Source organism: Diceros bicornis, chromosome 31 (genome assembly GCF_020826845.1).
Source record: "Diceros bicornis minor isolate mBicDic1 chromosome 31, mDicBic1.mat.cur, whole genome shotgun sequence".
NCBI classification, from domain to species: domain Eukaryota; kingdom Metazoa; phylum Chordata; class Mammalia; order Perissodactyla; family Rhinocerotidae; genus Diceros; species Diceros bicornis.
This window is the reverse complement of record NC_080770.1, coordinates 18241725-18313813: the sequence shown is the minus strand read 5'-3', so window position 1 is coordinate 18313813 and position 72089 is coordinate 18241725. Positions and strand designations below refer to the sequence as shown.

Below are 72089 nucleotides of genomic sequence, written 5' to 3'. Positions count from 1 at the left end.
TTCAAATAGATATGAGGTGAAAAACACAGCTGAGCTTATACACAGTGACCTTAAAATACATAAATGAGAGGGTCAGTAAGGGATTTGGTACAAATTCTGGCATCCAAAGCAAAGAGAAGTTTACATCCCCTGGATCTGAATTTGGTGATGGATAAGCAAAGTATTGTGAATATGGTTTGTGGGACAACAGAGGTGGACTTGGCTGTTTCATATACTGGCTTTGAATAAAATGTTTGCCACATAGTGTCCTATTCAATAGATTTCCAACTATAACTCTAGGTTTCAGTATAATGAGAGGGAGTGTCAGTATCTAACGTTGTTTGTAAATGATGCATTAACACATCTGGTTCACTGAAGAGGAAAATGCAACAATTCCTTAGTGATCACAGCCTGATATGATCACATTGTGTCAGTGTTGAACTATGTTTGAAATATTAAATAATTATTTTATAAACATGCAGTACTTAATTTTAAGCTTGCAAACATACTTAATACACATGGTAAAATGCCCTATTCTTGTTTAAGTTTTGTTATAAAATGCCAGGACTTGGTAACTGGTATTGATGTTGGAACAATAACTAAGAAGAAATCTTCTACATAAATTCTTTCATATAAATTAGATTGAATTCAAATGGCAATGAAAATAAGTTATTAACCATAATTTGTTAAGATTGTTTTTTTACAATGTTTTTTCAACATTAGTTTTGTGTATGTTATTAAGGGCTCTTCCCAGTGAATGTTTTATCTTCCCATTTCTTAATCTGTCAGGAAAAGAGTTCTGCAAAGTTGATCAAAGTTTGGGGGAGGGGAGAGTATTTGACTAGGAGACACGTAGGGAAACTCTAAGTGTGAAGTAACTTTTCTGCATGTTACTGAGGTGGTAGTTATTTGACTCTATTCATTTGTCATAAATGCATAGAAATGTACATCATGAAGAGTGAATTTTATATGTAAACTAATGAAAAATTGACCAGATTGTTGCAAATGCCAGGAAGAAATGCATACTATGATAAATGTATCTAACTGTATTATAAATGTATGATATAACCACACTGAAGGATTAACTGACCTAAGTGACTTTGGACAATGGTGTTTTGATTAGAAACTGTAAAACTATAGACAAAAGGAACTGTACATAAACTCTGTATCCTAGTTTGTAAATTTGTTTCTCATGGGGGTTCTATTTAACAATTCTGAAATTGTCGTACCTGTATGTTAGAGCTGAACAAACAATCAAATGATTCTTAAGTGGAAGGATCCAGGTTTCTCACTGTTGGAGAGACACATTACAGATTAGCATGAAATTTTAAGTCTACAATGAATCTTGTGATACTGGATTAAAGTAGATGATATAAGAATAAACTCACATTTAGCTTAATATATATACAGTGCTCTCTCCAATCCTCCACTGGAAAATGTTCCTCAACATTGTGTTTTTTACTTGTGCAAAGTGAGTTTGGGAATTTCTCTTTTCTTTTCTCCATTCATCTTCATTTGAAAGCCCAGAAGAACTTGAAAGATTGTTTTGTGGCATCTCCAATGAGAAAGTACTATGGGGACACATTTATCTTGCTTTCTTTCCTAAGCTATCACTAAAGAGTGATCTGTGAGAACAACCGCCCTAGAGGGGCTTGAGCCTCTACAAATAAAGTAAATGTGCGAATATAGTTATTTAAAAACTTCCTCATATTGTGGAATAAATTATGAGAAATTATGATAAATTTTGACAATGGAAACCCTGGATCCCCAAGCATGTCATTAGAATTAATCTCATTTCAATAACATACAAAATCAAATTTTAAATCAGACTCACATAACAATTTTAACAATTTCATATTTTCTCTAGAAACATTATTAAAGTAAAGTTTGTTTTCTAAACAATTGTTATATAGATCTGGAATCGTTCTATTAAAGTCAGAAAAAAAATAAACTTTAAGATAAGAAATGTCACCAACAACAAAGAGGGCTACTTAATAATCATAATAGGAAAAAATATCAGTAAATTTAGCAATTGTAAATTCATGTACAGCTGACAAAGCCACCTCAAAGTTATGAAATAAAAGCTGACAGATAAGAAAGGTGAAAACATAATTCAACTGGGATTTAACAGCACTTAATAATTGATAGAACAAATAAAGAGAAAACTAGCAAGGCTACAGAAGATTTGAGCAACACTAACCACCAGCTTGACATGAATGAAATCTATATAACAGATGTATAGGAAATAATTGTTTAGGGCAGGCTTTCTCAGCTTTGGCACTATTACCATTTTAGACTGATAATTTTTTGTGTGAGGGACTTTCCTGTGCATTGTAGGTTATGTAGCAGCATCTCTGGCCTCTACCCTCTAGACAGAAATAGTATTCTTTTATGCCACCTTCTCATGGTGAAAGTCAATAATATTTCCAGACATTGCCAAATGCCTCCTGGAGGGAAAATCACTCCCAGTTGAAATCACTGGTTTACAGTTGTCTCTTGGCATTTAATTTGGAATATATTATTAAAGCACTCTTATAATGCTAAACTGGGCCTTCATGGTACCTTTACTTTTGTCTCTTCTTGGCCAGTTCCTAGTTATGTAGCCATCAAATGAAAAAATGGATTTTTAAAATATATTTTCTCATTTGAGAAATAACACAATGTGACTTCTTTTGGTACTTTCTACATATAAATTATAATCCTAAGTCAGATTTGCTTACAAAGAGCTCAGAGAATGATTTCATTTTACAGTGAACAAATCTTTATTAATAATCAACCAAGGTAAGGCACTCTGCTGGTTTTACTTAACAGACAAACAAAAAAAGATCATGAAGGAAAGTCCTCCTTTATTATTCGAATCATTTTTTAAATTTCCTGAGCACAAAAGCCTGATTCTTACTGCTGATGACATTTTTCAGGGCATCTTTCACATCCTTATTCCTGAGGCTGTAGATCAAGGGGTTCAACATGGGAATGATAACTGTATAGAAGACGGAGGCCATCTTATCTGTGTCAAGAGAATGGTTTGAGCTTGGCTGTAAGTACATAAAGATTAGAGTCCCATAGAATATGGTGACTGCCAGCATGTGGGAGCTACATGTGGAGAAGGCTTTGCATCTTCCTTCAGCTGAGCGCATCCTCAGGATGGTGGAAATAATAAACATGTAGGAGACAAAGATAATCAGAGCAGAGGAAATGAATGTGATACCAGCGCAGGCCAAAATCCATAGCTGTTTGAAGTGAGTGTCTGAGCAAGTTAGCCTCAGGAGAGGCATGTCATCACAATAGAAATGACTGATGATGTTAGAATGGCAATAGGAGAGGCGAAAGGTGAGGGCGGTATGAAACAGTGCCATCAGGAAGCTATAGCAATAGGGGACAACTACAAGCTGAATGCAGATTCCTGGGGACATCATGACCATATAAAGAAGAGGGTTACAAATGGCCACGTATCGGTCATAGGCCATGGAAGCCAGTAGCAAGCACTCAGATACCATGAAGGTGAGGAAACAGCCTAATTGAGCAGCACATGCATTGAAGGAGATTACATTTTGTTTGTACAAGAAATTCCCAAGCATTTTGGGTGTAATGACAGAAGAGTAACAGAAATCGATGAAAGCCAAGTTGCTTAGAAAGAAGTACATTGGTGTGTTGAGTCTTGCAGTTGTTCTAATGACTAGGATCAAACCTAGATTGCCTACTAATGTGACGAGGTAGATGGATAGGAATATCACAAAGAGGGGCGTGTTCAATTCCATTCGATCTGTGAGGCCCACCAGAATGAATTCTTTTATGGGGGTGCAGTTTATCTGAGCCATATCTCTTTACGGCATCTGCATGAGGAATTAAGAAAAGAGTTAAGTTCAAGTTGTCGTTCCTATAAGTGATATTTTTACATTCTAACATCTTGGAAAGACGTTTTGTTGCTAATATAGCGGTCATTGGAATACTGAGGTTCTGGAAACAGGAGAGAGAGCAGAAAAGAGCTATATGTAGAAAAGGCATATTTCTCTTCTCTCAAATCCATTGAACATACAAAGATGGGAGCTAGGAACAGTCCTCATTGCCCTAGTTTCAGTTCCAAAGTCTTGTGCATTAAGCTACTTAAAACTACGACCTGACTTGTTAAAATGTTTGAGTTGTTGTTTTCATTGAAAAGATGATAACATTAATAACTTAAAAGAAAATAGATCTTCTGCAGTGGCACCACTTTGACAGATCTGTAATTGTACCTGTGCAGACACAACTCTAGATTGTCCCAGTGCTGGTGGAAATATAGTTATGTATTTTCTCTTTTACTTTAGTAATTTATCACTTAATGTTCACTATAGTTTGCAAAATAATCTTCACAGTTATGTTAATAATGCAAATACTGAAAACAAGTATGTATGGAAGGTGCAGTCAGGTGTTTATTTACCTCATTTAATCTCACTAAACATTTATGTAAAAACCACATTATTTGCCCACTTTAGAGATGAAGAGTAGGAGATTGAAACAGAAACATCCAAAACAAAATCTGATGGCTGGTCTGAGTGCAGTTAGCTGGGTTTCAAATCCACGTGTTTCTGACTCAGGAGTCCACACAGTACAGCATATCTTAGTTATTCTGCTGTTAGAAACAAATTGTTTCCAGATTTTGCTTGCTATAATATTGCACAAGCATTTTTATCTCTAAAACATGAACTTACATGATCAAAGAGAATGAATCCCCATATAATTTTATAATATATTGCCATTTATAATAAAATTGATAGTTTCTTTCCAAGAGATTTGGAAATTTATGTCTCATTAAAAGTCAATTTATAAGTCTCTTCCAACATTTTTACCTTTTATTAAGTAAGCATAGATTTGAATTACGTTTTGTGTATTAATTTTTTTCCTACTTTAAGTTGTATATCTTTCTATTTATTTTTTTCTTATTCATTTTCATTGCTTTTCATAATTGTATTATTGAATATCGCAATTAAATTTATTTTAGGAAAGTGTAAAAATTATAGAACTAGGTTCTTACTATTAATGTCAAATGGCGCATCTCTGTCCTACTCCTTTTCCTTTTTTCTCTCTCTTTCTCTTTCACTATCCTCATACCTGAAAAATGAAAACAAAGATTTCTTGGATAAACTCATACAAATTGCTTTATACAGTCTTGAAATTACACTGAGAATAAATACATAAATAAAATAAGAGTCTGTGTTTCTTCCAATTTTCTTCAGAATTTACTAACAGCTCTTTTGTACTTACAACTACTGTTTATTTATCAAAAACACGTTTAGTTATTTTCTGTTTATTTCAATAAATATGTTTATTGAAAAACACCATGTGGCAAGAAATAACTTTCAAAAAATACTTAACCTTAACTTTATTCTAAATAAATCATATATTTCCTTTTGAAACTAATACAGATGAAGTTTTAAAGTCTAATTACAACAACATGGAAATTAAGATAAATAAGACCTAGTAACCCATCCATTCCAAATATCCATTTTGTGTATTAAAAATAAAAGTCAATTTTGAGCAAAGAAAAGGGAAAAAGGAAAGAGAATAGGGGAAATAAAATAAAATTTTTATTTGTTGGGCTGCTCAGACCAAGACCCTTCTCTAGACTACTAGCTCTCAGATTCAAACTTTTTTGACCACAAATCACAGAGATAAATACTTGTTACATGATATCATGGAGCTAATAAATTTATCCAGAATAATACTCTCATCAGCTGGCATGAAATTATCATGTTCTTTTGCGTTCTACTGTAATCTGTTCTATTCTAATTAATCCAAATATCCCAAACTGTCAAGATTCTAAAAATCAAACTCATGATCTACTAGTAGATACAAGTACAGTTTCAAAAACTGCACTCTCGACCACTACACACCATCACCATTTTCACCAACACAAGTAGATAAGCAACCTACCTATCAACAGCTCTAAACACCACCTTCCACTCTGTTCTATAATCAAGACTGTGCATATTCTGTCCTTAACATTTGTCTTGCTTGTGTCTAACTGTTCTTTCCTTAAAAGTCTATTTCAATTCACTATTAATTTCCAGACATTACTTAGAGTCCGAAGACAGAGCAGTAAAAGAACAGACAATAGACTGGACTGGAAAGAAAGAAAGGTTTATCCAAACTTCCTTTATTTTTCTGGTCTCTTTTTCTTTCAATTGTTTTTCTCCACTTCCAAAACACAAAACTCTGACATTTGTACATAGAAACCATTTTAGTTTGTTATTAAAAATAAAGTGTAAATTATATTTGAAAGCACATTTAACTTTTCACAATCTCATCCCTTAATATTTTTATAATCCCAATTCCATTCAATTCTCTCAACCATCAGTGGACATCCATTGGTCCAATTACTATAATTGGTCTACATTTGTCAATAACAACATGCCCTTTCTTGCTTCTCTACTGTTGTCTTTGCCATTCATAGTAACCTTGTCTACACGAAAAATGAAGAGTTGAAGGGAAAACTTTAAGGCCTATTGAAATATCGCCTCTTCTGTGAACAACTATTTCCCATGTTGAGTTACTATATTTTGTACTTGTATTCTAGAATCACTTTAGACGTACTTCATTTATATTTCTTCTCACATTTATGACAACCATCCGCTTCTATCCCTCGTCCCCTGGTAGACCTGAGACATCTTATGTTGAGAGCCATGCTGATGTGGTCCCTCATAAATGTTAGGAAATGGGAAAGTAAATATTAATTTTGGATTAGTTAATTTAAGATTAATATCATAATAATTATATTTGAATATTTCTTCCCTTATTCTCACCTTATATTCTTTGCTTTGGAAAGTATCTCCAGGGACATACCGGTGACCTTTGTCTAATATACTCCCCACTAATGCTGAGTAAAATCTCTAGCTACTGTAATTGTAGAAAGCACAGTTTTGACATAGATTATAATTGGGTAAATCATTGACCTGGTTTTTCCAACCCTCCTGATAGATTCTAAATTGGAATTTTTATTTTCTTTAACCTAAAAACAAATACATATATATATATATATATATATATGTGTGTGTGTGTGTGTATGTATATATTTTTAAAGAGCAATATAAGTTAATATATAACTTTGCAATTTTGTGTGCAGTAAAAAATATTGATTGACTATCTATTATGTATCAAATGTCTTTCTGACTTTTGAGGTGACAACAAATAAAGGTCAGAGTTCAGCCATCAAGAAGCTTAGAGTCTAAAGAGAGGAAGATAACAATCAAACAGACTCAGAATGTTGAGTTACACTGATCTTGATGGAGTTGAGTGCTGAGGACAAAGAGAACATTTGAAAGGAAGCCATGTAACTGGAAGACTTTGAGGAAGAGAAGGTTATGGGAAGATTTCCCTGGGTAAACATTATCAAAACCAACATGGAAAGATTTAAGGCAAAGATGGTTTCACGCAGAGAACATGCAAAACACTGGAGTTAAGTACATGTATAATTTCCACAAACCCTAAATACATGAATACATGACGTTCATTCAACATTACCTTCTAGAACTGGCTCTGATTTTAATTAGCTTCATGAGCTTGGGAAAATCACTTTAATATTTTGAAATTCAACTTATTCATTTATATATAAAAAAAGTGATTAGCTTGTCTCTTCACTTCTTTCCAGCCCTTCAGTTGTTCTTGTCTATTTACACCAAGATGCTCTTGATGCTTTCATCAAAACTAATAGAAAGTCAGAGAAAACACTGCTTATTTTACAAAATATACTCCAAACTTTTTAATCCTAGTTCATCTTGTTATACTGTACTTAACGTTTTAAAACTCTTCTCTTGAGCTACTCTAGCGATGTCAGTACACATCCATGAGTCAAAACCCATTTAAAATATACTCTTCTCACCTGCCCAGGTACAGAGAGCTCTTCTTTATCCTCATAATGAGTCTGGTTAGTGGCTGATTGCATGGTTTTGTCAGTGTCTCTGTCCCAAAGGACTTACCTCAGAGCATGATGCAAGTGAGATTATCAGAAAAATGACAGTTTTTGCTCAACTGAGATCCCAATCAGTAAGACTGAAGGCTTACTGATTTCATTCTCTGTTTTTGAAGAACATATCTACAGCTCTGCCTTTAGTATATTATTGCTCTAAGATTCTCCTAACTCTTAAAATATCATGATTAGCTTATTAAAAAATTTTTGTTGTTGTTGTTGTTGCTGTAGATTAGTAGTATCAGTCTTTGTATTTGGCTTTTAAAGGCAGATAAGGCAGATGGGAATTATGCTTTTAAAAGTCTTACAAATAGCTTTCTGTGAAATGTGTATTTGACTCCTTAAAGGGCTTACTCCTCAATACTGTATGCACAGGCATTTGGTAAAATCTTTGGGCATTAGCTTACAACTCAGTCACTCTGAACCAGATGGTGACTAAGAAATACATTGTCATTTTAGTGTGTGGGGAAAGAAGGGTGGATTTGTGCTTTTATATACTGACTATGAATTTAAAATTTGCCCTTAGTTTTCAATTAAATAAATTTTTAGCTATGACAATGGGCTGCAATATAATGAAGAGGGGAATAGAATCATACATGTCTCTTTTATGGTGTATGAACAGGACACTTTGACAGAAAAAGAAAATATAGAAAATGCTTAGAAATCACAACCTGGTTACATTGTATAAATGATGATCAAAATAGGAAGTACATATATTTGAACTATATTTTCTACATATTAAATAATTCTTCTGTGAATACATAATGTCTCTTTTTTATCAACTGGGAAACACGTCTGGTACAATTGGCTAAATGTCCCATCTCTGCTTGTGCCTCGTTATAAAATGCCACGACTTGTGATTTGGTATTGAGATCCTTGATCATTGTGTACATACAGTACAATACTTCAAACAAAAAACAAGCAAAAGGGGAATGGGTAGTGTCCCTAGACAAGCCTTTCAACACTAAAGTAATTGAAAGGAAACTCTTACTGATGAATTAGAAATATTTAAAGAGTCCAGAAATTACATTTGATTTCCCAATTCTTTTTTTGTTTCTTTATCTTAAAATATTGTATCAGGCTAAACAATTAAATAAAGCTTAACTGATAGAGGACATTTTATAGAGGGCCATGGAAGACTAAAACTACATTTTACATGGGAGTTCAGAAACTTTATGCAGTGAATCCTGCGTGTATTTCACCTGATGGTCTGGTTTAAGGTAAGTTCATAGATTTCTATGCAGAGATGTAACGACCACTGCAAACGTCCGTGTGTAACTCAAGGCTTAGTTCATCCAGCAACATCCATTTCCTCACTTTCATGTCTCACCCCAAAAAGGTTTATAGGGCACAGTGTCTGTGAATAAACATGTAGTAAAGACCATGCCCAGTGAACAGAGCTTGGCTGCTCAGACAAACAAATGTAAAGTAGTAAATTAAGGATTTCCATCTTGTAATGTTAGACTACATCAATATATCAATGTTTTTGCGTGTGTGTGTGTTTGTGAGGAAGGTTAGCCCTGAGCTAACATCCGTGCCCATCTTCCTCTACACTACGTGGGACGTTGCCACAGCATGGCTTGACAAATGGTGCACCTGTGCGTGTCCAGGATCCTAACCTACAAACCCCGGGCCACCAAAGCAGAGCACGCGAACTTAACCACTGCGCCACTGTTTGAACGTTGATTAACAAGAGGATGTATACTAAAAGACACTACATAATTTCATTCTTCTTATTTTTTAGTGGCTATATGAGTTCCCATATCTAATTTCGGGGAAATAAAAAGATTTCAAAGGACTATGGTGTCTTCCTTGCTTACTAAACCACCTGCTCTGGGTGTCCATTCTGAAACTAGGGCCGTTGGTCAATAATTTTATAATAAATTAAAAGAAGGAAGAGACAGTGTAAAGTATCAAGTAAAGGCTTTATCACAATGTTAGTGTAACTGATAAAAAAACTATTCTATGAGCTGCCTCATATTTCTTCTCCCTCATTTGAAGAATCTAGAAGAAAACCCTTTGCATAAATTGGTAGGAAAAAGTTTCCTACCAGAGAATTGGTAGGAAACAGTTTAAAACAGATTTTTTTTTGACTAACCCAAAGATACCTTAATTACAATCTTTTCCATGTCTATGAGTCTAATTTTGTCTTGTATTTTTGTCTTGTAGATTACATTTCTTTTCTTATATCATAATTGTTATTACTGAAGACTTAGTGCTTATACTTGAAGAAGTTCTTCAACACTGGAATCCATTTATAAATAAAGTGAACACATTCATAGAATGTTAATATGATTTTTCATATGTCTCTTCCAGTTGAGTTCTTTGATTATTTGTCAACTAGTTCCTAAGGGTAACTGTCAGAAGCACTCATGGAGCTTATTAAATATGGATTTACTGACCTGTATCTAGTGATTCTGAGTTGATTAGTCTGAGATATTATCTGGCCGCCTCTATCTATTCAAAATTGTACAACAGATTTTGGTGTACGCTCACTATCAAAAATTATCAGAAAATAGAACAATAATTTTTATAAAAACAATTAAATGTTTTCTTTAATGATTAAGGAACTCTTACAAGCATGGTCCATTGAACGTCTAATGATGTCACAATACAGTACATTTATTACACAGAATAAAGACGACGGAGACTAGAGTAGGCGACAGGAAAACCTTTAGAGAATCCACTAAGTGTATGAACCAATATGAAAGCATATTCAATGATGGTACTCTGGGTCATTCATTAAAAAATTATATAAATTATGTTGATTGCAGTAAAAATAATTTGAACTATATTTCTTTAGGATTCAGAATATAAATTCATCAGTAGTATTTTTTTAATTAAATATATTAAGAAAGAGTTAGGAAGTTTTACTTTAAATACATTTGTCAGTTTAATTTTTCCTAACTTAGCTATAAAAAAGATTTCCACCATCTGGATTACAGTTCATGATACAGTGATCCACTATATCCAAACACGCCCAGGAAGAAAGCGAAAAGGAGGGGCTGGCCTGGCGGCACATCGGTGTTAAGTTTGGTGTACTCTGCTCCGGCAGCTGGGGTTTCTGGGCCTGGATCCTGGGCATGGACCTACACCACTCATCAAGCCATGCTGTGGTGGCATCCCACACACAAAATAGAGGAAGATGGGCACAGATGTTAGTTCAGGGCCACTCTTCCTCACTAAAAAAAAAAGAAAGCAAAAAGGAAGCTAAGGAATATGAAAGATTGACTTACTTCTCTCCTCCATATTTTTTTGCTATGTTCAAACTTACTAAAATTTTTCACCTTATATCTTTCCTGACTCCTGGAAACATTTCTTTCAAATGGGACATCAGCAAACTCTTTAGCAAAGTTAGTGAATAATGCTTTGTTTCTGTATTAACCTCCAAACTCCAATACCTCCACTTTATTTTTTAATTCACTGTTTCCCAACTCCTAGCGGCTTTTAATTCTCAGGTTTAGATACCTGTAAACATATCAGCCAGCTGCCTCCTCTTTGCTTTCTCTGACACAGTGGCAGCCTATCTTAAACACCTCTTCATTTACATACAGAGTATGTAATTGATTTAAAAGAACAGCGTGAATTTGTCAGAAATCGCTTTAAGGCAGCCTTCACGTCCTTATTCCGCAGGCTGTAGATCATGGGATTCAGCATGGGAATCACCAGTGTATAAAACACGGAAGCCATTTTATCAGTATCCAATGAATGGTTAGTTCGAGGCTGCAGGTACATGAATAGTAGTGTCCCATAGAAAACTGTGACTGCCATCATACGTGAAGCACACGTGGAAAAGGCTTTTTTCCTTCCTTCTGATGAAGGTATGCTTAGAATGGAAAATATAATATTGAAATAAGATACTAGAACTATAATCAAGGAAAAAATCAAATTTGTAGCTGCAAATATAAAAACTACTGTTTCTGGAAAGTAAGTATCAGAGCAGGACAATGCTAACAGAGGGACAGTATCACAGAAAAATTGATTGATGACATTGGAAGAGCAATAAGACTCAGAGAATACAGAAGATGAAGTCACAACAGCTGTGGAAAAGCTATAGAGGTGTGTGAGGGACACCAGCAGAAGGCAGATCCGCCGAGACACCATCACCATGTAGAGCAGGGGGTTACAGACGGCCACATAGCGGTCATAGGCCATCACAGCTAACAGGAGAACCTCAGCTACAATGAAAACCAAGAACACTCCCAGTTGAGTGGCACATTCATAGTAGAAGGTGATTTTCTTATTTACTAGAAAATTGATCAGCATTTTAGGGGCAATGACAGTAGAATTGCCAAGGTTGATGACAGCCAAATATCGGAGGAAAAAGTACATGGGGGTCTGAAGTCGAGGGTCAACACTGGTGAGAGTGATGATGCTCAGGTTCCCAGCCACGGTCAGTCCATAGATGACCAGGAACACAAAGAAGAGTGGGATCTGGAGGTCTGGACGCTCTGAGACGCCTGTGAGAATAAACTCAGTGACCCGGGTGAAATTTCCAGGAGCCGTGTAAGAGTTTGGATATTCATCTCTTTGAGGAAGAAAAGGAGAAGTGGTTACAAATGTTAAGGAATTCTTTTCTAGGACTGCCATTAGATGGCAAAGGTAATTCCTTGGGTGAGAATTCCTGCAATCGTGTATTGAACTAATGCTGTTGTTAAACTCAAGGTTCTAAGTCTAGTAAATAAACTTTACAATCATTTGGGAGAGAGAAAAAGCAAGTACAGTAAATTAAATAGATGACTCAGCATCATGCATATTTTGGGGATTTACTTCCTGACAATCTTATTAAATTATGAATATCTTATTATATTGCAAACAATAGAAGCCACGAATTATATCTTATGTTTTTTGCATTGTGTGAGAAAGGCTTAAGAAATTGTGTGCCTCAAATAATTTAAAGTTGCTTTGTGATTTCTTAATCTAAGATTTATTGCTTTTTCTCAAGAAAAGATGATTTAGCCATTTCCTGCACCATTTTCTTTACTCGGTCTTTCTATAACTTATATTCAACATTGAAACTTTCAAATTCTACCATCCATGACTGTTAACTGCTTTTTTCATTTTCTCTTTTATTAACTGAGAAAAAATACATGGAGATATGTCTTCAGATATGTTTTTCATATTACTAATTCTCTTTCAACTTTTACAAAATGATTTCTGTGAAAATGTTGTCATTTTTACAATTCCGTCACGTTGGGCTTTACTGGATTCAACTTCCTTTTCCTTTCCTCTCATCACTCTTTTCCTCCTTGTCCCACAAATTGGTGGACTTCCTCATATTTTTCCACTATGTTTTTATTATTAATCTCTATTTTTATTTATATATTTCATAACTTTATTTAAAAATTTCTAAAATATATCTGGCTTTAATTTTTAGTTGATCTTTTTTTGATATTTTTTCACATTTTGATATTTTTCATATTGTAATAGAACTAAACATCCTTATTTTATAGAGTTTCTATGATAATTACATTGCATATATTTACCAAAGAATCAGCATACTATTATAATATAACTGAATATTTTCCCAGAGAAATTGTTTTCAAGGATGGTCACCTGTTCCTGTCTAAGCCTATTAGAGTCCCTTCACAATCACAATTGATAGCTCCAGCGGGGGGCACCTGGCCCAAAGAAGTCTTGTCATAGTCTCTTATCTGAAGATTCGGAGTTAAGTTCCAGAGAGTGGAGAGTACATAATTATTTAACATAAGATCTAACCTTTGCAGAAGCTTTCAGTCTCTCCGTTGTGTCTCTTGCCAGACGTATCAACTATCAGCCAAAATGAATGCTTCCAAATTATATCAACTCTTCTATATCTGCTGAAATCTGGTGTGTTGCTGTCAATATACTTTTTTTGTTTGTGGTGGTGAGAAAGATTGGCCCTGAGCTAACATCTGCTGCCAATCTTCCTCTTTTTGTTTGAGGAAGATGGTCCCTGAGCTAACATCTGTGCCAGTCTTTCTCTACTTTGTATATGGGACACTGCCACAGCACAGCTTGATGAGCAGTGTGTAGGTCCATGCCCAGGATCTGAACCTGTGAACCCTGGGCCACCAAAGAAGAGCACACAAACTTAACCACTATACCACCAAGCTGGCCTCTATGTACTTTAAGTTGCAATAACAATTTTTTTTAAAAAACTAGTTTAAATCACAAACATATATTCATTCTCTAATGTTCTCTTTCAAAGCTCCATATGGTATTATTTGCATTTTCCATAAATACTTTCCCATCTTAACCATGCCCCTCTTCTGCTTCCTCAGGTCAAGCTTTCATTGACACTGTCATTGACTATTCTATCCTTCTTGATGTCTATGTCATGATTCTCTCACATTAGCTGGCAGGTAAATGACAGTCATTAAATAATTTTGAGTAATTAAGATATGTAATCAGAGCTATTTTTTAGGATAAATGTAATATACTTTAGCCTCATGTTCAGTGCATTCCAAAGTCAGGTCCATATCACCTTTCTAGTCATACTACCCTACCAGGCACACATTGAACATATATTTTCATCTCTGGCCTGCAGTGTCATTACTCATATTAATTCCTCTGAGATTATTCCACTTATTTGTGAGAGGTAGTATGTTATCTGATAGAAGTCTGCCCACCACTTGTATCAGTGGCCCCATGTGAACAGAAACTGGAAAAGAACATAGTGTCAAATGAGGCTATCAAACTTGAATTTTGGAGTATTTAAGAATGTCATTCCTGATCATACTCTATGCATTTTTATACTTCTTATGAATACTGATGAGTAACTGGGAGGGTAAAAAGATAAGTGATTTATCTTAAATTCAGCACCAATATTTTATCTTTTATGGTTAAAATTTTTAATAATAATAGTATTAAAAATTGCTTATGGAAATAGTTTCTATGTACTTAGAATTATTTTTTTATTATAAAATTAAAAGGAAGAATAAAAAAAAGTAAACATACTGTTGAATATTCCATTTTAGGTCAGTTGAACTAAGGGCAACCCAAGAAATGAATATTTTCTTCCTGGGTTTTCTTTTCTCCTTGAGAATGTTGTAGAAGTTCCGTCCTATCAAACCAGGAATTTAGGTGTCCGCAGTTTCTTAAACACTTGCTCCTGCTTATGCAGTGACTTTCCTCAAATAGAAGTTCTTCTTTTTGGGATCTTCCCAATGAAAACATTGGCAGATTTGTTTTAGTATAAGGTAGATGGTTTATATAAACATGCTCCATTATTGCATTTATTACATATTATGTGTATATACATATACACTTGTCTGTATGTCATCAGAGTTAATGGAAAATTTTCCTGAGAAAATTTGGAATCTATAGTTATACTTTCAAAAAGGAGCATCTCTTGGAGTTTGGGAAGTTGTGTATCCAATTTTCTTTCACAGGTTATCCTGTGAAACATGCCATTTTCCTTTCAGCTAATATTACAGAAATAAAACTATGATATAAAATATCTCAGTGAGTAAAAATCCATTGTTTCAGTAGTGATATAATTTATTTAAGTACACAAGATGTAATGATGCCAGTTCTAATTTGGAAACATAAATCTGGACCATATTTGTCATGCTGTGTTCCCCAAAACTGTTATAAATCTTGGAAACAATCCTTAGTTAAAGCATCGTATTATTTGATTGTATATAATGCTGAGTGCCTTCCAAAATGTAAGTGAAGTGGCTCATTTCAAATACAGTTTTGGATGTTACATAAAGATAAGACACATATTTTCTACCCACCTGTAATGGAGACTCTGCTTTAGGTTCTTAGTGAGAATCAATACATGGCTGTGGCAATGAGAGCTGATGGGCTCTATGAACCTTGAGACCCAAACTGGGTGTCACAGATGATTCTAGGATCCACAAATTGCCCTCTAAATCCTTGGAGAGGATGCAACCAGGGGTTAGTTCCTCAAGAAAATCTCCCTCTAGGAGTTCAACCAGACACCCCTTGAGTCTTGGATACAGTCGGGGCCTACATTATTGGAGTGAGTTCAACTCCATGACAGCTAAGGGGCACGGGGATTAAAGGATGTCTGTCAAAGTAACTTGTTTGCATTCAGAGGTTCATTATTGCAAAATACAACATTGAAGAGAGAGAAACCAATGGTCTAGCAGTGACATTAGAACAGACTGTATCTATAAATAGTATTTTTATCACACCACTTTCTCTGCTGTTTTTTTTTCCCACTTTTACTTCAAAGAATACAATTAGCATAGTCATCATTTCTAGAATGTGGTGGTGAAACCTCTGTTAAAAGGAGAATGGATTCTCCAAAAAACAATTCTCACGTAACAAAATTATTATTTTACTCTTTCCTTTCTGGTTGTATTTCAGGTGAAAAAAGGTAGAAGATACCTACTAGAGAAGAGTCAAATACAGTACTTAAAAATAAAGCCCTTAGCAGTACATAACAATCAAGGGAACAATCCAACAAGAGGATATAACACTTGTAAATATCTACGCACCGATGTAGGTGCACCTAAATATATAAAGCAATTATTAACAGACAGAAAAAGAGAAATAGACAGTAACACAATAATAGTAGGGGAATTTAACACTCCACTTACACCAATGGATAGATCATCCAAACAGAAGATCAATAAGGAAACATTGGCCTTAAATGACACACTAGAACAGCTGGACCTAGTAGATATATACAGAGCATTCCATCCAAAAACCAAAGAATACACATTCTTTTCAAATGCACATGGAACATTCTCCAGAATTGATCACATCTTAGGCCACAAAACAAGTCTCCATAAATTTAAGAAGATTGAAATAATACCAAGCATCTTTTCTGACCACAACAGTAGGAAACTGGAAATCAACTATAGGAAGAAAATCAGAAAAGCCACAAATACGTGGAGATTAAACAAAATACTACTGAACAATGACTGAGTCAACGAACAAATCAAAGAAGAAACCAAAAAATACCTGGAGACAAATGAAAAGGAAAATACGACATGCCAGAATTTATGTGATACAGCAAAAGCTGTTCTAAGAGGGAAGTTTATAGCAATACAAACCTATCTCAACAAGAGAAATCTCAAATAAACAATCTAACAATGCACCTAAAGGAAGTGGAAAAAGAAGCCCAAAATCAGTAGAAGAAGGGAAATAATGAAAATCAGAGCAGAAATAAATGAAATAGAGACTGAAAAAATTAATAAAACCAAGAGCTGGTTCTTTGAAAAGATCAACAAAATTGACAAACCTTTAGCTAGACTCACCAAGAAAAAAAGAAAGAAAGCACAAATAGGTGAAATCAGAAATGAAAGAGGAGAAAATACAACAGACACCTCAGAAATACAAAAGATTATAAGAGAATACTATGAAAAGCTATATGCCAACCAATTCGACAATCTGGAAGAAATGGATAAATTCTTAGAATCATATAACCTTCCAAAACTGGATCAAGAAGAAGATGAGAATTTGAATATACAAATCACCAGTAAGGAGATCGAAACAGTAATCACAAACCTCCCCAAAAATAAAAGTCCAAAACCAGATGGATTCCCTGGTGAATTCTACCAAACCTTCAAAGAAGATTTAATACCTGTCCTTCTCAAACTCTTCCAAAAAATTGAGTAGGGGGGAAGCTCCCTAACTCATTCTACGAAGCCGACATTACCCTGATACCAAAACCAGACAAGGACAATGCAAAAAAAGAAAATTACAGGCCAATATCACTGATGAACATTGATGCAAAAATCCTCAACAAAATACTAGCAAATCGCATACAACAATACGTTAAAAAGATTATACACCATGATCAAGTGGGATTTATTCCAGGTATGCAAGGATGGTTCATCATTCACAAATCAATCAACATAATACACCACATTAATAAAATGAAGAATAAAAATCACATGATCATCTCAATAGATGCAGAGAAAGCATTTGACAAGATACAGCATCCATTTATGATAAAAACTCTGAATAACATGGGTATAGAAGGAAAGTACCTCAACATAATAAAGGCCATATATGAGAAACCCACAGCTAATATCATCTTCGATGGTGAAAAACTGAAAGCTATCCATCTAAGACCAGGAACCACACAAGGATGCCCACTGTCACCACTCCTATTTAACATAGTACTGGAAGTCCTAGCCAGAGCAATCAGGCAAGAAAAAGAAATAAAAGGGATCCAAATTGGAAAGGAAGAAGTAAACTGTCACTATTTGCAGATGACATGATTTTATATATAGAAAACCCTAAAGAATCCACCAGAAAACTTTTAGAAGCAATAAACGTGTACGGTCAAGTTCCAGGATACAAAATCAGCATACAAAAATCAGTTGCATTTCTATACACTAACAACAAAGTAGCGGAAAGAGAAATTAATAATACCATCACATTTACAATTACAACAAAAAGAATAAAGTACCTAGGAATAAACTTAACCAAAGAGGTGAAAGATCTGTACACCGAAAACTAGAAAACATTGCTGAAAGAAATTGAAGAAGACACAAAGAAATGGAAAGATATTCTGTGCTCTTGGCTTGGAAGAATTAACATAGTTAAGATGTCCATTCTTCCTAAAGCAATCTATAGATTCAATGCTATCTCTATCAAAGTTCCAACAACATTTTTCACAGAAATAAAGCAAAGAATCATGAAATTTATATGGAACAACAAAAGGCCCCGAATAGCTAAAGGAATCTTGAGAAAAAAGAGCAAAGCTTGAGGTATCACACTCCTTGATTTCAAAATATATTACAAAGCTATAGTAACCAAAACAGCATGGTACTGGCACAAAAACAGACACACAGATCAATGGAATAGAATCGAAAGCCCAGAAATAAACCCACACATCTATGGACAGCTAATCTTTGACAAAGGAGCCAAGAACATACAATGGGGAAAAGAAAGTCTCTTCAACAAATCGTGTTGGGAAAACTGGATAGCCACACGCAAAAAAATGAAAGTAGATCCTTACCTTACACCATACACAAAAATTAACTCCAAATGGATTAAAGACTTGAATGTAAGACCTGAAACTACGAAACTTCTAGAAGAAAACATAGGCAGTATGCTCTTCGACATCGGTCTTAGCAACATATTTTCAAGCACCATGTCTGACCAGGCAAGAGAAACAATAGAAAAAATAAACAAATGGGACTGCATCAAACTAAAATGCTTCTGCACCGCAAAGGAAACCATCAGCAAAATGAAAAGACAGCCTACCAATTGGGAGAAGATATTTGCAAACCATACATCTGATAAGGGCTTAATCTCCAAAATATATAAAGAACTCATGCATCTCAACAACAAAAAAACTACCAACCCAATTAAAAAATGGGCAAAAGACCTGAACAGACATTTCTCCAAAGAAGATACACAGATGGCCAACAGACACATGAAAAGATGTTCAACATCATTAACTATCAGGGAAATGCAAATCAAAACTACAATGAGATATCACCTCACGCCCGTCAGAATGGCTATAATTAACAAGACAGGAAACAACATGTGTTGGAGAGGATGTGGAGAGAAGGGAACTCTCATACACTGCTGGTGGGAGTGCAAACTGGTGCAGCCACTATGGAAAACAGTATGGAGATGCCTCAAAAAATCAAGGATAGAACTACCATATGATCAAGCTATTCCACTGCTAGGTATTTATCCAAAGAACTTGAAAACACCAATGCATAAAGATACATGTACCCCTGTGTTCATTGCAGCGTTATTCACAATAGCCAAGACTTGGAAGCAACTTAAGCGCCCATCAAGGGATGAATGGATAAAGAAGATGTGGTATACATACACAATGGAATACTACTCAGCCATAAGAAAAGATGAAATCCAGCCATTTGTGACAACATGGATGGTCATTGAGGGTATTATGCAAAGTGAAATAAGTCAGAGGGAGAAGGTCAAATACCGTATGATTTGCTTAATTAAGTAGTAGATAATAACAACAATAAACAAACACATAGAGACAGAGATTGGATTGGTGGTGACCAGAGGGGAAGGGGGGGAGGGAGGAGGGCGAAAGGGATAATTCGGCACATGTGTGTGGTGATGCGTTGTAATTAGTATTTGGGTGGTGAATATGATGTAATCTATGCAGAAATAGAAGTATAATGATGTACACCTGAAATTTGTACAATGTTATAAACCAATGTTACTGCAATAAACAAAAAATTAAAAAATAAAAAGTAAGTAAAGCCCTTCTGTCATATTATTAAATATCTTGTAACACAAAAAAATGTTTTAAACACTGAATATTTTAGATATACTTTTTATGCATGTAATGGCTATTAGAAGTATGGAGAAATGAAATTGCCCTGGAACAATTCTCTTTTTTGGGTCTTAAGTTCTCTTTGCAACAATAGTTCTTTTTTCTCAGAAGATTTTCCCCTATAGACCTTAAATTTAAAGCGGGAATTTGAGATATATGACACAATGACATTTGTGTAAAGTATAAATGCATGCACATGGAACAGTAATGTACGTTTTCTAAGGACACTAGAAAACAAACAGATTCCCAGTGAACACAATGGGATGGTAACCTGGTGGTGGCAGAGGGGACTGAATATAGAAATAAAGATGAAAGATGTATTAGTTTGCTAGTGATATCTTATAAAAATACCCCAGACTGGGTGGGTTAAACAATAGAAGTGTATTTTCTGAGCTCTGGAGCCTAGAAGGCCCAAATCAAAGGATTGGCAGGTTTGGTTTCTTCTGAGACTTCTCCTTCACTTGCTGATGGCCACCTTCTTGCTATGTCTTCACAAGGCCATTGTTGGGTCTGTGTACACGTCTGGTATCTCTCTCTGTGCCCTACTTCCCTATTTTTATAAAAACACCAGCCATATTGGATTAGCGCCCACTTAATGATTCCATTTTAACTTAATTGTCTCTTTAAAGGCCTTATTTCCAAATAGGATCAAATTCTGAGATATACGGTTTAAGTCTTCAACACATGAATTTTGGTGAGACACAATTCACCTCATAACAAATTGGAATAAAAAATAAATTAAGAAAAGAGAAGGGCTTTGCCTGGCCTGATAATGAAAAGGGTCATGAACTGAGGAACGTAATTATTCCAGACCTCTTGCCTTAGGTCCAAAAACAGTTGAAAATATGCAGATCTTCATTGGGCATAAAACTTTCTCCTGGAAATCTGTTCTGTAGAGTAATAAACATTATTATAACATATAAATATCCTTATAAGTATTATTAGTATAGCAAAATACTGGAAACTAAATATTCAGTTCAGAAATTTATCAAGTAAATTATACACATATATATTTAGAATAGTTTTATATATCCTTTAAAGTTTGTCTACATGGATTATATAAAAATTCAAGGATTACTTCTGAGGAACAAATTAAAAATAGCATTAAAAAGATCATTTGCATTGGTTTCTTTTAAAACATGAAATTATTAAGGTATATTTTAGGTACAATAAAATGCCAAGTGTACATGGTTAACATTTAAAAACTGATAACATGTGTTACTGCTCTAATTGGTGCTGCCAGTTAGAGAGTATTTCCATCACCCCAAAATGTTCTCAATGTCTCCTTACAGTAAATTGCTCCACACTGTATAGCAAGCCACAATTACTATGATTTCTATCACCATAATTCATTTTACCTGTTTTAGAACTTCTTATAAACGAATGATAAAGTACGTTGCTGTCTGGCTTCTTTTGTTCTATTTAATGCTATTGAAATTCATCTGTGCTGTTGCATATATGGGCAGCTCATGCTATTTTAGCACTGGTAGTATTTCATTTTATTTGTATCCCACAATTCTTCTTTTTATCTACCTTATAGAAGGTTGAAATATTTCCGTTTTGCACTATTATGAATAAAGCTATCAATGTTTTAACATTGATTACCAAGTGGGTGTATACCAAAAGACACTGAATAATTTCGTTCTTTCCTATTTTTAGTGTATTTATGAGTTCTCATACCTAATTTCAGGAAATAAAGTGTTTCCAAAGGACTAGGAGTCTCCCTTGCTTATTAAATCTTCTGCTCTAACTGCCCATTCTTAAACTAGGGCCATTCATCAATAATTTTGTAATAAAATAAAGGAGAGACAATGTGAGGTATCAACTAAAGGCTTTGTCACAATGTTAGTGCAACTGATAAAAGAAAACTTTTCTCTGGGATGCCTCACATTTTTTCTCCCTAAGTTCCAGGGAGTTAAGTAGAAAACATTTTGGATAACTTAATTAGTAAGGACAAGTTTATTAGACAAGAGTTTATTTTACTGGTGTTTCCATTCTCACTGATAGAAAGACATGAGCCAAGACATTCCAGTGAAGGAAAGAGAGAGTTTTATTGATTTTGTGCTCCTCTTATATGGTGGAGGATTCAACATCGCTGACTAGTATGTTGGTGTCCAGTACAATTATTTCAACATAAAGATGACACTCAATGGCCTATGGAACTGAAAAAGAGTTTTGGTGACTTGCCTAAGCTCACTCAGCTGGTTGTAGTGGAACAAGACTCTAGAATGATAGTTCTTCACTTTGTCATTTCAAAGGGCCTTGTTTTCCACTGCAGACTCATCTCCACATCTCTGTCTGGATACCTACACTCCAGCCACATTGGCATTCTAGCAGTTTTCAAAACGTGGCAATCATTTTCTAGTCTCCAGTTTTGTGCTCTTATCTCAGTTCCTCTCATTAAATGAGATGCCCTACTTGGTTTCTATTTTGTGTTCTGTGCTACTCTATTCTAGGCTATTTCATCAAAGAAACCTTGGCCAAGATTCACTAAATTGTGAAATATGCTAACGGTGCATAAGCACATTTTAAGAAACCCCTCTCTAGACTTCTCTCCTCTTCATAAACACAAACCTAAACAATCTTCTTATAACCACCTCATAGCAGCTTCTTCCATCCTCCAAGACATTTCCTTTACTGATTTGCTTACCTTAAAACGTAGTAATCTCCTTACTCTTAGGACCAGCACCAAATGTTTTCATTCTATATTTCTATTAAGAGAAAACATGAATTTCTCTTTATCCCTTTTCTCCTTACATTGGATAGCTAGATAAGAAAATCTCTTTTTTTCTTCTTTAGATTAGACTGGGGTAATGAGTTTTGGGGAGGAAAACCATGGAAGTGAATTGACATTCCCATCACATCATAAGAAGAGCACATATATCAACGTGCCTTGTCAGTGCTAATGTTAACCTAGGTCACCTGGCTGAGGGAGGGTTTGTTTGATTTCTCCACAATAAAGTTATTCTCTTCTTCTTTCTATATTATAATTTTTGGAAAGGAGTCATTATGTGCAACTCACACACAAGGAGTGGAGAGTTCTGCTGCACCTCCTTGAGGGCAAGGAATTTGGAATTCCTAAATTATTTGGAATACTTCTGCCTGTGAGATTTGAACATTTTCCCCTATTTATAATTTATTCAATCGTTATTCACATCAGTATGTTATCATGGAAAAATTTCATACTTGGGCTAATAATTCAGCTCTAAAATTCTACTTTATTTTGTTGCTCAAATTGTTCTGGCATTGGCCATTGGAAGCACTTTCAGTTGGCTCCTGTGACATTATGACATATCCCATCATTGTTTTTCCTTCTATTTCTTTTCTTCTTTCTTTCCTTTCATTCTTCCTTCCTTCCTTCCTTCCCTCTTTTCTTATTTGTTTCCTCTTTCTCTTTCTAGGCACTCTATTGATTTCAGACACTATAATGTGCTCTTTGCTCATCATATTAATTTCTCACCCAGTCCTAGAATCAGTCAAATCTCAAAGGAGCCCTAGTTCCTTGTATTGAAGACTGTTATTAGAAACTAATATCTGGGCAGTAGATGTTGCTACTGAGATGTCCACAAGATTCCAGGCCTTCTCAGCTAGCAAAGTAAGGAAATATACATGTCTATACTAACTCACACAGATATACATGTCTATGACTATTTCTGTTTACAACCCACAGAATCTATAGTAAGCTGAACATGAGTTCATGCTGATGTCTGTGACACTAATCAGTTATCATATGGGTCATTCTGGTTTCCTCTCTCTGTTTTTCTATAGTCTCTTATGCCAACAATGAGAAAGTTGTCTCTCACTATCTGCCACCCATTTACTTAATTGTTTAATTCCAGTAACATGTATAATGGTTCCAGAATTGTTAAACCATATCCACATGAGAACTAACTCTATAACTAGAGTACAGTGCTACATGTGATTATTTTTGCCTTTAGTCTTACACACTCCATTCATTTCCAGTGTTACTTAGGTCAGCACCTTTTGCCCCACCTCCTTCAGGGAAATTGTTTCCAAAGTTTTTAATACAGTAGATAATTTTGTCATCTCTGGTCTCTTAAATAATTTATTCTAACATTTTCATTAATTAGGATTTATACTTTGTCTGATAAAACTTATGTATTTTTTAACATATATGTCTCCTGATACTTAGAAATATTACTTTCGATCTTTCTACCAGCATACTACTTGGCAAAATTAGTGAATAATGTTTTCTTTCTTTATCAACCTCATAACTCCAAGACCTTCAGTGTACTATTTAAATCACTGCTTCACAAATCCTAGCCCCTTTAAGATCCCAGAATTATGGCGTTCTTGTAAACCTATAAGTTAGCCAGCTAATCTTTGCTTTCTCTGACGTAAGGGCAGCTTATTTTAACCCTCTCTTCATTTACCTACAGAGTTCTAAAATCACATTGATTTAAAAGAACAGTATGGGTTTGTCAGATATCTCTTTAAGGCAGCCTTCACGTCCTTATTCCTCAGGCTGTAGATCATGGGATTCAGCATGGGGATCACCAGTGTATAAAACACGGAAGCCATTTTATCAGTATCCATTGAATGGTTAGTTCGAGGCTGCACATACATGAAGAGTAGTGTCCCATAGAAAACTGTGACTGCCATCATATGTGAACCACATGTGGAAAAGGCTTTTTTCCTTCCTTCTGATGAACGTATCCTTAGAATGGAAAAAACAATGTTGAAATAAGATACAAGAACTATAGTCATGGAAAAAAACAAATTTGTAGGTGCAGATATAAAAACTACTGTTTCTGGAAAGTAAGTATCAGAGCAGGACAAGGCTAACAGAGGGGCAATATCACAGAAAAAATGATTGATTACATTAGACGAGCAATAAGACACAGAGAATACAGAAGACGAAGCCACGACAGCTGTAGAAAAGCTATAGAGGTGTGTGAGGGACACCAGCAGAAGGCAGATCCGCCGAGACACCACCACCATGTAGAGCAGGGGGTTACAGATGGCCACATAGCGGTCATAGGCCATCACAGCTAACATGAAAATCTCAGCTACAATGAAAGCCAAGAACACTCCCAGTTGGGTGGCACATTCATAGTAGAAGGTGGTTTTCTTCTTTACTAAAAAATTGATTAGCATTTTAGGGGCAATGACAGTAGAATTGCCAAGATTGATGATAGCCAAATGTCGGAGGAAAAAATACATGGGGGTCTGAAGTTGAAAGTCAGCACTGGTGAGAGTGATGATGCTCAGGTTCCCAGCCACGGTCAGTCCATAGATGACCAGGAACACAAAGAAGAGTGGGATCTGGAGGTCTGGACGGTCCGAGACACCTGTGAGGATGAACTCAGTGACCCGGGTGAAATTTCCAGGAGCCATGAAAGAATTTGGAAATCCGTCTGTTAGGGAAGAAACGGAGAATTGATTACCAATTTAAAGAAATTTTTTTAGAACTGTCATTAGACGTCAAGGACAATTACTTGAGTGAGATTTTTTGACAAGCATGTTAATCTATCTCAGTTTTTAAACTCAAGGTTCTAGGTCTAACAAAATTTTCAATAATTAGGTAGAAAGAAAATGCAAGAATGTAAATTAAACAGATGATCGAGCATTATGCATATTTTGAGGATTTGCTTCCTCTTAATTTCATGAAATTATGAATATCTTATTAGCTTGCAAACGATAGAAGCCATGATTCATTTGTTATGTCTCTTGCATTGAGTATGAGGAAGGCTTGAGGAATTATATGCCCCAAATAATCAATGTTGCTTTATGATTTCTTAATCTGTTATATCTTGCTTTTTCTCAAGAATAGATGATTTAGCCACAATCCTGCTCCATTTTCTTTATTTGATCTTTCTATAACTTCTATTCAACATACACTGAACTTTCAAATTCTACCATCCATATCTTTTAACTGCTTTTTCTCATTTTCCATTTTATTAACTCAGACAAAAATATGCAGGGATATGTCCTCAGATCTATTTCTCAAGTTACTGATTCTCTTTTCAGCTTTAAAACAATGGTATCTGTGAGAATGTTATCATTTTTGCAATCCCATCTCACTACGCTTTATTGGATACAACTTCCTTTTGTTTCCCTCTTGTAACTCTTTTCATTCTTGTCCCACAAGTTGGTGCAATTGTTCCTCATATTTTTCCAATGTGGTTTTATTATTAATCAATATTTGTTGTTTATATTGTTTCATAACATTATTTAAAAATAATTTAAAATACGTCTGGTCTTGATTTTTAGTTGATCTTTTCTTGAAATTTTTTCACATTTTGGTATTTTCCATTATTGTAATAATAATAGACATTCTTAATTTATAGATATTCTATGATAATTACATTGCATATATTTACCAAAGAATTAGCATGCTATTATAATATGACTGCATATTTTCCTAGAGATGTTTGTTTGAAGAATGGTCACCTGCCTCCGAGTGAGCAAATTAGAGTCCCTTCCCAATAGCAATTGGTAGTTCCAGTGGGGGCACCTGGCCCAAAAAGTTTTGTGATAGTCTCTTACCTAAAGATTTGGAGCTCAGTCCGAGAGAGTCAAAAATATATCATTATTTAAAATAAGATCTACACTTTAGCAAAAATTTAAGTATACACAAATGCAAAATAATAATACTAGTCATAATAAATAAAGAGTAAAGGAGAAGATTAATGCAGGTGAATGATATGTTTATGGCATCGACTGTGGTGGTGGTTTCACAGATGTATACTTATGTCCAAATTCATTGAGTTGTACACAGTAAACATGTACAGCTTTGTATGTCAATCATACCTTAATAAAGTGTTTTCTTTCGGGGGGCTGGTGAGGAAGATTGGCCCTGAGCTAGTATCTGCTACCAATCTTCCTCTATTTTGTATGTGTGATGCTGCCACAGCATGGCTTGATGAGCTGTGAGTAGGTCTGCACCTGGGATCCAAACCTGTGAACTCCGGGCCACTGATGTGGAACACATGAACTTAACCACTATGGCACCAGGCCGGCCCCAATAAGGTGTTTTTTTTTAAAAAAGATTATGTATCATGTATGCCCTACTTGTAAAAGCCCAGAGTTACTGACACTGTCTCCCCTAAAAAGGGATAGAATAGAAAGAACCAGAAAACTATTCTGTAGTGAGAAAAAAAAAGCAACAATGTAAAAAGAATCAGAAAAATAAGACCAAAATAACTTCCAACATTGTTGGATATTTGATATCAGTTTGTTTCTGACACCAAACATGATTCCCTAATTTCTTTGAGTCATCGTCCTATTTATTTATTTACCAAGTATTTGTTGATTTCCTATTTGTGCCAGGAAATGCTCACGCTTCAGATAGGTTACTCATCCCTCACCTCATGGACCTTCTATTTTAATAATAAGGAAGAAACAAAAGGCTGGTAACAAAACATATAAATAAGACAATTTTAGATTGTAGTAAATGCAATAAGAAAATTTAACAAAAAGATACATCAGGATAATCTGGGAAAATTATTTCACACAGCATGTTAAGGGAAGGCCTTTCCGAGAGGGTGGTATGTGAGCTGAAACCTACAAAATGGGAAGGAACCAACTATTTAATAGATCACAGGAAGAGCATTCCAAAATTCCAGGCAGGAGTGTCTTTCTTGGAAATGCTGCTCTAGGGTAGAAAAAAACTTAGATTTTGTTTGTTTTTTTTTGAACGGGAACTTAACGGAGGCCAGAGACTAGATAATAATGAGGAAATGGAGAATTACTACAACCAGATTAGTGTAGGTCACAGCAAATATTTGGATTTTATTCTAAGTAAATTGTAAGGCATTGGTAAGTTTTAAGGTAGGTGAACATGATCAGCTTTAACTTTTAAAAAGATTATTCTTGCCGTTATGAAGATAATGAATTATAGGATTAAAGGGGTAGAAATCATGACAGAAACAAAAAAAATGAGTCAAGCAGTTGTTATAGGATTCCTGGTGTAAGACAATGCTGACTTGGGCCAAAGCGGAGAAGCTGGAGGTGGAGAGAAGAAGGTGCGTTAAACCATTGGCAGCAGAAACAAGATGATATCTTCAGCATAATTCCTATTATGAATTATATGAGAGATATATGCGGGAATGACAGCTGATCAAGAAAGACTTTAGTGATTTTTTTGCAATTGGGTCAATGACCATGACATTTTTTGCATATTAGAGGATATGGTTTAAGACGGAGTGATCAAAGTGATATTTTGAACCTGTTAAGCTTTCGGTGCTTATGAGATGTTTAAACAATCATTTAGGCTAATATTTACAACTGGAGCACATTCGCGTGGTTAGGCTTGCAAACCTAAGAAACGTCAACCTAGATGATGACGCCATATATTTTTTTCATCTATTTCAAGATCTTTTTAAATATTCATAACAAAACTTACTAATATGTTCCTCAATTAAGCTGCATTCTTTTCCACTGAGGGACCACACTCTGTTTTGATATTGTAGCTTTCCTTTTATCCCCAATCGCTATGCTAGAGGATATTGCTTCTGTGTTCCCTCCCATGCCTCTTTCTCGTCTTGCCTTTTCTGTGTTTACAATTTTTAATATTTTGTCTGCAGCCTTCAGTCTCTCCATTGTCTCCCTTGGCAAACATATCAACTCTCACCCAAAAGAAATGCTTCCAAATTACATCAACTCCTCTATTTCTGCTGAATCTAGTGTGTTCCTGGGTATATACTTAATTTTAAATTGCAATAATAAATTTTCAAAAGCAACCTTTTCAAATCGAAAACATGTCCATCCTCTAATTTTCTCTTTCAAAGCTCCATATGGTATTATATGCCAATTTCCATAAATACTTTCCTGTCCTAAGCATCCTCCTCTTCTAATTCTTCAGGTGAAGCTTTCATTGACATTCTCATTGACTATTGTATCCTTCTTGTTCTGCATGTCATGATTCTCTCACATTAGCTGATAGGCAAGTGACAGTCATTAAAACTTTTTGAGTGATTAAGATATGTAATCTGAGCTTTTTAGGATAATTGAAATATGCTTTAGCCTCATTTTCAATGCTTTTCACAGTCAGGTCCATATTATCTTTATAGTCATACTACCCTACCAGGCACACATTGAATACACATTTTCATCTCTGGCCCTCTCTCTCTTTATTCATATTGATTCTTCTGAGATTACTCCACTTTTTTGTGAGAAGTGGCATATTATCTCAAAGGAGTCTACCCCCATTTGTAGCAGTGGCTCCATGCAATCAGAAACTGGAAATGAACATAGTGTCAAATGAGGCTAACAAACATGATTTTGGAGTATTTAAGAATGTCATTCCTGATCATTCTCTAGGCATTTACAATCTTCTTTTGAATACTAATGAGTAAAGGGAGGGTAAAGAGATTGGTGAGTTGTATTTTAGTTAGCACCAATGTTTTATGTCTAATGAGTAATCATAGCAGCATTAAAAAGTGTGTGTAGAAATAGTTTCTATGTACTTAGAATTATTTTTACTATATAACAATAAAGCAGAATATAAAGAAAATAAATTTATTTTTGAACATACTATTTTAGGTCAGTGGAGCGAAGAACAACCCAGGAAACGAACATTTTCTTCTGGGTTTTATTTCCCTCTAGAGAATGTCATAGAGATTCTGTTCTGTCAAACCAGGAATCTACGAGTCTGCATTTCTTAAAGCCTTGCTCATGCTCATGCAGTGACTTTCCTCAAGGAGAAACCCTTCTTTTTGAGATCTTCTCAACACAAATGTTGGCAGATTATTTTAGTATAAGATAGGTGATTTATCTAAACACATTTCATTAATGCATTGATTACTTATCATGCTTCTATATACACTTCTCTGTATGTTTTCAGAGTTAATAGAAAAAATTTTCTGAGAAAATTGGTGATATAGAGTTATATTATCAAAAAGGAGAATCATTTGGAGTTTGGGTAGTTGTGTATCCAGGTTTCTTTCACAGGATATTCTATGAAGCATGCTGTTTTCATCTTAGGTAATATTGTGGAAATAAAACTATGATATGAACAATTTCAGTGAGCATAACTCTGTTATTTGAGTAGTGATATAATTTATTTAAGTGAATAAGACACAATCATGTCAGTTCTAATTTGGAAACATAAAATGTGTCATATTTGGCACCTTGTGTTCCCCAAAACAGTTATAAATCTTGGAAACAAACTTTAGTTGAAACATTGTATTAGTTGGTGATATATAATACCCAGTGCCTTCTAAAACAAAAGCGACATTGTGTATTTAAAGGTAGAGTTTGGATCTTTTAAAGCCCATTATACAAAAATAAGATAAATATTGTATACACACCTGTACTGGAGAATCTGCTTCAGGTTCTTAGCAAGAATCTCTACGTGGCTATGGCATGAGAGTTTATGGGGCTTTATAAACCTTTGAGACCCAAACTCTGAAGCACAGGAGAGTCAAGGATCCACAAATTGCCTTTTACATCCTTGGGGAAGATGCCACCTGGGGTTGGTTTCTCAACAAGGTCTTCCTTTAGAAGTTCAACCAGATACCCCAGGAGTCTTTGTTGTAATTTGGGCCTACATTATTGAAGTGAGTTCAACTCTATGACAGCTAAGGGGCACAGTGATTAAAGTGTTTCTCTCAAAGTAACTCATTTGCGTTAAGGAATTCATTATTGCAAAAGTGTAATAGTGAAGAGCTGGAAACCAACGGTCTAACAGTGAAATTAGGACAAACTCTATCAATAAATAGTATATTTATCATGCTACTCTCTTGTTTCTCCCTTTCACTTTCCACTTTTGCTATACAATTAGCATAGTCATTATTTCAAGGAATGGGGTAAAGTGGATGTTAAAAACAGGTTGTTTTCTCCAAAACACATTCTCTAGGTAATAAAATTACTGTTTTTACTCTTTTTTTATGGTTATATTTCAGGTGAAATAGATAGACTATACCTACGAGAGAGGAGCCAAACAGAATATTTAACATGAAGCCCTTCTGTTATATTTGAACATGTCTATAAATTCCCTGTCACACAAATGCATTTTTAAATACTGAATATTTTAGATATATATATATATATTTTATGAGTGTAATGATGAATAGAATTTTATATTATTCCAATTTTAGTATGTATGTTGCTAAAGAAAACCTATGACTAATAGAACTGTGTAAAAAACAAACTGCCCTGGGACAATTCTCTTCCTTGGGGCTTAAGTCCTCTTTGCAGTAAAACTTTTTTTTTTTTAATTGTTCACTGTTTTTTTATTTTTATTGCGGTAACATTGGTTTAAAACATTATATAAATTTCAGGTGTACAGCATTATATTATGATTTCTGTATAGGTTATATCATGTTCACCACCCAAAGACTAACTACAGTCCATCACCACACACACATGCCTAATTATACCTTTCACTCTCCTCCCTCCTCCCTCCCCCTCTGGTAACCACCAAACCAATCTCTGTCTCTATGTGATCGTTTGTTGTTGTTATCTTCGACTTATGAGTGAGAGTGTACGATATTTGACTTTCTCCCTCTGACTTATTTCGCTTAGCATAATACCCTCAAGGTCCATCCATGTTGTCACAAATGGCTGGATTTCATTGTTTCTTATGGCTGAGTAGTATTCCATTGTGTATATATACCACATCTTCTTTATCCATTCGTCCCTTGATAGGCACCCAGGTGGCTTCCAAGCCTTGGCTATTGTGAATAATGCTGCAATGACCATAGGGGGCATGTATCTGTATGGATTCATGTTTTCATGTTCTTTAGATAAATACCCAGTGGTGGAATAACTAGATTGTATGGTAGTTCTAATCTTAATTTTTTGGGGAATATCCATACTGTTTTCCATAGTGGCTGCACCAGTTTGCACTCTCACCAGCAATGTATGTGAGTTCCCTTCTCTCCACATCCTCTCCGACACTTGTTTCCTGTCCTAATTATAGCCATTCTGATGGGCGTGAGGTGATATCTCATTGTAGTTTTGATTTGCATTTCCCTGAGAGTTAATGATGTTGAACATCTTTTCATGTGCCTGTTGGCCATCTGCATATGTTCTTTGGAGAAATGTCTGCTCAGGTCTTTTGCCCATTTTAATTGGGTTGATAGTTTTGCTGTTGTTGAGATGCATGAGTTCTTTCTATATTTTGGATATTAAGCACTTAGCAGATATATGATTTGCAAATATCTTCTCCTAATTGTTAGGTTGTCTTTTCATTTTGCTGATGGTTTCCTTTGCTGTGCAGAAGATTTTTAGTATCATGTAGTTCTTTTTGTTTATTTTTTCTACTGTTTCCCTTGCCCAGTCAGACATGATACTTGAAAATATGTTGCTGACTGATGTTGAAGAGCATATTGCCTATGTTTTCTTCTAGAAGTTTCATGGTTTCAGGTCTTACATTCAAGTATTTAATCTATTTTGAGTTAATTTTGTGTATGGTGTAAGATAATGATCTACTTTCATTCTTTTTCATGTGGCTGTCCAGTTTTCCCAACATCATCTATTGAAGAGACTTTCCTTTCTCCATTGTATGTTCTTGGCTCCCTTGTGGAGGATTAGCTGTGCATAGATGTGTGGGTTCATTTCTGTCTGCTCAATTCTGTTCCATTGATCTGTGTGTTTTTCCATTTCTTCATGTCTTTGTCAATTTCTTTCAACAATGTTTTATAGTTTTCAGTGTACAGATCTTTTACCTATTGGCTAAGCTTATTCTTAGGTATTTTATTCTTTTTGTTGCAATTGTAAATGGAATTGTATTTAACAACACAATTTCTCTTTCTGCTGCTTTGTTGTTAGTGTATAGAAACACAACTGGTTTTTGTATGTTGATTTTGTATCCTGCTACTTTACCATATTCATTTATTATTTTTAAAAGTTTTTTGATGTATTCTTTAGGGTTTTCTCTATACAAAATCATGTCATCTGCAAATAATGACAGTTTCACTTCTTCTTTTCCAGTTTGGATCCTTTTTATTTCTTTTTCTTGCCTGATGGCTCTGGCTAGGACTTCCAAAACTATGTTAAATAAGAGTGGTGATGGTGGGCATCTTTGTCTGGTTCCTGTTGTTAGAGGGATAGCTTTCAGTTTTTCACCATTGAGAATGATATTAGCTGTGGGTTTGTCATGTATGGCCTTTACTGTGTTGAGATACTTTCCTTCTATACCTATTTTACTCAGAGTTTTTGTCATAAATGAATGCTGTGTCTTGCCAAATGCTTTCTCTGCATCCATTGAAATGAACTTGTGATTTTTATTTTTCATTTTGTTAATGTTGTATATCATGTAGGTTTGTATATTTTGAACCACTCCTGCATCCCTGGAATAAATCCCACTTGATCATAGTGTATGATCTTTTTAACGTATTATTGTATTTGATTTGCTAGTATTTTGTTGAAGATTTTTCATCTATGTTCATCAGTGATACTGGGCCCTAAATTTCTTTTTTTGTGTTGTCCTTGTCTGGCTTTGGTATTAGGGTAATATTGGCTTTGTAGAATGAGTTAGGAAGCCTCCTCTCCTCTTCAATTTTTTGGACAAGTTTGATAAGGATAGGCATTAAGTCTTCATGAATGATTGGTAGAATTCACCAGGGAAGCCATTTGGTCCTGGAGTTTTATTATTTGGGAGATTTTTGATTACTGTTTCGATCTCCTTACTGATGATTGGTCTATCCAAATTCTCTATTTATTCTTGATTCAGTTTTGGAAGGTTGTATGATTCTAAGAATTTATCCATTTCTTCTAGATTATCCAATTTGTTGGCAGATAGCTTTTCACAGTATCCTCTTATCATCTTTTGTATTTCTGAGATGTCCATTGTAATTTCTCCTCTTTCATTTCTGATTTTATTATTTGAGTTTTCTCCTTTGTTTTCTTGGTTAGTCTAGCTAAAGGTTTGTGAATTTTGTTTATGTTTTCAAAGAACCAGCTCTTGGTTTCATTCATTTTTTTCCATTTTTTTTTAGTCTCTACTTTATTTCTTCCTACTCTCATTATTACTATTTTCTTCCTTCTACTGATTTGGGGCTTTTTTCTCTTTTTCTAGTTCCTTTACGAGTACTGTTAAAGAGTTTATTTTTCTTGTTTGTTGAGGTAAGCCTGTATTGATATAAATTTCCCTCTTAGAACCAGTTTTGTTGTATCCCATAAATTCTGGCATGTCGTAATTTCAATTTCATTTGTCTCTAGGTATTTTTTTATTTCTCCTCTGATTTCTTCATTGGCCCCTTCATTGTTCAGTAGCATTCTTTTAATCTCCACATATTTGTGGATTTTCTGATTTTCTTCCTATAGTTGATTTCTAGTTTCATACCATTGTGGTCAGGAAAGATGTTTGGTATTATTTCAATCTTCTAAATTATGGAGACTTGTTTTGTAGCCTAATATGTGATCAATCCAGGAGAATGTTCCATGCGCATTTGAAAAGAAGATATATTCATTGGTTTTTGGGTGGAATGTTCTGTATATATCTACTAAGTCCATCTGGTCCAGTGTTTCATTTAAGGCCAATGTTTTCTTATTGATCTTCTATTTGGATGATCTATACATTGGTGTAAGTGGAGTGTTAAAGTCCCCTACTATTGTTGTGTTACTGTCTATTTCTCCTTTTATGTCTGTTAATAATTTATATATTTAGATGCTCCTATGTTGGGTGCATAGACTTTTACAAGTGTTATATCCTCTTTTTGGATTGTTCCCTTTATCATTATGTAGTGCCCTTCTTTGTCTCTTGTTGCAGTTTTTGTTTTAAGGTCTGTTTTGTCTGATATAACTATTGCTACCTCAGCCTTCTTTTCACTGTCACTTGCATGGAGTATCTTTTTCCATTCCTTCACTTTAAGTTTGTGAGTGTCTTTAGGTCTGAAGTGCATTTCTTGTATGTGTCATATATATGAGTCTTGTTTTTTTAATCCAATCAGCCACTCTATGCCTTTTGATTGGAACATTTAGTCCACTGACACTTAAAGTAGATAATGATAAGTATGTACTTATTGCCATTTTGTTACTTTTTTTCTGGGTGTTTTAAGAGTTCTTCCCTGTTTCTTTCTTCTCTTGCTCTCTTCTCTTGTGGTTTGATGGCTTTCTTTAGTACTATGTTTGGGCTCCTTTCTCTTCATTCTCTGTGTATTTATTATAGGTTTCTGGTTTGTGATTACCATGAGGTTTGTATATATTAAGCTACATATATGGGAATCTATACTAAGTTGATAGTCTCTTTAGTTTGACCTCTTGCTAAAAGCTCTGCTCTTTTACTCCCCTCCTCCTGTATTTTATGTTTTTGATATCATATCTAATCTCTTTTTCATGCGTTTGTATTTGCTACCCTCTTATCATGGAAATAGATTTTTTTTTTTTTTCGTATTTGTGGTCTTCACTTTCCCCCCTAAATAAGTCCCTATGTCATTTCTTGTAGGACTGGTTTCTTAGTGATAAACTCCTTTAATTTTTTCTTGTCTGGGAAACTCTTTCTCTCTCTTTCCATTCTGAATGATTACCTTGCCAAGTAGACTATTCTTGGCTGTAGGTTTTCTCCTTTTAGCACTTTAAATATATCGTGCTACACTCTTCTGGCCTGTAAGGTCTCTTCTGAGAAGTCAGCTGATAGACATATGGTGTTTCCTTTGTATGTAATTTGCCTTTCTCCTTGAGCTTTTAGGATTCTCTCTTTATCTTTAGTTCTGTACATTTTAATTATGATATGTCTTGATGTGGGCCTCTTTGGGTTTTTCTTGTTTGGTGTTCTCTGTGCTTTCTGTACCTGGATGTCTTTTTCCTTTCTTAGGTTAGGAGAGTTTTCAGCTATTATTTCTTCAAATATATTCTCTGTTCCTTGGTCTCTCTCTTCTCCTTCTGGGACACCTATGACATGGAGGTTAATGTGCTTGATGTTGTCCCAGAGGTCCCTTGGACTGTCACCACGTTTTTTGTTTCCTTCTTTCTTTTAGCTGTTCAGCTTTGGTGATTTCCTTTATTATTTCGTCCAGCTCACTGATTCATTCTTCTGAATAATCTACTGTGATTTTGAGTCCCTCTAGTGAATTTTTCTTCTGACTCATCTACTGTGATTTTGAGTCCCTCTAGTGAATTTTTCTTCCGACTCATCTACTCTGGTTTTGAGTCCTTCTAGTGAATTTTTCATTTCCAGTATTGTATTCTTCATTTCTGATTGGTTCTTTTTTATATTTTCCAATTCTTTGTTGATGTTCTCACTGTGGTCATCCATTCTTCTCCCAAGATCAGTGAGCATCCTTATGACTTTTTGTTTGAACACTTCCTCAGGTAGTTTGCTCATTTCTGTTTCATTTAGTTCTTTTTCTAGAGTTCTGTCCTGTTCCCTTACTTGGAATGTATTCCTTTGCCTCCGCATTTTGCCTCTTTGTCTGTGCTTATATCTATGTATTAGGTAGATTAGCTACATTTCCTGATCTTGGAGAGGTGGCTTTATATAAGAGATGCCTTATGAGGCCCTGCACTGTGCTTCCCTTTCATCACCAGTTCCAAATGTTCTAGGAGTGACTCCAGTGTGGGCTGCAAGTGTCCTTCTGTTGTGGCAGGGTTGCTCTTGCTGCAGGTGTCCAGGGAGGCTAGGCTGTCCCATTTGATGGCTGGTTGTATTGCTCAGCTGCGTGTGGTTGCTATGGACACTTCAGTCACTTTATTGGATGTGAGGTGCTCCAGCATTAGCTGCATGGTCTAATAGTACAATCCTGTTGCAGTTTTCCTGTTAAGTGAGTAGGCCCCCAGCATGGCTGGTTGTTAGGCTCCAGAGCTTACAATTGCTGTAGGCCTCTGGCCTACAATGCTCTTTTCACCTCTCAGAATTGCAGCTGAGTGGGGCTGGCCCCTGGCATAGGACCACTCAGTTGCTTCAGGCTTCAGATGGTGGGGCTGATGCCCTATGTGGTTCTTTTAGAAGCACAAGTCTTCTGCAGCTGACAAACCCCACCCACAGGGCCACACACACCATCAACACAGTCCTGCCCATGCATGCACCGTGAGGCCCTGAAATAGACCCAGTCACCCCTGCAGGTCCTGCAGAGGACCTACACACTGTACCCACTCCTTGCACATGCCTTGCCCCTCAGTGGTGGTCCCACTTGCTTGGCAGTAGAGGATCCTATTCAAGCCTAACAGGTGCCTGAGGGCTTGCTTTTGGTTTGGGCCACTCCCTAGGGCTGTCTGCCTGCCCTGGATGAGCAGGATTAAATCAGTGCTCTAGTGGGTGGTGCAGACTCTGTGTTAGCAGGCCAAGGGAAGTACTCCAATGGTGTCTGCCAGTGTCTGTGTCAGCACACTGGTACTAGGTCACAATAATGGCTGCCACTAATGTCTCAGTCCCTGGAGAGGCCTCACCTCTCACTGAGATGCACTGAAAGCCTATCAGGTGAGTCTCTTTTCACCAAAGGACTGTGTACCTTTCTTTCTAGTGATTTTAGTTTGCTTTCCGTAATGGCTGGATTTGTGCATGGGCCCTTTAACAGTTGACTTTGTTTTCCTTATGTCTGATAGCTTTTCTGAGGGTGTTCTCCATTGTTGTTAGTAGCCAGAAAAGCCAGATATTATGATACTCATCTCGGTTGTCCTGGGACCAAAAGATGCTTATAGTGGTAATGCTCCACCACTCAGGTCTCCCACTCCTCTAGTGGAGGCTGTGTATATTTGGATTGCTCCCAGGTGGCTGTGAAGCGCTGTGGCTAGTGAGGGTGGATTTTTTCTCTCCCGAAAAGAATTTCTGCCTCTCCCACCTCAGCTAGGACTGTCCCATGTTGTGGGTTTTCTTTAACCCAGTTTTAAGGTCTCTCTCAGGTGTAATTGTTCCAAGAGTAGCTCTAAATTGTGTCTGTGGGAGGAGGTGAGTTCAGAGTCCATCTACATGGCTCTCTTAACAACCACCACTCAGCAATACTTATTTTTTTGGCATAAGATATTCTTCTATAGGCTTTAAATTTAAAGCTAGAAGTTGAGATATATGGCAAAATGATGTTTATATAAACACATGCACATGGAAGAGTAATGCATATTTTGGAAGAAAACAAGAAAATAAACAGATTCTCATTAAATATATTGGGATGGTTACTGGTTGTGGTAGAGGGGACTGGGTAAAGAAATAAAGAGGAAAGATGTATTATTTTGCTAGTTCTGCCATAACAAGATGCCACAGTCAGAATGGCTTCAACAATAGAAATGTATTTTCTCAGTTGGAATCTAGAAGGACAAGGTCAAGGAGTGGGCATGTTTGCTTTCTTCTGAGGCCTCTCTTTTCAAGGTAGCCACATGCAGAGGGCCACCTTCTTGCTATGTCTTCACATGGTCATTGCTGGGTCTTTGAACATGTCTAGTGTCTCTCTCTGTGTCTTAATCTCTTCTTTGTATAAAAACATCAATCATATTGGATTAGGTCCCACTTAATGACCCCATTTTAATTAACTACCTTTTTAAAGCCCTATGTCCAAATATGGTCACATTCTGAAATATTGCAGATTAGAGCTTCAACACATGAATTTTGGTGGGATACAATTCAGTCCATAACAAATTGGAATAAAAAATAAATTAAGAAAAGAGAGGGGCTTTGCCTGGCCCAATTATGATAAAGTGTTATGAACTGAGGAATGCAGTTATTCTAAACCACTTGCCTTAGGTCCAAAAACAGTTAAAAACATGCATCTCTTCATTTGATGGAAAACTTGTCCTTGGAAATCTGTTCTGCAGCTGTAATACAAATTATTAAAATATACAAAAATCTTATAACAGTATTATTATGGTGAAATACTGGAAACTAAATATATAGTTTGCAAATTTATCAAGTAAATTATAGACATACATTTTAGTGTAATTTTATCTATCTTATAAAACATTGCCCATATAGATTATATAGAAATTCAAAAGCTTCTGAGAAACAAATTAAACACAGCATTAAAAAGGTGATATTTTGTTAGTTTCTTTTAAAACAGCAAATTATTAAGGTATATTTGGGGTACAATAATATGCTGAGCATGCACGGATGGCCCTTGAAAAATGATGTCACCTGTTTTACTACTGCTCCCAATAAGACAGTTATTTCCAATACCTCAAAATGTTCTTCAATGTGTCTTTGTAGTAAATTGCCCCACACTATAATACAGGCCACAATTACTAGGATTTCTATCATCATAGATTTATTTTACTTGTTTTAGAATTTCATATAAATGGAATAATATAATATGTTTACGTCTGGTTTCTTTTGCTCACCTTAATGCTATTGAAATTCATCCACGCTATTGCATGTATGGGCAGTTCATTCCATTTTACTAATGGCAGTATTCCATTTTATTTGTATATCACAATTCATCTTTTTATCTGTTGATGGATAGTTGAAATATTTCCATTTTTTACTATTATAAATAAAGCCATCAGTAACATTAATATACACACGTTTTTCTGGATATGTTTTCATTCATTAGGACTTAGATCCCTGAGGGGAATTCCTGGGTCATGTGATAGTAATGTGTTTAATTTCTTTAAAACTTTTTTCCAAAGTGAAGTGCCTTTGTGTACTCCACTCAGCAATGCATGATAATTTCGAGAGCTGAACATAGTAGCTGATATGATACTTTGTATTTGGTAATCTAGTATTTTTAATTGTATCAAGATTAGTGCATGGGAAGTAATATCTCATTGTTATTGTAATTTCACTTTCCTGGTGACTAAGGATGTTATGCTTTTTTATGTGTTTATTGACCATTCATGTTTTCTTCTGTGACATGTCTTTTCAGATCTTTTCCCCCAGTTTTACTAGGTTGTTTGTCTTTTCATTATTGATTTGTGGAGAATATTCATATATATCTTGGATCCCATTGAAGTTCTTTGGCTTCTTAGCTGATAATCAATTGAACATACATATGTGCAAGTGTTTTAAACTCTCTTTTTTTCCATTGTTCTATTTACTGTCTTTACAAAATATTGCTCTATCTTGATTATTACAGATTTATAGTTAGTCTTTAAATCAGTATTATAAGTTCTCCAATTTTGCTCTTTTTCAAGATGTCTTAGCTATTCTGGATCTTTTCTCTACTGTATGAAGGCAGATGTAAAGCCAGACATGGGGCACTTTGGGTTGGGAGGGGGAAATCTTCCCTCTCTAACCCTCTTGAGTCATTATGGCTGGACTAACAATAAAATTGACACAAGACGAGATCAACAGGAGAAAAAACAATTTAATACGTGTGCATGGGCGATCATAAAAAATGATGCTCAGAGAGTGAACAATGCAGGTAGTTTACAAGCCTTTCCCACCCAAAGTAGCAATAAATTTGTGATAATTTGATGGGACAAATAAACTGAGGTTTGAGTACTTAATTAGTAAGGAATTTAAGCAGAGTTTGGGTTTGGGGTAGTAAATGAGTAAAGAAGTAATAGTGTTTGTTTGTATAGGCTCCTTGGCCTTGATTGTCCCACTTTGGTGATAAAAATGTACGGACAGCACATTTCACATGGGGGATTTATTTCCTGCTTTCGGGAGGAAGAGAGAGAGGATAGTTAAAATGCCTCCTTTTTTTTTTTTTTTTTTTTTGCATTAACTGTTTCTCAAGTAACTTTAATTCAAAATAATCAACAGGCCACAGTGGGATATTTTAGAGTGGGCTGCCCTGGGCCACAACAACCGTACACCATAAGCCTAGGTCCATACCTGTCTGTTCTGAGAATAATCACATTTGGTAGTGGTTATTAAATTAATTTAGTATTAAAATTTGATCTGTAACTTAAAATTGAGTCTTGTTAAGTTTTACCTTGGCCTCAACACTACAGTGTTAAATTAAGGGATGAACCACTTGGAATCTTAGGATAAGATATTAAAAGAGATAATTTCTTTTTGAGCCATCTCTCTCTATCATCTTAAAGCCAGAAGGCTTCCTGTTCCATGTAGGAAATTTGAAATCTTTGAGATAACCCCGTCAAGAAAGAGAATATGTCTTGCTACCTTCATAAGGAAGTCATGAGATAGGAATTGAATTGCTGCAGTGTCCAGGTAGGAAATGCACCTTGAGGCAGCCTTATTTCTAAATTATTCACCATTATAGTGATGATGAGAAAATGTGCTTTGTGGCAATAAGGGACAAGGGCCCTATCCAGTGAAGTAGGGAATACTATAAGCTTTCTGTAGAAAAGAAAATGTTTTAGAACCCTTCATGTTGTAGCTATGATATCAAATCGGTGATGATACCCACCTGTTATCACCATTTTGCAATTTTATCATCACACAAAGAAAAAGATATGTCAGTACATCTTAATATCCTTTCTTTGAAAATTAAAAAAAAGAGAAAATACTACTTGGCAAAAATCACAATGCATACAACTTTTTCTCAGTGTTTTCTTTTTATTTCAAATTATTATGGATATTTGTGAAACAGTGATCTAACAACACGTCATTAGCATGTGGAAGAAATCTTATACATCTATCTTAGAATAAAAAGCAATGGTATACCATGTTATAAGCACAAGACTACTTATCACAGCATTTTTTATAGTGGCAAAATAAATAAAAAGCTGCAAATAATAAAATGTTCATCAGTCAAAGAATGGCCAAATACCAAGTTTTTGATCTATACTCCACTGTATATTGAAAATGACATTTATGCTGACATTAAAATAATATTTAATGTTTATTTGCTAATAAAGATGTTCACGATGAATTCTCACATAAAATAAGTTGCAGGAAAGATGATGCATTAAGATTTTTTTTAAAGACCTTTCTATATGGATATTCTTGGAAAATGCTGTTAATATTATTTTACTTTTGGTTTCTGAATAGTAATAGAAATGACAGAATCTGGGAAAAGTATACCAATGTGGTAAAAAAATTGACTTGATTGGAGAATGTAATTTTGTATTTCTTCTACTGTGTTCAATTTACATTTTATTTTATTTTTTGATTTAAAAATTTATTCCAGCTTTGCTGAGGTTATGGGCAATAAAAAAAATTGTATATATTTAAGGTGTACAATTTGATGTCTTGATATATGCATATATTGTGAAATGATTACCAAACTCAAGCTAATTAACATATCCATCACCTCATAGTTAAATTTTTTCTTTTTGTGGTAAGAACACCTAAGATCAACTCTCTTTAATAAAGTAAATTCCAGTACATTAAAAAAGAGAAAACATAAAATTCATGTGTCAGGGATAAAGAGATTCTGGTTCATATTCTGATGTAATTCCCCACAATTTTCAATTTGAATACTAGGGTAGATTGAAACAAGTATGATTGGGGTAGTGTATATATTTTTAAAAATCTAAAAAATGCCTATTCAAATCAGGAGAATAATAAGATGTAAGGAATCTGTGCATTTGCCGAATGATTATACAACCTGAATGAAGCATTGTGTTAGCCCAGAATCCATGCAAAATATTGTCACTGTGTATAAAAGCTCATGAAGGAGTCAAATAGACATGAAAGAAAATGCAATTAACCCTTGAGTGTATCACTTATCTTTAATATTTATCACTGCTATAGATTTTTCAAAATATTGATATCATTCCAGTAGGTGACCAGATAACTCGTTTATTTTGACTTCGCCAATCCAAAGTCAGCTTGTTTATCAAGAGCCTATCATAAACTGAAATTAGCTATAGTGTGGAGATCTGTCAAGGGGGACCCACAATTAGCCAATATTTTTCTCATGGTTCCTAATCAAAAATTTTCCCAATGCCCACTCTATCCTTGAGATATAAAATATTAATTCACTCTGATTGTTTATCTCATTTTGAGGTGGCACAATTCATTTTCTATTTAGCCTAGATTCTTGGATCAGTATTTTCACGTAATGTTATAATCACACATTTACTTATTTTGTCTCCTATGGAGTCTACATGGTCTTCATGGTTCCATCTTATTTATCTTTAACATGCAGTGACTGCTATAAAATATATATTACTAATTTTCTGGTTAATTTTGCTCTATTGTGAGTATTTAAGACTTTTTTACCTCAGCAAGTCTATCCACCAAAAATTTAGTATGATTTGCCTTATTTCTAAATAAAATAGGTACCAATATGACTTTGAAAATCACTTGGGACTTATATTACCTGGCCGCTATATTTATTTATTCTACTCCAGTTGAAAAGAGTACATTGAGATATAAGAGGAAATGTTTTATCTAGAAAAAGAGGAAAAAAATATAGTAAAATACTCCCACTTTTTGATGCCATAAAGGGTCTGAAAAAGGATTAAACAAAGATTTTTGAGCCCAGCTTTGCAATTGAATATTAAGATTAAATTAAAAGGGAATTTTTGCATAGATTAGTTAAATTTGTCTTCAGAGCATCTTTTACTTCCTTGTTCCTTAGGCTGTAAATCAATGGATTCAGCATAGGGCCATTTTATCAATATCAAAAGTATGGCTGGATTTGGGTTGCAGGTAAGTAAACAATAAAGTTCCATAGAACAAAACCACCACTGTCAGATGGGAGCTACAGGTGGTGAAGGCTTTGTGCCTACTCTCAGTTGAGTTCATTCTGAAAATGGCAGCAAGAATAAATATATAAGGTACGAGAACAATCAAGAGGGAAGAGAGAAAATTACAGCCCGAAAAGACCAAAATGATCAATTCTAATTCATGTGTGTCACAACAAAGCATGGATATCAGAGGGAGGCTGTCACAGTAAAAATAATTGATGATGTTAGAGCCACAGAAGGACAAGTTAAATAACTTAATGGTGAGAAATAGTGACAACAACGTGCTGTAGAGATAAGGAGTCAGTACCAGCCCCCAACATGCTTTCTCTGCCAGGATGACCACATAGAGAAGAGGTTTGCAGATGGCTACATAGCGATCATAGGCCATCGCTGATAGAATAAACAGTTCAGCGATGATGAAAATCTCAAAGAATGTCTGCTAGGTGGCACACCAATTGTAGGAAATTGTATTTTTGTGAAGAAGTACATGGGGGTATGTAGCTTGGAGTCCAAATGGGTCAAGATAACCATGGCCAGATTACCCATCACTGTGACCAAGCATATGACGAGGAAGACTCCAAAGAGAGGTGCCTGCAGCCCAGGGTTGTCAGTGATCCCCATGAGAATAATCAGTCACCTTGGTCACTGCAGTATGATTCTGTTTCTCCATATAGTTCATCTTAGTGACCTATGCAAGGTATCAAATCAATAATTATTATATTTAGGATGCTATCTTCTAAGAGAATTTAAAACATACATATAATGATATATGAGATATAGAGACATTTTGTCTCAAGTTATAAATAGAGACTCCTCTTCCCATCAGGCCAAAGCTACACATACCTGGACTCACATTGTAGTGTAAGTGCCTGAAAATTAGCTTTTTTGAATATAATGTAAGTGCCTGATATTAAGCTTCTGATTGCCACGGCATCCATTTCAAAGATATTCATCTCTAATAAACACATTGCCAGCTACACTATTAGATAAAGAGGCAGGCTGCTCCACTCATGAACTTCCCCTTTTAGAAATCACTGGGTGACCTAGATAACTGACTGCTTGCATGGCCCTGCTCTTCCCTTCCCATGCATTAATTCCTGCTCTTATGTTTTAAATTCACTAATAAAAAGTAAACCCAGTGCAAAACCCTCGGCTCCCACCCTCAACCCTAATAAAGACAGAACCCTATGTTCACACTCTCTCTCTCTCTACCCGCAACCTCGCTGTGTGGCCTCAGGCATGCTGTGCACCCTCCAGGATCTGGGTAATAAATCTTGTTTGTTCATGGTTCCCTGATTGTCATTGCTGAGGCATGTCTTATAATCATAAGAACCATGAGGGCCACAACATTGTCTAGCACACGTTGTCTAGCCACAATATTGTATCTGGTTGGGGGAAATGTCTCTGGGGGCTCACCACAGCTAGTACAGGCCAAGTTGAGTACCCCCAGGCATTCCTAGCTGACAGCATCACTTTCCATAGGCTGAGACTGATACAAAACACACATTCATTGAAACTTTGGTAAAGTAGGCTTTAAAAGGGGCAAGATAGGCAGCCAGCTCTGTGGCATAGTAGTTAATTTCAATGTGCTCCACCTCAATGGCCTGGATTTGGATCCTGGGCACGGGCCCACACCATTCATCAGCCATGCTGTGGCAGTGACCCACACACAAAATAGAGAAAGATTGACATAGATGTTAGCTCAAGGCCAATCTCCCTCAAGCAAAAAAGTGGAAGATTGGTAACAGATGTTGGCTCAGGGTGAATCTTTCTGAGCAAAAAAATATACAAACAAAATAAATGAAATAAAAGGGCATTTTGGAGTGGTTGTTTTGACACAGCTACTATGATCTATTTCTTTTGACCCAAAGAAAACTTAAGTGTGTCAAAAGACCTCTCCATTATATTTCAGCTTTTTAAAATTTTCAAGTAATTTGTAAAACAAACATCTACACCTAAACTACAAACCTTAAATAATTGACTATCATCAAACTTGTTTAAAAGCAGCAAGACATAAATAGAAAGTCTTTCTAAACTGTTGGAGTGACGAATCACGTAGTGATTAGGAAACCTCTGACCGTTAAATAGATGTTTCTATACTTCTCACTATAAGTTCGGCTTGTTTGCCCAACACAAAATCTAACGCTATAATATGTTCACTTTAGAATTTTGTTATTAATATCCTGTCCACATTTGCCACAACTGTCATTTCTGCCTATTGAATCACTTCTAATGATCTTCCAATCATACACCCCTCGTCTGCATAAAAAGGACTTGGCCATTCTGATGATTTATGAACTCTTAATGGAGATTCATGTAGAGGCCCAGCAGGAAGAGTACAAATGACTGTCAAGCACCGATAGAGAACTCATTATATACCAGGCACTTTTCTGAGCACTTTACATGTGTTAACTCATATGATCCACACAATAACTATAGGAAGTAGATAGTGTTACCCTCTCCATTTGAGAGTTGAGGAAACTGAGGCACAAGGCGTTAAATAACTTAACCAAAGTCACTCAGATAGTAAGTGGTGGAGTCCAGATTCAAACAAAATCATTCTGTCTTCAAAATATATTCTCATAAACATAAGACAGAGGTCTGAGGCCTCTCCATTAAGGTCACCCTGAGCAGACAGGAAACGGAAAGTGGGACAGGAGATTCACCAGGTAAATAAGGATGGACAATGACCCTTGTTAGAATAGACGACTGAAGCTGTAAATGTATTTGAAAACTAAGATCTAAATGCACAGCACAGAGTATCAGGGACTCTCTCACAGGTCTGTCCCACACATTAATCCTCTTGATGACAGAATAGTATATAGCAAAGGAAGAACCTGTTCTTCAGAGCATAATATCCTCCAAGATCTTTGGTGATGATCCAGTTTAAGCTATATGCCCTGAGAAATTTTCCAAGACCGATCCTTCCTACTCACCTTAGTAGAGAATCTACTTGGGTTTGCCGTTGTTTTAATCTTTATCAGTTGTTGCAGAATGGATATAAGTTTTTCTCTACCCCTTTGAGACTCATTTTGTGGAAACTTTAATCTGTTTCAAGGGTAAACAAATTGCACATAATTAGCAGAGAGAGAATGCTTTGGTTAAATGTTAATTATTCTCAGAATGTCCCATTAAGAAAAACCAAAATTATTTCATGCCTGAGTCTAACTGAATAAATAAATTATGTGATATCACTAAACACTGGAAATCATAAATATGTCTTTGTGGGCATCTCAGTTACACAATATCATGCACATATTAGGTATATTATACACACACACACAACATGTGAGTAAACAAAAGAATGACTTTCTAGAAAAAGATTATGCAATATTTGATAATACAACATCCATTGACCAAGGATATTTTTGTTGGATATATAACTATAGGTGGACATAAGACAACACCTTATAACTTGTATTGTTTCTGCCAATAAATCAATGATAAATCTTTTCTTCATCTCTTCATAAACTATGTTTTAGCCCAGTTTTTAATGATTTCTCTTTGTCATTGATTTTCAAAAAGTTGATTGTGATGTGTGTACGTTGGCATAATTTCCTTTCTACTTATTCTGCTTAGAATTACTTTAGCTTTTTCTGTTTCTGGAATTATAGTTTGTTTCTTTTTAACTAATTTGGAAAAAATTCTGGCCAGCATTTCTTCCAACGTTTTTTCTGCCCCATACAGTCTCTTCTTTCTATTTGGACCTACACTTACATGTACAGTGTGTAGCTTGTTATTGTTCTACAGATCACTGAGACTATTTTCACAGTTTTCCTTCAGTATTTTGTTTTCTTTCTGGCGTCATTTTGGGTAGTCTTTACTGTGATATGTTTAAATGTAGTTCTTTCCTTTTCAGTGTATATTTTGCTGTTACTTTCATTCAATAAATATTTGTTCATATTCAACATTGTACTTTAATCTCTACAAGTCCCATCTGGTTATTTTTTAATTTTTCTACTGTCTCCTCAAAATGTTAGTGTTTTCTTAAATCATTCAGTATATTGAACATATTTATAATCTGTTTTAAAGTCTTTGGCTGATAATTCTATCATCACTGTCGTTTAAGGATCTCCTTTAATCATCTCCTGGGTGACAGCACATGTTCTTGCTTGCTTTCAGACATGTTTAGTGTTTGTGGCTGGATGCTGAATATCGTAAATTTTATGTTAATAAGTGCTTTCTTCTGTCTTCCTAAAAGAATGTTAAATGTTTTAAACAAGGATCAGTTTGCTCTTTTTCAGACTTGTTTTCAAACTATATGAGTAGGGGTCTGTGGTAGCTTTTACTTCTATGATCTCTACTGGATGCCCAAGTGTTGAACGATGACGCTCTACTCGGGCTTCTTGGAACTCTAATGTCTTCCTGCTCTATATGATCTCTGGAATTGTTCAGCTTACAATTCCATGATCAGTCTTTTATCAGCCTTGTGGACCTTCACTGTAGACATGCCCAAGTTAGGGTTCAGGCACAAACTCAAGGAGATCTTGTAATGTAATTACTTTCAATGCAAATGAATTAAATTCTCCAAAGGCAGAGATTGGCAGAATGGATTTAAAAAAATCATGATCCAACTATATGCTGTCTACAAGAGACTCACTTTGTTTACCTTTTTGTTTTAGGTTCACAAAATACAATGAAAACAAGATTGAAAAGATACGTGCTTTAAAAGTACTGACAGAAGCAAACGTAATTTACTGATGTAGAGCTTAATAAGTGTGTCCTTTGGGAGAAATGAGAGGTTCTGTGGGATCACTAAAGGAAACATTGAGTCAAAAATAAGGAATGTTGGGGACAGAGTGACAGTTAATTGATTTCTAAAATATGAGAATTAATTTGCCTGAATATAAAGGGACCAATCTATTTGCACATTATAATTAGTTTTGCTCTGGAGGCAAAAAGAATGTAATTATATCCATGAAAAATATTATCAAGTGACGTATGCCTTTATCATAGTTTATTAGAACAACATTCCATATTGAATATTAGATACAAAGTTTGCATTGATTCTTAAAGACTCTGTGGAAGGCATTTTTACCTTTTTGTTCCTTAAACTGTAGATCAAGGGATTAAGCATGGGGATCACTAAAGTGTAAAACACAGAGGCCACTTTATCAGTATCAAAGGAATGAGTGGATTTGGGCTTCGTGTACCTAAACAGTAGAGACCCATAGAATACAACCACCACCATCAGATGAGAAGCACATGTGGAGAAAGCTTTTTTCCTGCCCTCTGCAGAATGCATTTGAAATATGGCTATCAGAATGAGTATGTAGGACACTAGGACTACCAGGAGGGAAGAGATCAAATTCAACGCTGAAAATCGTATGATCAATGATTCTATTTTTTGTGCATTTGAGTAGAGCGTAAGTAACAAGGGAACATCATCACAATAGAAATAACTGGTGACGTTAGAGCCACAGAAGGTCAATGTAAAAATCTTGACAGTGAACATTAGAGCCTGAAAGGTGCTATAGAGGTATGGAATGCCTACCAGTACATGACAAAGTCTCTGGGACATGATAACATGGTAGAGCAAAGGGTTACAGATGGCCTGAAAACGGTCATAGGCCACGGTGACAAGATGAAAAATTCACTGATGATGAACATAAGAAAGAAAGCCAACTGTGTGGCAAATGCATAATAGGAAATGGTATTTTGCTCCACAACAAAATTTACCAGCATCTTGGGACAAATGACAGTAGCATTACCAAGATCAATGAAAGCCAGGTGTTTGATAAAAAAACACATAGGTTTATGTAGGTGAGAATCCACCTGGGTCAAGATGATCATACTCAGATTGCCCACGACTGTGATTGTGTAGATGATGAGGAAGATCCAAAAGAGGGGAACCTGCAGCTCAGGCCGCCTTGTGACTCCCATCAGAATGAATTCTGTGAGCAGTGTTAGATTCTGTTGGCCCATTTAATCCAGTTAGCTCTTCTGGGAAGAAACAGAGAAGTTGTTAATAGCTTTCATGTAGTGCCGTCTAAACAAATTATATTTGTAGACAGAATGGAGATTTTTCTTCATACTAAGGAGTAGAAAAATAATTCCCATATCTGATTTTAAAACTAAAATAAATGATAGAATATTCTACTTTCCAAGGAGAGAGATCCAAATGAAACACATGTACCATTGTGACAGATTAAACTCTGGGTAGACTCAGCAATGTTTGGAACATATGCATTGATTTAAAAAAGCCATATAGGAATTAATATAGAAATATTAGACTTTATGTTCTGTACGCAATGGCATAATAAGTTTTCTTTACTACACTTCCATTTTTGTCTGAGAATTCTTGTGGAATTTTGATATTCTTAAAGAGACAGGCAGAGATAATGTAAAGCTAATTAAGTTTATAATTTAAGGCCCTTCATTTGTACTTTCAAGGCCCTGGGTGGGGTCTTAGCAACAAACTCACAAAGAGATATATCTTTGTAAAAGTTGCAAATGTAAAATATTTTAACCTTGATCCATTAAGTTCACTTTCTCTTTCCATTTCAACTTTTGCTCCATCACACTTCAACTAATGCCGGGATGCCCTGGCATGTCTGCAGGCATTTGTAGGGACCAGCTAAGGGAAGATTGAGTCATTTGATATTTACTGGGTATGTTTATACAATTCAAAATCCATGATATTTATCATTGAATAATGCTATGTATTTTGGTGTAGGAATGGCTTCTAAGAACACTCCTGTCTCCCGATATGCTGAGATGTGTACGGAATTTCATTAATAAAAATATTATATTCATAAATTTTATGATGTTTGTGGGTATTAGTTTGTTTAAAACTGAATCTTTAAAATTCTTTTTCCATTCTAAATAAATATTCACATTTATGCCTCAACTTATATGTACAATTTTATTGCTTTTTCTGAAAAGAAAATCCTCAAATTAGTATAAGCTTCAAGATGCATAAGATCTGGATCCATTCCTGCTAAAATATATGGTTTATATCAATACCCAGGGATTTTGAATATTTAATTTTGTATTCTTTAATTCCTTTAAATGCTTATTTATATGCATAAATTAATTCCTCCACTGTGGATATGATAGGTATATAAGCCATTTAAAATAAGTATTTGAGCATTCATTACATCTTACATTATTTTCAACTTATTTCTCAAGTTGTACAATGAAGTACATATAGAGTATAACACTGTGATTTTCATATTTTTCAGTGATAAGTACAGCTCTCTCCATTTCATAAAATTTACATGGAAAGTCAGGAAAACAAAGTGGAACTGCTCTGATTAAAGATAGTGAAGCTGCTTTAGCTTAATCCATTTGTATTTTATTTCTCTCACATTCAGTTTCTCCTCAACAAAAATCTGGAACTCTGTGAGCATGATTTCCAATTGGAGGAGTGATTGTAGTTCAAAATGTCCGTTAAAATACAAGATAAAATTACTATAATGTAATGTAATGCTCAGCTTTAGCCTGCACTGCTGTCAAGTAGAAACTTCTGGAAGCCTACCACAAGGTCCAAACCTACAGTTTGCAGCAGCTGAATCTGGTCCCACCCTGTGGCAGTTGGCAGAATTCTAGGATCTGCTAATTTTGGGTGTTGATTTAGCCAGTCCATCCAGGAAACGGGGATGGCGAGGAAGGCTCTACTGGAGATTGGTGAGCCACTGCTACCCCTCTTTCCTAGTTGACGTTGTCTGCTGTTTCTCCATTGAGTCCCACTCTGCTCTCAGGTCCCTTCCTCTTTCACAAATAAGAACCGAGTGTTGCAAAGCCTGTTATCATGGGTTTTCCTGTAGAATATGAGATACACCGGATTAAGCAAAGGAATTCAGAATTCCGGTACCAATCCCACCACTTTGAAGTCTTCAGTGCTTTGCTAAGAATTATTCTAGTGTTTATTGTCTTTTATCTCCATTTTCACTGTCAGTTATTATCTCCTTCTCCCGTTCAAGACGTCTGGATTCTTTCCCCACGCTCACTCTTCTTTTTTTATTTCAATTTTTATCTGATTGTGGTAAGAATGCTTAACATGAGCCCTACCCTGTTAACAGATTTTTAAGTGTACAATAGAGTATTGTTAACTATAGGCACAATGTTGTACAGCAGATCTCTAGATCTTATTCATCTTGCATAACTGAAACTTTAGACTTGTTAATTAACAACTCCCCATAAGATTCAGCAATCCCATTTCTGGGTATTTATTGAAAAGAATTGCTATCAGGATCTTAAAAATATAGTAATACCCAGCACTTTCTTTTTATTTGGAAAAAGATGTCTCTGATTAGTTTTGAACATCTTGATATATTCATTTTAAATAGTTCCATTTAGGGCTAACCATTAGAGGAGACAAAATACAAGAAGGATGCAAAGGGACGACTGAGTTTTTCAATCTTAAGACATGGTGATATCAGTTAGGAATTATTTGAGGTTCAGGGCTTTCTCCATAACTTGTAAAAATCATTCTATTTATTTGTCAGTCTACTCAATCAGTTTGTAATGTCCATTCTGAAAAAACCAACCTGAGTAGTAAGCAACCAGTAGGGAAAATAAGCAAACAACTAAAAAATCTATATGTTCAGGCATGGGAGTTTATCTTGATACATAGGGATATATATATCCTTATATTAAAATTATTTGCAGTTTATAAAATATTATGTGCATAATAAATATCTTAAAATATTATTTTCCAAATATTGCATTAGGTATATTTATATAAAAGAATATTTATCAAATATTACATAGGACATATACTACAAATTATTTGTTGCTTATCTGAAATTCAAATGTAGCTGGGCATTCTGTATTTTATCCACAAATCCTAATTGTAATAGTTTTTAATAAATGAAATTAGTGATGATTTTTTCAGACATTTCTAACTTCCTCTTCACTTGCAATATCCAAATGCTACTACCAACATTCACAAATCCAATGAATCTATGACATCTAGTGAACTCATGGGATTGAATGCCCTAAAAATCCCATACCACTCCAGGGAACCCAGTTAACAAAGGAGATAATGAATTTTTATGGTGTAAAGAATCCACTGTCAATGACCATAAGAGTGTCCACGGTCAGAAGCCAGGAATCATGGGAAATTACCAACACCCAGGTGCTAACCTAAATCAACAACAATTCCTAGTCACTCAACTTTAATGAAGAACTGGATTTTCTTCTCCCAAACTACTCTTACTTTTTCTTTGGGTAGGGAGAATTTATACTTCTCCTCTCTCTTTGTGATGCTCTGTGAGGAAGTAGCATGTAATTTATTCAGATGATTATGCTCAAATCGTATGAAAGATTTTTAAAAATTGCCTTTTTGTGCCTGCTAATTATGCAAAACACCCTACATGTTCCCTAGTGAGAAGATGTGAGGGACAATTCAAGCAAATGAACAAAACAACATAAATGATGCAGTTCCGTGGAGACCTACATGACGTAAAGGTACTCACTCACACAGAGTCAGTGATTAAAGTTAACAGTGGAAAACACTTTGACATCAGCTTTATCCCAGTGAAACTGGAGCAGTTGCAAAACTGTAAATGACATTATTATCATCACATAGAACTTTTCATTTAGATTTATTGTTCCAATAAAAATAAGTAGTAAATACTGTGTTTGAAACATATCATTTAACTTTGTGAGATAGATATTACTATTCCCATATTCAGAGGACACCAATCTCAGATAAATGATGTAATTTGCCCAAAGTCACATGATCTATAACTAGAAGATTTAATATTAATGCTCATCTTTAAGTGAGTTATATATTTGCCTTGTTCTTTCATATGGTGAACCCATAACAATTACTGTGTTACTATATGTATTACTATAATGAGTGTCTCAAATGCAGTGTCTCCTGAGCTGAGATCCCATCACTCTTAAATAATGTTCAGTACAACTTCATTGGGAGTAAATCTAATATAAGGTAGTACATTCCATCTCTCATAAATTTTCCCTATGTCTTCTTTCTCTATAACTTCATGTATAAGAATTGAGGAAAATTCACATACAGATAAACATGGATCTAAATGGTAGAAATTGATATGTTTTGAAAAATGTATTTCCTTTGTTCCTAATACCTAAATCAAGATATAGAATATTTTCAACACCAAAGAAAATTCCCTACTGCTCTATAAACCCCACACCGTAGGCCACTCCAACTGTAAGGAAATTTTCCTCCTACCGTACCCCTCAAACAATATCCTCCTCCTACTCCCAGCAACTACCACTCTGGTTTCTACTCCTAGACCTATTTTCCCTGTTTCTGAATTTCTTAAGTGGAATCACACAATACTTACTCTCAATCTGGCTTCTTTGACTCAGCCTAGTGACTTTGAAATTCATCCATGTGTTTATATTGCTGAATGATATTCCACTGCATAAATATATCACAATTTATTAACTATTCTCTTATTGATGAAACGTTTAGTATGAACACTCCTATTAAGTATATTTGTGAACATATGCATTAATTTCTCTTTGTTATAGATCTAAGATTGGAATTACTAGATCATAGGGCAAATGTATGCTTCACTTTATAAGAAACTGCCAGCTTTCAAAACTTATTATATCATTTTCCATTACTAATAGCTAGGTATGAGAGTTTCATTTTTTCCACATCCTTGCCAGTATTTGATGTGGACATTTAAAAAATTTTTAAATTAATTTTATTTATTTAATTTGTTATTAATTTAGAAATGGAAATTAGTGTAAAATGATATCTCATTGTGATTTTAGTTTTTATTTACCTGATGACTAGTGACAATGAACACTTTTCTATGTACTTGTTGGTCATTCACATATCTTCTTTGTAAAGTGTACTTTTGCCATTTTAATTTGGATTGTTCTTTTATTACTGAAATTTAAATTTTTTTTATGTATGTTTTAGGTAAAACTACTTTTCCATATTTTCTTGTAGAAGTTTTATTGTTTTGACTATTATGTTCAGTTCTTTGGCTCAAGATCTTGCAGTGATACAAAGAGGATTTGTGCTATCACTAAGGAGAGCAGAAAACTTTCCCCCACCTGAGAGCTCCACATATGAAAACAGATTTAGATGCAGGGACGGAGTGGGTAGGGGAGGCCAGAAAGCTAATAAAGCCACAACCCAAGGTACACAGAACTGTCCTAAAACTGAAAAGAAAATAGAAGATCCACAAACCAGTATCTATTACCACTTCAAAGTTTGCTCTAATTTTCTTGTACATTTGTGTGTCAAGGAATTTTGGATTCTATCTTGGACAATGTGAATTTTGCTGTGAAGATGCCTGAATTCTGTTATATTCTTCTTAAGAGTGTTGATTTTATATTTTCTTTTTCTTATTTTAGCAGGAGATTAACATAGTTTGACTCAAACTGCAAATTTTGTCTCATGGTGTGCAAAACAAATGTCAGTTCATATTTTTAGCCTTGTCTTGGATACTGGACTCTGCCCCATACTTACATGGTTCAGGGTCAGTGAACACTGAGTATGGGTCTAACTTTCCCTGACTGACTCCTTTCCAGAATTCATCCTTAATTTTTGTATGGCTGAGGTTGTCCCAAACTCTGTCTTCTTGTTCTTTACATCAGAAATACTGTAGGTTACGTTTAAGATTTTTATTTGAATGGTGCAGATTGGGGCCTTCCCTCAAAATAGAAGTTGAAAAATGGGGAAATCACCCATTCCTAATATCTTTCAGAATCTACCTAACTTTGGTTTCTCTCCTCTACTTTCAGTTTTTTTCCCTAAGATATTAGTTTTTAAATGTGAGGTGGTTTGTCCTAACAAAGCTTGCTTCATCATTACCAGAAACAGATCAGGAAATCGTATATATATTTCAGTTTTTAAATTACATTTTTGCCTAATACAGAATTATAGTTTGATATTTTTTCCAATGTTTTAAAAAGGTTACTTAATTTTCTTCTGGCTCACATTAGTTTTTTCATAAAATTTGTGTTCATTCTTCTTATTTTTTTTTTCTGTATGTGATGTATTTTCTATAGGTCTTTCACATTTTTAAATGTTTAAATTTCTTTTTTTTTTGTCTTTTGGTACTTAGATGTGGATAGTTTCTATTGTCTAGTGTTCAAATTCACTATTTTTTTCCTGCAGCGTCTTATCTGCTTTTAACAAATGAACATTGAAATATTAATTTCCAATATTACATTCAGCTTTAGTAACTCAATTTGTTCTCTATTATAATTTCTATTTCTCTCTTTAGTATCCACGTTTGCCTTTAAATTCCTGCAAATATTTATAACTGTTTTAAAGTTCTCATTGTATTAGTATTGTTTTTTAGTATTATCAGAGAAAAATACTGATGATTTATTTTTCTCATGCTGATGGATAACATTTTTCTTCTTCAATGTGAAAATAAATATTTCTTTGGATGCTGAACATTGCAGACATTCTTCAGTTGTCAGAATTTTTTAATTGTTTTTTAAACAGTATTGAGTTTTGTTTGGCAGGCAGTTTATTTACTTGCAAATCTGCTTAATATTTTTGAGAGCTAATGTTGAGTTCTGTTAGCTTGGAGTTTAATGGATCCTTTCCTCTGAGGCAATTTCCTCTCTCTTCTACCTTCTCCGTCGAATGGCCATAAATATTCACTGAGTTTCCTCACTATTTGTGAGGAATTTGAACATATCCCAACCATTTGTGAACTAGTAGTCTCATCATAAAGATCTCTGGTAGTTTCTCTTTCCCTGGTAGTTGTTCTTGATCTGCTCTTATGGAGTCTTGCCTTAACATGTGCAGTTTAGGAATTATTCAGTCTCAAACAGACTTCTGCCAACATCTTAACCACTTTGTCTGCTTAAGTCTCTCCATTCCAGTACTCAGCTCCACATATTCCAGGCACCTCAGCCCTGCCTCATCTAATTTTGCATCTTCAACTCAATATACCTATTGTGTTCTCCGTGTGCCTGACCACTGCCCTGTGTCAGGGACGAGCAAACGTGTTCCTTCTCTCACAGATCATAGTCCTGTGTCACCAACTGTCAAATATCTGAAAACATTTGTTGCATGTGTATTCTTCAATTTTCCAGTTGTTTTCAACAGCGGAATTATAAAATCCAAGATTCCAGTTACAAAGATGGACAGAAGCCCTCAGGAAATGCATATTACAAATTTCTCCTTATTAGTCTAATTTTTAGCATGTCTCATTTTTCCCCATGAGGATTATTCATTTTTTAGGACAGATTTCTAGATATTCTGGTATTAGTGTTTTGGGAGTATATTCTTCAATCTTTCTAAAAATGAATATTCAATCATTTTTGATAACCCCTTTATCTCTAGTGTGTTACATAACGCCTAGAGTATATGATCCATTAGTTTGATGAGTGTAAGCATTGAATCTAAACCAGATTTCTAGCAGGACTCTTCCCAACTCATTCTGCATGTTAAGTTAAGAATAAAGGTAGACATCCTTACCATCAGCAATTGGCTGTACTCTGTGTGTGTGTACGTTGTTTTTAAAGAAGCCTTTAAAAGTAGTAGCATTTGTCAGGTTCCTTGTCTCGCATATCTACCTAAAGACAAAGTTTGTAACAAGCCTAGTAACATTTAAGCATTTATCACTTAGGTAATTCACTGTTCCATTGAGCAAATTCTTTTCAATTATTGTTCCTATTATATTTCACTGAATTTAAGAATCGCCGCCCCCATCTTTTGCTTGATGTTTTCTTAAATTCTTTACAGCACTTTTGTTAATTATATCGTCTAGGGAGATATATGAGTCATGGTAAAATGTAAAATCCCTTAATAAATTGAGTGTTTCCTAAGGTTTCATTTATTACTGTATAATGTTTAAGCTGTGACAGAGCTCATTAGAGGCTGATGTAAATGTATATGTATAGCTGTCCCTTCTACCCAAATTTGGCCTTTTAGATGTAAAAAATAAATATGTTAAGACTTTATTTGTTAATTGGTTATTCTGCTTGTTGTGTATTAATAGTTAAGATTTATCTTCAATTATTTTACCTTCAGCTACATGGTATTCAAATATTTAGTAATGCTGCATATCATATAATCATTAACTGAAATTGTTTTTGAGTAAAGGATAAGAAACTGTGGAAAAAGATGATGTTTCTAAATTTGAAATTTTAAAATATTTTCTTTTGGTAAGTTAAGTTTATTTTGTTAAAATTGAATTTTCCTTTTTATTTGATTTTTTTCATATTTAGTAGATGAGTTAGAAAGTTTGTTTTAAATCCAATAGAATCATATGAGTGATAAGAATATTAGAGATTATTTGATACAACTCCATATCTTATCATTCAAATCCCCTTACAATATCACTTTAAATTTTGCAGAGAATGGGCATCCCTGAAAATGTAATATAATTGAATTTCTAAAGTCCGTTTGGAAATCCCATTTCCTTAATTATGCTTATAATCAAAACTATTTACAATAGATAATCGTTCCTTGAGAAAGTGTTATTCAATTGGTATTCTAAACAGATGAGTCAGATAATTAGAAGAGAGCTTTAACCAATGCAACTTTCTGCAGTTATGGAAATGTTCTGTAATTTGTGCTGTAAAATGTGGCTGTTGGTCGCATACGGCTATGAAGCACTTGAATTGGGACTAGTTCAAAGAAATAAAATTTTAATTTCATTTAATTTTTTCTAGTTTCACTTTTTATTTAAATAGTCACGTGAAGTTACTAGCTACTGTATTGGACAGTTCAGACGTGATGAACTGATGCTATATTCAGTTTTGAAATATTCTGGCTTAACATTATTTGTTAAAAGAATTCTCCAATTTTAGCAAATATTTTGGTAGTTTCTAAGCAGCTATGAAAAACTTGTGAAAATTTATAGGATAATAATTTATCAAAGAAAGTTGTAAACCATCCATCTGCATTTCTATTTAATTATCATTTTAAATAAGACTAACCAGAGATTTAAAATAGAGGAAAAGTAATCGGTTGACTATAGTACTTTTTTTCATGATTTATACTCATCTACACCCTCCCTAAAACATTCATGTATCAATCATTAATGAATATATTGCTTATCTACCTACCTATCTTACTATCTATATAGCAAAACTTAGCATTTTGCTTCCAATATCTCCTATTTTCTTTTCAGTTATCATGAGATGTGGGTGTAACATGCACAGGCTGAAAGAAGATAAAGAGATTCCAAAAGTCAACAAGTCAAGAAGTGACAGCAACATATTTTAGTCCCAGGTTGGGCTACTGCTAACCACTTTCTTTTTGTGGCAAACTGAAACATTTTAATTAAAATAAATTGATAGAATTGATATATATAGGCCAAATTTTATCATTGTTTATATTTCTTAATTTCTAAAACTATACTCTCTTAACTAAATATAGAATATGGGAGAGAGAGTTTTACTATGGACATATCAATACTTATAGAAATATAATACAACTGGATAACAAGGATAAATAACCAAACTATCTAATGAAAACTGGATTTAGAAAATCATAATAGTCATACATATGTATCTTCATATGAAGGATACCAAAAAGTATTCCAGAGCAATAAGTGATTGTGATTATCCCCATTTTAAATTTTATCTTTTCTATATATGTGTATATGAGTGTATAAATACATATACTTATATTTTTATATGCATGTATAAAACAAATAATTAAATAGCCTACATCATCTACATAGGCATTCATATAACAACAAATTAATAGCAAAAATAAATATATAATTTATTTATTCAGGACCTCAGATAATTTACGAACTCTTCTAATTGCTTTTTTCAAGCAAGACAGTTTTCTCTGCTCTGAGTCTCATCACTGGGTGATTCTGCTGAGGGTCTCCTTCCATGCTGCTGATAAGGACGTGTCAGAAGAGACCAGAGATTTATGCACTTTACAGAGTATCATGGCATCATCTTTGGAGGTCAGGCTCACTGCCTCATTATCCTTGCCAATTCTCTCGTTACATCAGAGTGCTTTCGTGGATTACCTACATAGTTAATAGTGCACCTGATTTTAGATCTTCTTGTAATTAATTCTTTTATATCCAAAATGAAGAGTTCAAAAAAGGGCTTAAATTTACTTTTGCAAATTCCTTTTACTCACCATCACTGTCCTTCTTGTCAGTATCACCTTCCTGTAGAGGCAGGCACTTTAGAGACACACTAAAGTTTGTGAGAGTCAAAACGCTTTTTCACATGTTTTCTTATGGGATAGAATCATAACTAATGCTGAAAACAATTGAGGCAATCTAGTCAAGCTCCTACTATTATAAATGAGACTTATGCTCAGCAAAATCATGTATTTCTCCAAGTACCCAAGGCTATAAATATTTCTGTTTGCTTTTAATGAATGTCAGATTCCCCTGTGTCCTTTCTAATCTCCTTATCTTTTTCACCTCAGATTTCTGGAAAAGGAATAAACAAATGGCTGAAAAGAATTTTACAGCTGTTACTGAATTTATTCTCTTGGGGCTGACAGACCAAGCTGAACTGAAAGTCATGTTTTTTGTGTCATTCCTGGTGACTTATGTCATTACTTTGGTGGGGAATCTGGGCATGATCTTTTTTTTTTTTTTTTTTGTGAGGAAGATCAGCCCTGAGCTAACATCCATGCTAATCCTCCACTTTTTGCTAAGGAAGACCTGCTCTGAGCTAACATCTATTGCCAATCCTCCTCTTTTTTTTCCCCAAAGCTCCAGTAGATAGCTGTATGTCATAGTTGCACATCCTTCTAGTTGCTGTATGTGGGACACGGCCTCAGCATGGCCAGACAAGTGGCGCGTCGGTGTACGCCTGGTATCTGAACCCAGGCCTCCAGTAGTGGAGCTCCTGCACTTTACCGCTAAGCCACGGGGCCGGCCTGGGCATGATCTTCTTAATCCAAGTCACTCACAAGCTCCACACACCCATGTACTTTTTCCTCAGCTGCCTTTCATTTGTAGACGCCTGCTATTCATCTGTTATTGCACTGAAAATGCTGATCAACTTCTTGGTTGTGAGGGGAACCATCTCACTCTCTGCTTGCGTAGTGCAGCATTTGTTTTTTGGGGTGTTCGTCACCACAGAAGGCTTCTTGCTGTCCGTGATGGCATATGACTATTGTGTGGCCATTGCCAACCCTTTGCTTTACACTGCAGCCATGTCTAAGAGGAAGTGCGTAGGGCTGCTCATTGGGTCATTCATAGGTGGAATGATTAACTCGTTGACACACACAATGAGCTTAGGGAGACTGTCCTTTTGTGGGTCCACTTCTTCTGTGATGCTCTGTTCCTCTTAAAGCTGTCATGTTCTGACACCTCCATGAATGAATTGTTGCTCTTAACCTTCTCTGGAGTCATTGCCATAACTACCTTCTTGATTGTAGTCATTTCCTACATATTCATTGCTGTGGCTATCCTGAGGATCCGCTCAACAGCAGGAAGACAGAAAGCCTTCTCCACCCGTGCCTCTCACCTGACTGCTGTGACCATATTCTATGGTACCTTAAGCTTTAATTACATTAAACCAAGTTCTCTGTATTCTGTAGAACAGGAGAAGGTGATTTCTGTGTTCTATACACTAGTGATTCCCATGTTAAACCCATTGATTTACAATCTGAGAAACAAGGAGATAAAGGCTGCTGTGAGAAGGGCCATAGAAATGAAACATTTCCCCTGTTAATTACAAGTCCCTGTTAATCCTACAACATTCTATCAATTGACTCTTATTTCCAAGAATTCCATAAATGTTAAAGTTTCTAAGGCTTGTACAGATTGTTCTTTCTATACACTTATTTGTCATATGAGGAGGCAGCCAGAAAGGAAAGCTGTTTAATTCATATATCTGCATCACAAAAACAATAGCCTGTCCCGTAGTTCTTCTGATATTCTAGGTTATGAATCTCTGAATCAATACAAAAGACAGTGTTACATTTATAAATTTCTGTTATTTGAAGAAAATAATTGTGTAATAATACTTGTATTTAAGGACATAGAAGTATTGTACTTACAAAGAGAAAAATAATTGATTCTTAAGATTCCAAGAACATAGATATAATTATACAGCTGAAATTTGCCTTCATTGACTTATAGTTTAACTAGTCTAAAGAATGGTTGTGATATTGCAATTCGTAAGAAGAAATATATGTTTAGTCTTTGTCTAGTTTCTGATACAGAGCTCCTACAACCCTTGGAATTTCCTAAGTGATGAGAGTCATAGAGGTGTCTTTTGTTATGTCAATGAGATAATTTTTGCAAAGCACCTAAGGATGGGGCTAGTTACCCCAGGAAGCAACCATGCATCGATGTTTGGGACTTCCAGTTCCTCAACCTGATTTCCAGAGAGGGAAGAGGGGCAAAAGGTTGAATGAATCATCAATGGCCAATGGTTTCATCAATCTTGCCTGTGTAATGAAGCCTCTGTAAAAACCCAAAAGGAATGGGTTCAGAGAGATTCTAGGTTGTTGAACCAGACTGCTTCCACGTGCCTCTGTAGCTGGCCCCAAACTCAATGAGGACAGAAGCTTCTTTGTTCCGTATCTGGTTCTATGTATCTCTTCATCTGATTGTTGATTTATATCATTTGACATCGTTTGTAATAAACCAGCAATCTAGTGAGTAACCTGGTTTCCTGAGTTCTGTGAGCCATTCCAGCAAATGTATGGAACCCAAGGAGCGAGGTCGTGGAAATTTCCAATTTATTCTCACCAGGTCAGAAGCACAAGTACAACCTTTGGACTTGTGATTAGCACCTGAAGGTGGGGGGGGGGGGCGGGGAGCATCGTGGGACTGAGCCCTCAACATGTGGAATCTGATGCTATCTCCAGGTAGAGAGTGTCAGAATTGAGTTGAATTGTGGGACTCCTGGCTGTTGTCAGAGAATTTCTTATCACTGACCTCAGCAGCATTGGGCTGACCATCTGCTGCTGCCTGGATTGCAGCAGAAAGAGAACAGCAGGTGGAGGCTAAAAGGAAAAGAGTGAGAGACCTCTCAGGCTGCCAAGACCTGTCTGATTAATGCCAGAAGTGCTCATTTCTGACCACTAGTATGTGATGTTCTGGCTGTGAAAAAAATGTGGGAACCCCCCACACACATCGGAATTTAGGTGCAGAATCATTAGTGGTAGACCCCCACACAAATATAATGAGATCTTTCAACTTCAGCTTTTCCTAAAACATGTTAGGTCATTTGTTTCTTTTTCTCTAGGCCTTAATCTCCGAAAAACTAGGGGGCTGTACCTATGATTACTTTTGAGATTATAACAGAAGCCTCAAGATTTAAACTTCAGATTTTAAAATTTTAGTTACATGTGTAGGATGACTTAAAGAGTAATTTTTAAGTACTTGAATTTCAAAACCAATTCTATTTCCCCTTTTAAGCATCTTCTTCCTCTTCATACACGACTTAAAACAAAAAATTGTCAAGAAGATATTTCACATTCTGGAAACCTCATTTACAGAAATTCCATTGAATACATTTAAAATCAGGCTACGTAAACTAACATCTACTTATTGCCTTAGTTCTGTTAAGTATTCACTCTCTGATTCTATGGTTTTTCTTCACTTAATAATGTCAACCTTTACCATTAACAAACAAAAAGAAATCCGAGGGAAACATGTTTGCATTAACACTAAATTGAATTAAATACGCTTTTATGTATTTTTGAGTTCCATTGCTATCAAGACTATTAGAGGCAATCCGGGATTCTTAAAGCCCAGGAGACAGTTGAAGAAATATTCAAAGAACTTTGCTGTTGCTAGTTTACCATTGACAGGTCAAGCATATTCAACTTGCCAACAATCTCTCTATATAAACAAGAAAAAATAGTTTTAGGTATTCCTATAGTATAAAATACAATTGTAAAATGATTGTTTTTACAAATAGATTTTGGAATGTATATGAGATAGATATGGATAGATTTAAAATATATATGATAATCATTCATGAGGGATAAGAAGCTAATGCCATAAAATTATTTCCAACAATAATAATGACAATCATATTTATAATCTTATTATAATGCATAATGGCAATATACACACCAGAATAAAAACACTTCAGATTTTGATACTGACAATAAACTATCATTTTGCTCTGATACCCTCACATGATGATGTCAGATATAGCAACATATATATAAAATTTAACCCTCAGATAACAAAATGTCAGTTTGCCTAATCTCTTTAGAAGTCTTGTAACATATTTCTATTTCTCTGTGACTAACTTTGATATTTTTTATTATACTTTGAATAATTAGTTTCCATTTTGTCTTACTCTAAGTGTGTTACATACATATAGCAAGAAAAAAGTAAAGGTAGTGTGTGAGTCGTCCAATGTTGTTGTTATCTTTTTCACATTCTTCGGCCTATTCTAATTTCTTCCCCCTTCCATCTACATTTTAGAATTTGTAGATTTCTCCCATTCAGTTGCTAGATGTTTCACATCTTAGCAATATTGTGTCTTCCAATCCATGAGCAAAATATAGTTCTTAATTTACATACCTTTGATTTATTTCATCAGTGTTTTGCCATGTTCAACATGTCAATTTTCACGTTGGATTTATAAATCTAAATCTTTTTATTTTATTGTAATAAACTATATATTTATTGAAACTTCCAATTGCTTATTGCTTGTATACACAAATACGATGGAATTCTGTTTGTTGGCCTTGTATACTGTGATTTTGCTATATTTAATTTTTATTTCTAGTAACTTTCGCAGATTCATTTTCTACATAAACAATCAAGTCATCTACAAATAGGGACAATTTTATATATTTTTTCAAATATACGTATCTTTTTTATGTATTTCCCTCATCTTACTGTACAGGATGGGATCTCCACTATGGCCTGTAATAGTTGTAATGAGAGAAAACAACTTTGCCTTTTTCACATTTTAGTGGGAAAACATTCTTCCTTTCATTTATCTGTAGTAAAACTGTAAGTCTGATAGCAGATATCCTTTATCATTTTTTGAGGAAGTTCCTTTCTTTTTCCAGATAACAGAGTTTATTTTTATTTTATCCTATAAATAGATACTGAATTTTAACACATACTGCTTCTGCATCAGTTGAGGAATTCGTATATTTTTCTTTTTTCTTAACATTTCCTATAGTAATGTAAGCCTAATTCAACATTCGAATATTGATAATGCAATACTATATCAACAGAATAAATATATATATGTGATTAAATTTGCTAATATTTTATTGAAGATTTTTATGTCTATAATCATGAGAGTTAGTGATTTATAATATTCTTTTCTTGTGATGTCTTTGTCTCGTTTGGATGTCTGGATAATGCTGACCTCAAAAAATTAGCTGGGAAGTGATTTCTTCTCTCCTACTTATTAGAAGAAAAATGTGGATTTTTTTTTCATTAAATGTTAGTAGAATTTTTTCAGTGATACCCTATTGACCACTAGTTTCCTTTGGAAGTTTTTCTATTATCAATTCGATCCTTTTAATAGGTGAATAGCCCTTCAGTTTCTCTGTAACAAATTAGCGTGTTTTGTAGTTTGAGTCTTTCAAGGAATTTTCCCACTTCATCTATGGGCTCAAATTCATGGGCAAAAGTTTGTTCATAACATTCCCATATTATACTTTTAGTAGTTGTAGGGGAGTGATGTCAGCATCAAATTTACTTAATTTTAAGGAACTATACAGTACAGACATTGCATGAATAACCCCACAGCAGAGGTCTAGTGACCCCTGATTTCAGCCCCATTATTGTGGTGTTATCTGCACAACTTTATGAATATACTACAATCACTGAATTGTACACTTATAATGGGTGAAATGTATGGTCTGTGAATTATATCTCAATAAAACTGCTATAAAAATAAAATTAGCAATAGGAAAAAAAATCAATTTACATGACTATTACTAGATCTAGAATCAAGAGGTTAATCTATGTGCAATCCACCCTGCAAGAGTCAGACACCATGTTTATTCAATAGGTATTAAATTCTTTATGGCTAGACAGAATATGTGTACATTTAATGACTTTGTAAAAAATAAAATCTTGAAAGAGATCTTTATATTGTTCTATTTCTAAACGGATCTTTTTGAAAATACATCCATAATTTTTATAGAATTGATGTTGACTGTGATAACCATGGAATAACCCCATGAAGAGGTTAAGTTTTAAAAATGTCAACATATTCTATGACAATAAATACTGAAATTTTACTTTGTCTACTCTATGGTTGACTGATTTCTACTGAGTTATAAACCAGTATATTGAGCTATGAATTGTATAAATGGACAGATGCATCTGATCATATATTTTACTATATTTCATGTATTATGTCATGCAAGTTTGTTGGGATTTAAAGAATATCATAGAAAATATTTTATTCCTTATCATCAAGGAGTTAATAAAAGTAAGATTAACTGTAAATACAATGTAAACTTCTGCTCAAATATGACACAGTAGGCAATGAGAGAAATACCACATGCCTTTCGGAAGGGCATGCCCCTCACAGTTCCAGGGCGTGCTATGCACATATAGTAGAAATTAGAATATAGCTCCTCCTGTTACGTGACTTCTGAGACCTCTCTCCCCTGGCATCCCCATTCAGCTCTCCAGTGGTTAGTCTGTCTCCAGGGAATCCCAAGATATATGTGGTAGCAATTTGTCATTTCCTGTACACCGCTCCTTTCCCAGGGGTACCTCTCTCCAATTAATAAACCCTATGCGGTTGCAATTTGGCACTTGGGAATATTATGATTATTGTGGGTCATTAAACATTTAGTGAATCACAGATTATTTCTTATTCTAAAGATAATAACATGTAACTTTTATACTTAAACTTTTTAATTAGTATTCTCTTTCTCTCATATTTTCAGGGTCTCTTTCAATGACAAACTGTGTAGGTTGACTAGTGAAGTTTCTTTTCTTGAAGTTGATAGATATTCATGAGTTGTATATTGTTCCTTTTATCTGTCTAATCATTGTGGTGGGTGGCCTTTTGGATGTTCACATGAATCAGGGCGATATTTCACATATTGTACATCTTTTGGGAGGTGTTTTGCACATCTTAATCCCTATGCATGACGCATCCTAAAATAATATGATGCCTAACTTTCACAACTGCGTGTGGCAGTCTGCCTTTCCCCATTGTATCATATAGGAATGCTTTTCTCATGCATGTATGGAGTCACTCAACAAATATTGGCTCAAGGAAGAGGACAATTAAAAAAGAAAGTGATCACATGTTGGGGCTCATGGCTTTCATGGGTTTAGTAGCTCAACAATAATGGAGTCAATATATTCTCTTGTCCTTAAATTAATTTCCCAAATGGCTGAAGCTCACATGAAAAGTTTCTTCAAACAAAAGCTTCTCCTTCTGAGAAGCAGAAGGTGGTGGAGAATGAATATTCCTCACACAGATCTCTCTTTTTTGGGAAAGAACATGTATCTCTTATGTTGTCCCTGGTAGAATTCCTCCTACAAATCATTAGCAACAGACATTTGGCTTTTTTGGGATTCTGCTTCTCCTCAATCTTCATTTCTCAAGAGCAACTGAACTTATTAGAACAGGAATCGTTTCTTAAAATGAGAACTTTCTTGTCTATTTCTTTTTCAGCATGTTCCTGACAACCTAATGCTGACTCTTGCCCATCCTCCAATTTATTGTGGATCTACTCAGACTCTTTCTTACATTCACTTTGTTATGGCTTTTTATTTAAGCAAATAACTGACCCAAAATGGTCTGATTAATTTATATTTCTGAGTCAATTTATTTATTTTTAATTGACTAGTTATATCTTTCTTGAATTTACTTTCTGTACCAGACATGGCTTTCATTTTCTTTTTTAATCTCCCTGCTGCTTCTCCTCTTCTAGTCTGACATCTGCTAAAGTGAAGTTCTGCTCTCTGTCGTCTCTGGGGTGACATCAGCAAAGCATAGAAATGACATTAGGAGACAATATAGGGTACTTGTTAAGAGCGTGAATCCTCAAGCATGAACTGGACCACCTGGCTTTCAAACCGGGTCCTAACACTTGGCACCTTTGTGGACTCTGGGAATTTACTTACCCTCTCTGCATCACCATCTGATAGAGCAAAACATGGAAGTTTTAATAGAACCTGTCTCACAGAGCTGTGGTGATGATTAAATTCATCAAGACATGAGGAATGCGTGTCATACAGTACTCCAAAGTGTGAGAGATTATTACCCGGCAGTCTTTATGACTATTGCAAAGATAATTTTTAACTGCATCAACACTTTGGTAATATTCATCCTCACATGACACCATGTCCTGCACCTTTTTTTTGTATTTTTAGACTTGTTAGAGAAGTTTAGCTTCACAGCAAAATTGAGAAGAAAGTACAGAGATTTTTCGTATACTCTCTGCCCCACACAGGCATAGCTTCCCCCATGCCATTATCCACATCCCCCACCAGAGGGGTACATTTGCCGTAATTGATGAACCTACATTGATACTATCATTTTCACCAAAGCTCCATAGTTTACATTAGGGTTCACCCTTGGTGTTGTATATTCTATGGGTTTGAACAAATATATAATGACCTGTATCCACAATTATAGTTTCATACAAAATATTTTCACTGCCTTAAAAATCCTCTGTGCTCCTTCCATTCATCCCTTCCTCTGTCCTAACTCCTGGCAACCACTGATCTTTTTAGTCTCCATAGTTCTACCTTTCCAGAATGTCATAGAGTTGGAATCATGCAGTATGTAGCTATTTCTCATTGGTTTCTCTCACTGATCAACACACATTTAAGGTTCTACTTTATCATTTCATGGTTTAATAGCTCATTTACTTTTAGTGCTAAATAACATGCCATTGTCTGGATGTACCATAGTTTATTTACCCATACACCTACTGAAGGACATCTTGATTGCTTTGTGTCATGTACTTCTTAAATTTTATTCTAATAAGTTATATTTATTAAATGTTCATTGGTAAAACAGAGAATTTTATTGCATGATGGTGAACAAAGTAAATATTGCAGACTTATAGTTTCAATAAAATCCTAGAAATATTAAGAAAAATAAAAGTAAGAAAAAGGAAATAAAAAATAAAAATGATCCCATGGGAAAATGTGGAGAGTGAGTTGGAGCTATAGTTAAACAATGAAAGTGAATTAAAATACAGTGCATAATCAATATTGATAAAAATTGGGAAACATCAACCCAAGGAAAGAGAGACAACACAATTAATTCATCATAGAGTAATCTTCTTACCCAAAACAACTGCAACATAACTTTTAAACATGGACAAGTACTTTTTTTCAAAAAGATAAGTAAATGTTACAGTCTTCTGAACCAAATAGCCAGTATTAAGCAAGATAATCACTTGGAGGGAAAAGTACAAACCTGGGAGCTTCTGAGTGGCCTCCAAAATTTATCTTAATTTGAATATCCTCTGATATCCACAAAATGGACTGAGACAAACTCAGACATCACTTAGCACCTATAAATTTCTGAATTCCAAAGTAAGTTCAGCTAACAGACTCATATATAGAAGTAAAGACATTGATGAGGAAAAAGAGGGATCCCAATGTTTAGAATAAGGGTATTTGAGCAAACTAACATGACTGAGTACTTCAAATCATCAGATATCACAGAAACAACCAATATTAAGTGTAATTCTAAAACATACTAGGGAAGAGTATGAAGGCTAAAGCAGAAGGAACACAAAAGACTTACACACATACGGACACACAGGCATGCACACATACACACAGATGGTATAATTTTATTATAATAGATGAGAAAAACACCAGCATCCTTGAGGGCATTTTTTTGTCTATATTCATCTAACACAGCCTGCTCTACTGTAACATCTACTTATTTTATGTATGTAATCCGTCTTTCTTCCTCAAAGAAGGTAAACATTTTTACTATCTTGTACATTATTCTATTTACAGAAACTAGAAGTGCCTGACATAGAGAAAACAATCTACAAATATAGATTTGAACACGTATGTTGAACACATTTGTGCCTCCTGTTTCTTTTGGAGGCACTTAGAGCAAACTTGAAGTCCCATAACCTAATTTATGGAAGTCATATGGTACACAAACTTTAAGAACAAAGATTGCATTGTCTTCTCCACATCCTTTGTAGTGCATATTTTACACCTTTATTCCTCAAGCTATAGCTCAAAGGATTCAACATGGGTATAATAAGGGTGTAAAATATGGAAGCCACTCTATCAGTGTCAAAGGAATGACTGGATTTGGTCTGAACATACATAAATATCAAAGCCCCATAAAATACTATGACCACAGTGAGGTGGGATCCACAGGTAGAAAAAGACTTGTGCCTACCCTCAGCAGAGTTCATCCTGAGAATGGCTACAAGAATGAACAGGTAAGAAACAAGAACTATCAGAAGGGATGAAATCAAATTAAAACTGGCTAAAATCAGAATAATCATTTCAGTTTCATGTGTATTTGAGCAGAGCAAAGATAACAAAGGGAAACAGTCACAGTAGAAATGATGAACGACATTGTAGCCACAGACGGATAAATTAAAAATCTTTACAGTAACTAGAAGAGAAATAAATGTGCTCTAGAGATAGGGGATTGCCACCAGCACCTGACAAACCCTCTGTGACATGATAACTGGGTAGAGCAAAGGGTTACAGATGGCCACATATCTGTCACAGGAAGTTGCCGACAGAACAAAATGTTCAATAATAATGAACATAAGGAAGACAGCTAGTTGTATAGCATGAAAGTAATAGGAGATTGTATTTTGATCTACAAAAAAATTTACCAACATTTTGGGTCCCACCGTTGTTGAATAACCGAGATCAGTAAAAGCCAGGTGTCTGAGAAAGAAGTGCATGGGTGTTTGTAGTCTGGAGTCCATCTTGGTGAGGATGACCAGGCCCAAGATGCCTGCCACTGAGATGATGTAGATGATGAGGAAGAGCACAAATAATGGATCCTGCAGCTCAGGGTGGTGTGTGATTCCTGTGAGAATGAATTCATTTGGCATTGTTAGATTTTGTGTTTCCATGCAGGTTTATCTCTAAGGTAAAGAAAACCAGTGTTCTTTTTCTCACGAGCTTTGGCATTCTGTGGGAAGAACCAGATTGCTTTTTCACAGTTTAACATCTTTGTAGAATGCCAATTGCTGTTTTTTTAGAGCTACACTCTTTGAGATAATTATATCTGCTTTCTGTCAGATGCCATTTGAAATTGAAGAACATGCTGAACATTGTACCATTACTGTAAAATTGGGTACTTAAAAGTCTATTAATCTCCAAGTAATGCTTTCACATTTCAACGTGAAATGAAAATCCTCTTTTGCCTCATCAAGATATATGGAAAGAACCATATTTATAGATTTATTTAAATAATCATAAAATATTAAATTTTATTGAGAGAGTCACAAAAAAGAGCCTAGAGTCACTAAATAACTAAGAATTTGGAAGAACATCAAAAGGAGAAATTGAATACTTGAGGCTTCTTAATTTTGCCAATTAAAAAAATTCATGTCTCTTTAATTATGCTTCATTTGTTCTCAGTTTTGGCCTGCATTAAAGATATAATTATTTATATGAAACAAATATTCTATAAGCAATAGCAGGATGACTTTTCAAAGATGCTTTTGAGCATTTAGTCTGTCAACCCATGTGAAAATATTCAAAAATTTAGTATGAAGAGAAAAGGAGAGGGGCCCTCTTCCTGTTCAGGCGTTATGGAGCAGAGGAAGGCAAAGAGAATTGAATCAGAAGTGGTCACATTTTGCTAGGGCTTTGTCTTTGCATTACAGTGGAACTTTGCATATGTCACTGAAACATTGTCGATATTGGTCACACAGGTCACCACGAGAAATATTCTATTTTTTACCTGTAATGAAGCCTCTGTCTTGACTTCCTCATGTGTTTCTTTTGTGGCATAATGAGAACAATTTATGGATTTTCTTCACCTTTTGAGACTCTCCCTGAGGGGATGCCGAGCAATTTGTTGATTATCTCTAAAATATTCCAGCACACACGGAACGTCTGGAGGCTGTCCTTGAATCAGGAACAATTTGTATCCACTGTCTTTTCTTTCTGTTTTTCTTTTATTTCTTCCTTCCTGACTTTCTTCCTCCCTCCCTCTCTCTCTTCCTTCCTTCCTGCCTTCCTGCCTTTCTTCCTTCCTTCCATTTTTTACTCCATTAACTTTTGTACCATGCAAGACTCATGATTAAAATACTGTTCCTCAGGGTGTCCCCATCAAGAGTTTGCATTTCCACAGTGTTGCCTCAAATGAGTGACACAGTGTAGAAATGTTTAAACACTGTCCTATTACATTATTTATTTTAAAATGTTTAGGGCATTAAAATAATACATTACGCAAATATGAGGTGTTGTTTCCTTGATTTGTTGCTCATGTTGTTGTTTTTACTTCTCTGTCAGGGACAGAAATTAGTTATTGTTACTTCTCTTTTCACTCTGAGTTTCCATGATCTGTTTACTGTTTCCTGTTTGCTTTTGTTTTTTCCTTTCCTGCATATGACACCATTTCAGTTATCCCATTCTGTGCTTCCTCCGCTCCAATACAGATCTATTCCATCACTGGAAAGTTCCCTTTGGCTTTCCCTTCGTAGCCCCACTCACTTCCTCCTCCTCTGGTGTTGTTCCCAACCCATGCTAATTACTAATCTGTTTTCCTTCACTATACTTTTTGTGATTT

General features: G+C 35.1%; 4 protein-coding genes and 3 pseudogenes across 4 annotated transcripts; 1 reads left to right on the top strand and 6 right to left on the bottom strand.

Moving 5' to 3' along the window:
- Positions 1-2837: 2837 nt before the first annotated feature.
- On the bottom strand, positions 2838-3797 carry LOC131395654 (olfactory receptor 8U9-like). Its single transcript, XM_058527505.1, has one exon. The coding sequence runs from the start codon at positions 3795-3797 to the stop codon at positions 2838-2840; it is 960 nt and encodes a 319-aa protein (XP_058383488.1).
- A 7664-nt stretch (positions 3798-11461) lies between these two features.
- LOC131395382 (olfactory receptor 8J1-like) lies at positions 11462-14456 on the bottom strand. The gene is made up of 2 exons (XM_058527280.1): positions 14410-14456; positions 11462-12545 (listed from the first exon to the last, which is right to left on the bottom strand). The coding sequence occupies exons 1-2, from the start codon at positions 14454-14456 to the stop codon at positions 11462-11464; spliced, it is 1131 nt and encodes a 376-aa protein (XP_058383263.1).
- Positions 14457-24563: 10107 nt separating this feature from the next.
- Positions 24564-25529, bottom strand: LOC131395652 (olfactory receptor 8J3-like). The gene has a single exon (XM_058527504.1). The coding sequence runs from the start codon at positions 25509-25511 to the stop codon at positions 24564-24566; it is 948 nt and encodes a 315-aa protein (XP_058383487.1). The 5' UTR covers positions 25512-25529.
- Positions 25530-43345: 17816 nt separating this feature from the next.
- Positions 43346-44208, bottom strand: LOC131395380 (olfactory receptor 8K1-like; annotated as a pseudogene).
- Positions 44209-48514: 4306 nt separating this feature from the next.
- On the bottom strand, positions 48515-49454 carry LOC131395379 (olfactory receptor 8K5-like; annotated as a pseudogene).
- Positions 49455-59870: 10416 nt separating this feature from the next.
- On the top strand, positions 59871-61106 carry LOC131395651 (olfactory receptor 1052-like). Its single transcript, XM_058527503.1, is given in 3 exon segments — positions 59871-59995; positions 60306-60688; positions 60691-61106. Coding segments are annotated over 3 exon segments (924 nt in total).
- Positions 61107-69480: 8374 nt separating this feature from the next.
- LOC131395650 (olfactory receptor 8K3-like) lies at positions 69481-70422 on the bottom strand (annotated as a pseudogene).
- Positions 70423-72089: the final 1667 nt, after the last annotated feature.

Coding starts and splice junctions, on each gene's coding strand:
- LOC131395652 (XM_058527504.1), bottom strand. CDS start 25,511: ATGGCTCCTGGAAATTTCACCCGGGTCACTGAGTTCATCCTCACAGGT.
- LOC131395382 (XM_058527280.1), bottom strand. CDS start 14,456: ATGACACTGCAGGCCAGAGATGAAAATATATGTTCAATGTGTGCCTG. Junction 12,546..14,409: donor ATATGTTCAATGTGTGCCTG/GTAGGGTAGTAT, acceptor ACACGATTGCAG/GAATTCTCACCCAAGGAATT.
- LOC131395654 (XM_058527505.1), bottom strand. CDS start 3,797: ATGGCTCAGATAAACTGCACCCCCATAAAAGAATTCATTCTGGTGGGC.